At 35.7% G+C, this 72,089-nt stretch overlaps 3 protein-coding genes across 3 annotated transcripts; 1 reads left to right on the forward strand and 2 right to left on the reverse strand.

Moving 5' to 3' along the window:
- Positions 1-19,457: 19,457 nt before the first annotated feature.
- On the forward strand, positions 19,458-20,372 carry LOC112003714 (uncharacterized). The gene has a single exon (XM_024035915.1). It carries the CDS (start codon positions 19,458-19,460, stop codon positions 20,370-20,372), a length of 915 nt encoding a protein of 304 aa, XP_023891683.1.
- A 1,809-nt stretch (positions 20,373-22,181) lies between these two features.
- On the reverse strand, positions 22,182-24,833 carry LOC112003704 (putative receptor protein kinase ZmPK1). Its single transcript, XM_024035907.2, has one exon. The coding sequence runs from the start codon at positions 24,680-24,682 to the stop codon at positions 22,301-22,303; it is 2,382 nt and encodes a 793-aa protein (XP_023891675.1). The 5' UTR covers positions 24,683-24,833; the 3' UTR covers positions 22,182-22,300.
- A 34,478-nt stretch (positions 24,834-59,311) lies between these two features.
- On the reverse strand, positions 59,312-61,951 carry LOC112003705 (putative receptor protein kinase ZmPK1). The gene has a single exon (XM_024035908.2). The coding sequence runs from the start codon at positions 61,849-61,851 to the stop codon at positions 59,455-59,457; it is 2,397 nt and encodes a 798-aa protein (XP_023891676.2). The 5' UTR covers positions 61,852-61,951; the 3' UTR covers positions 59,312-59,454.
- Between the last annotated feature and the right edge of the window lie 10,138 nt (positions 61,952-72,089).

Below are 72,089 nucleotides of genomic sequence, written 5' to 3' on the forward strand. Positions count from 1 at the left end.
CTAGATGGATGGTGATTTTGGGGCTCTCCATTGACTGCTGCTGCTGCTACTTCTTATTCAACACCTTGTTCTTCTACTATTTTTGCGTTTTCTTCTTCTTCTTTTGCAATTTGGGTTTGATTATTTATATGGGTTTGATATATATATATATATATATATATATATATATATATATATATTTTTTTTTTTTTTTGGAGGAGAAGGCTTGATGAATTTGAGATCTAGATTGATTAAAATTTGAAGAATTTGATGATTTGTTGTTGGATTTAAGAGATGATAAGATGAAAAAGAGGGTAGAAGAAGAGAGAGATCAGATGGAGAGTAAAAAAGAGAGCATGAGGTGGAGAGAAAAAAAAAAAAAAATATCAAAAGCAAGAGCTACAGTAACCATGCATATATGTACGGTTACTGTAGCACTTGTGTATTTATGCACAATTTTACACCCACTGATGTTGTGTTTTTTTAATCAAAATGTGTAAAATGACTTACTTTTTCTATTTTGCAAGATTATGCAACCACTAATGTGGTTGCTCTTAGTAACCAATAATTATACACTATTATCTTCATAGGTAGCCTATATAATACTCATTATAACACATTTTCTAAAAGGTCTTTTTACTACTCTATATTTTAGATATACACAACTCTACCATCTTTCTCTCTCACATATTTTTCTACAAGAATATTTGTTTTTTTTTTTTTAAGGAAATGTAATAGAAGGTTGTTCTTAAACCTTTTATGAGTGGAAGTGCATACATCACAAAGGTCGATGCTATAGTCTAATCCTAGGGGGTTGTTTGGCCAAGAGAACCAATCACCCCAAGTTTTACTTTAAGTGGTACGAATCAATCTTTAAGGACAACGCTCTTTGCGTTATTTTATAGCACTGAGAGATTTTTCCTAAATTTACTTAAATTTATATTAATATTGCTTATTTACATTCTTATTAATTATTTGGGATATGTTTGTTGTATTAAACCTATTTATTCATTATTATTTTTCCAACAATACCAACATAGCCAATATATTTGTGTATACAACGATCATAATTAATTGTACATGTGACCAATAATAATATAATATAAGGGTCTGTTTCTCACTTTCTCATAACCTTCAAGACTAAATCAATTAGCTGGTAGTGTCTCTGGAGTCCACTTCTACCACTACTATGTGTAGAAGAGAAAATGTAAAGAATAACAATAAAGCAGCTCAAGCAAATTAGTGATTATTGAAGGTGATTGTAGTCGGGTTATTGCTGCCTTGAAGGGCTTTGGTCGATGTTGTACTTTGTTTGGTCACATTATTGATGAATCTAAGCGAATTGGAGGAACGTTGAGGAGCTGTTTGTTTCAGCATGTTTGGCGTGAAGGGAATAGGTTAGCTCACTGTTTAGCTAAAAAAGCAGTTTTATCTGCAGATACTGATGTATGGGTAGAATCTCTGCCTGAGGATGTGGAAGATGTTTTCCATTCGGATTTGCCTTGAACTTGTGGTGTTTTTTTAGTTTTGGTTTTTCTTAATAATATTTCGCTTACCTTTGTCTCAAAAAAAAAAAGCAGCTCAAGCAAGACTTAGTATTTTTATATATGTGTGTCATATCCCCTATGGAATTATTACCACAAAGTCAAAAATGGTGTATTCTAATGAGATGGTATCGTTAGATGGTATCTCACACATTGGATATATACATTCTCATTTTCGCAGCATGTAAGTTCCACCACAGTTATGAGTTCAAGAGGAAGGATGCATATATTTGATTAATTATTGTATTATTAGTAAACATTACTAAGGAAACATTCCAACAAATTCACATTCATAACTATTTCTTACAGTTAATTATTTTTACTAGGACGAAAAACATAGCACATTTTATGCACTTTTGGAAGTTTCAAGGAATGTACTAATTTGTAGGAATAATAAAAATACAATGTACAGATTATTGTATTTTGACCCAACATTACTGATGAAACCGTCCAACAAATTCACAATTATAACTGTTTCTATATTAAATTATTATTTTTTAGAATGAGAAAAATAGCACAGGTTGGAAGTTTCAAAGAATGTTAATGTACTCATTTTGTAGGAATAATAATATAATATACTAATTATTAATTATTTTTTTATGCGACTAATTATTAAGTTTTGACCCAACATTGCTAAAGAAACAATCCAACAAATTCACAATTATAACTGTTTCTTATATTAAATTATTATTGTTGGGAAATTTAGACCCCGGTTGATAGAATTAACAAGTTTTAAACCCAAGTTGTTAATTAGATTTATTATTAATAAAACTTGTTAAAACAAACAAACATCAATATCATGTCAAAATCATGCAGCGGAAAAATAAAATAAGACAAGATATGATGACCCAGGAAAACCAATGAAACCAACCAGTTTCACAGTAAAAAACCTGGGGGGAAACCTTCCCGAAAAGCAATCCACTATAGAAAAGAGAAGTTTCAGATCTAGTACAAAACCTTTGTCCCTAGACTCTACAATCCCCGTATATGAACTCACAGCAGAAACCTTCTACCGCTTCAGAACCTCTGAACTCTTCAATATATGAACGCCACCCTTTTTGTTGCACGGATCCTAGTACGTGACTAACTCCTTTGCACGAATCTCAAAACGTGACTCACTCACCAACTTAAGGAAGAAAAATGTTGGCTACAAAGTTCTTCACTTCATCAACAATGAAGATCAAGAAGCACTTGGTTACAAAACCCTAAGGCGCAAAGGCGCAGTAGCTTCTTTCAGAGAGAATAAGGCATCGGTCACCTTTTGCATATGTTCTCCTTATATTCTCTCATGTGACGGCCTCTAAAATAAGCTTTATATAGGTCTAGGGTTGTGAGAAAAGAAACCCTACACAAATACAAAAGCCTAGCCCAAAAATCAAATCTAAAAATTCTGATTTCCCGTAACCTCGATCGATCGAGAGGTGTCGAGGAAGTGTCGAGGTTTAATGAATCTCAACAAATAGCAGCTATCGAGGAGATGTCGAGAAGGTGTCGAGGGGACAGAAACTTTCTCGATCGATCGACCAGCTATCGAGAAGCTATCGAGATTGCAATAAGAATCAGCTGAAGAGCTCGACAGATAACCAGGTGTCGAGGAGGTGTCCAGCAGCTATCGAGCTATCTATCCGCAGGTGTCGAGCTATCTGTCCAGCTTTATTGAACACCTTTTCTTCACTTGTTTCTTGGTCCAATCTTCATGGCTTTAATACTAAACTTGAACAACATGTTTCTTCAGGTATTAAACACAACTTAGATCTACCCAAATACAAGTAAAGTGCGTTTTGTCAAAGGATTAGCCAACTACATAAAATATATCCTTAACAATCTCCCCCTTTGGCAATCCGTGACAAAACCACAACAAACAAATGAACATATGAAAGAAGTTATAAATCACTCAACTCATACTCACTTGTTGAATACAATAAAATCTATCCTAATACAAACTCTTGAAAAACTTTGCAAGAAGAGAGTTTATGGCAAGTAGACTTTGACAACCTGTATTTCTGAAACACTTTAAACAAAACTCATCAAGGCATCTTGTGTGAAACAGAAATAAATAGATTGCATACAAGTATAAGAAACATGTGTATGAAGAAAGAAAAGAAACAACACATGTAAGGTAGGTGAAAGAAACATACATCAGCATATAAAGAAGATAAACACAATGTATGTAAACATGGTCACAAGACCCAAGTTGTATTTCTGAAACACTTTAAACAAAACTCATCAAGGCATCTTGTGTGAAACAGAAATAAATAGATTGCATACAAGTATAAGAAACATGTGTATGAAGAAAGAAAAGAAACAACACATGTAAGGTAGGTGAAAGAAACATACATCAGCATATAAAGAAGATAAACACAATGTATGTAAACATGGTCACAAGACCCAAGGTACAAGAGCAAGGAAGTAAGCACTCCCCCTAACAAGATGAAACACATCTCCCCCTTACAAAGGAATGTATTTCTCCCCCTAACTTGTAGAATCTTAAAAAAGAAACCATAAAGTCACAATTTCTCTCCCCCTTTTTGTCATGATTGACAAAGGGTACAAGAAGCTAGAAAGCTTAACCCGAGAAACATAAAGATGATCAAGAATGATCAAGGAGGTACAAAGAAATCCATATAAATGCATGAATGTAATGAAACAAGATGCTATAGATGACAAGATAATAGAAAGATGCAAAACATGTGAAAAACAAGAAAAATGTTAAGCACATAAATTCCAAAACACACACACACACACTAAACAAGTCTAACCAATTTTATATTTCAAAAACAAGTCAAGACTGTTTAGTGAGCATACATTAGCACATGTAAAACCTTTGTGATGGCCAAATCATATTGTACATGCACATGTATCAAGAGTAGCAAAGAATATTGCGTGTTGTGTGTAAAAAACATCGCAAGATTGCATATGTGTATACATGTTATGACAATCTGAGATATGAGAAAATAACTTTAACTCACACACAATCATAACTGTTTGATGGGGACTATCACCTTCGAGGTACATCCTATAACTCCCACATCTCCTAGAATACACGTTTGCAACCATATTTAAAGCATTTTTGATCTTTTTGCTTTTTATTTTCTTTGCATGTTTTCTTTTATTTTAGCATATCATACATAGGCATATAAAAGAGAGAAAATAAATACCCAAGATGTTAAGCATTTGACATCACACTTTTGCTATGCCGAAGCATACGAATGTCTTTGACACTGCACTTTTGCTATGCCGAAGCATACAGGTGTCATATTATGATTGGCGGGCAACAGTGGTGAGATGGTTATTTATGCATTTCTCTTAGGATTTTCTAGTCCTACCCGTCAAAAAGAGTGATATGAGTGTTAAATTTTAAGAGATAACATAATCTTACTCATCACAAACAAGAGCCACAAAGCTCACTTGCTTAGTTGTGCATAGAGATGCTCATCTAAGCTACAAGAGATACAAAGTTTGGAAAACTTTGTTTCATTGGCCATCCAAGGTACACAAATACCAAATTACACAAAACACACACTGTTTTTGTATTTTTCTGATTTTTCTTTGTATTTTTCTAATTTTTCTTTTTATTTTTATTTTGAAAACAAAACAAAATAAAAACTAAACAACCAAACAAAAACAGATAAACAACATGAATACATGAAAGAAAAATTCATATGCATGAAAACATGATAGAAATATGCAGATGCATGAAAGCATAATTCCAAAAACAGATAAGAAATCAAGCAAAGAGAGTCCTACTTTAGATAGAAAGAATCAAAGCAGAGGACAAACAGAAAAGACAATTAAGTCTTAGGCTCCTTTCTCACCCACACAGCATGAGTCTTTGGCCGTGAAGATGAAAAGGCACGTGTCTTAGTATGTCTACTAAAGGACATAGAAGAATTAGAATTCTCTTGAAATTGAGTTAAAAAGTTCAAGACTTTTAATAACTCTCCAAACAAAGGTGTAGGTGCTTGAGAGGAAACCTGTGACTGTTTGGACAATTGCTTATAAGGATACAACTTAAAGCAATTAGGACGAATGTGTCCAGCAACACCACAATGATGACAAACACAAGGCTTAACAAAGGATTTAGAATTAGCCAAATCAGTTTTGGATTTCATACCTCTATTACCTTTCTCAGATTGTGGCATAAAGATAGTCCTTGATCCAGAAGTTGTGGATGAGGAGGGGCTGGAGGAAACAACATATCTTAAGCCAGTCTTATCAGAGGCTTCCTGAAGGGTCATCTTCTTAGGTACTTCATCATCAGAAGAATCCTTACTGTCACTAGCACTCTCCACAATCACCTTATCGGTTGTGGCAACAAAGGCCATAACTTGACGACATTCATCCACAAACTCATCAGAAGAGTCATCCTCAGTATCACTCCAGGTAGCAACCAACCCTTTCTCTTTTGGCTTCTTAGTCTTTTCCTTTATGAGGTAGTTTGGACACTCTATCCTCATATGACCAAAACCTTTGCACTCATGGCATTGAATAAGGGGTTTTTCATTCTTGCCCTTCCTAGAGAATATCTTTTTGAACTCTTCATTTGTGATTGCGCTAAAGAGGGCATTTAACGCTCTGCTGTTGAAGTTAGCCGCCTTGATCTTAGTATCATCCCAATCGGCCGGATCTTCTGTTGGCTTAGTCCAGCCAATCTCTACAGCTTGCCACACATTTTCATCTAAAAACTACAAGAAATCTCTCATGCGTACTTTCTAGTATGCATAGTTAGTGCCATCAAATAAAGGATGTATAATTAAAGATTGTCCTCTATCCATGACAAACAGGGTTCAATGGATCAACACAGCAAAGATTAAACCCTAATCAAAGTGTGCCTACTCTGATACCACTTGATGGGAAATTTAGACCCTGGTTGATAGAATTAACAAGTTTTAAACACAAGTTGTTAATTAGATTTATTATTAATAAAACTTGTTAAAACAAACAAACATCAATATCATGTCAAAATCATGCAGCGGAAAAATAAAATAAGACAAGATATGATGATCCAGGAAAACCAATGAAACCAACTAGTTTCACAGTAAAAAACCTGGGGGGAAACCTTCCCGAAAAGCAATCCACTATAGAAAAGAGAAGTTTCAGATCTAGTACAAAACCTTTGTCCCTAGACTCTACAATCCTCGTATATGAACTCACAGCAGAAACCTTCTACCACTTCAGAACCTCTGAACTCTTCAATATATGAACGCCACCCTTTTTGTTGCACGGATCTTAGTACGTGACTAACTCCTTTGTAAGAATCTCAAAACGTGACTCACTCACCAACTTAAGGAAGAAGAATGTTGGCTGCAAAGTTCTTCACTTCATCAACAATGAAGATCAAGAAGCACTTGGTTACAAAACCCTAAGGCGCAAAGACGCAGTAGCTTCTTTCAGAGAGAATAAGGCATCGATCACCTTTTGCATATGTTCTCCTTGTATTCTCTCATGTGACGGCCTCTAAAATAAGCCTATATATAGGTCTAGGGTTGTGAGAAAAGAAACCCTACACAAATACAAAAGCCTGGCCCAAAAATCAAATCTGAAAATTCTGATTTCCCGTAACCTCGATCGATCGAGAGGTGTCGAGGAGGTGTCGAGGATTAATGAATCTCAACAGATAGCAGCTATCGAGGAGATGTCGAGAAGGTGTCGAGGGGACAGAAACTTTCTCGATCGATCGACCAGCTATCGAGAAGCTATCGAGATTGCGATAAGAATCAGCTGAAGAGCTCGACAAATAGCCAGGTGTCGAGGATGTGTCCAGCAGCTATCGAGCTATCTATCCGCAGGTGTCGAGCTATCTGTCCAGCTTTATTGAACACCTTTTCTTCACTTGTTTCTTGGTCCAATCTTCATGGCTTTAATACTAAACTTGAACAACATGTTTCTTCAGGTATTAAACACAACTTAGATCTACCCAAATACAAGTAAAGTGCGTTTTGTCAAAGGATTAGCCAATTAAATAAATTTGTCCTTAACAATTATTTTTTAGAATGAGAAAAATTGCACGGGTTGGAAGTTTCAAGGAATGTACTCATTTTGTAGGAATAATAATACAATGTACTAGTTATTAATTATATTTTTATGTGACTAATTATTAAGTTTTGACCTAACATTGCTGATGAAACAGTCCAAGAAATTCACAATTATTACTACTTCTTATATTAAGTGTGTGTTTGCTTAGCATTTCAGCTGCGTTCGCATACCTATGCATTTTTAGGTCCTATAGCACTATTCACACATTTAATTTTTTTTTTTTAGAGAGAGTTTTGAACTCCAAATCTCTTATATATACAACTATCAGAAACTTTACCAGTTGAACTAACTGGAACCCACATCAATAAGTTTTCAGTTTTCCACAAATAAGCGATATGCAAACAGACCATAAATTATTATTTTTTAGAATAAAAAAATAGCACGGCCAGAATATGTTTATACATTTTTTGAAGTTTCACGGAATGTACTCATTTTGTAGGATAATAATACAATGTACTAGTTTTTAATTCTTTTTTTTTTATGTGACTAATTATTAATTTTTGACCCAACATTGCTGATGAAACTGTCCAACAAAGTCACAATTATAATTGTTTCTTATATTAAATTATTATTATTTTAGAATGAGAAAAATTGAACGGCCCGAGTACGTTTATACACTTTTGAAAGTTTCAAGGAATGTACTTATTTTGTAGGAATAATAATAATAAAATGTACTAATTAATAAATTTTTTTTTTTTATGTGTCTAATTATTAAGTTTTTACCCAACATTGCTGATGAAATAGTCCAGCAAATTCAAAATTATAAATGTTTCTTATATATTAAATGATTTTTAGTAGAATGAGATATCATGTAATAGCCAAATTACGTTAATAAACTTTTGGAAATTTCAAGGAATATACTAATTTGTACGAATAATAACACGTGGCCTTGTGTGTGTGTGTTGGGGGTGTTTAACTACATGGTTTTGAAATCTAGATTGGACCATACGGTCGGACTGGAATAACCGGAAACCAGTCATCATTCTAGTTTTTTAAACTTATAAAACCAAAAATTGCATTTTTGCTATAAACCCCTTGAACCGCAGTCAAACCATGTGGTTTTCTAAATTGGAAATGGATTTTCCGGTTTCTTCTTTCCAAAAAATTTTGCAATAAAAAATATTAAAAAAAAAAAAAAGTAGATTGGGTCTTCATGGAGAGCAACTACCTGTTTGCTAGATCTATTCTTCAGGGAAGAAAGAGTGAGGAAGGGAGAGAAAGAGGTAGAGTAGAGACTCTGCGTTGCTTTACTATGTGTTTGAAAAACTAGGGAAGACAAAGTGTAGTAGAGTCTGAGAAGTGAGAAGAAGGAGATAAAGACTAAGAAGCAAACGTTGGGAAGAAACCATGACAGTGGGAATGAGTTGGCTTTCTCTTTATTTGTTTAAATTTTTTTCAAATTTAAAAAGCCAAGTCTTTTCTCATAATTTGTTTAAGTTATTTTTAAAGGATTCAGATTAGGTGCAATGCCCACCTGATGCAATAGTAATACATGGTTGAGATTGAAAGTTTAAAAAAGAAACTTTCAATCTTAACCATTGAATAAAAAAAAGTTAAAAAGTTAAAGTCAAAAAATAAAAGTGGTAAAAATTAATGTGAGTGAGTGTGGTATTGCACTGGATCCAAATCCATTTTTAAAATTAAGAAGCCAGGTCTATGACTTGGTCTGTAGGGCTAGTGATTAGTGGCGCTCATACTCACTGCTCGCTATGAGATTTTATATCTAAGTTGTGAATTTTAAATATTTTTTATATATTATCTTGAAGGACTTATATACGTGAAATTATTATATAAAAAATAATAATAAAATATGCCAATATAATTTGCACATTATTATTTAATTTCTCTATATTTTTAAATCAAGATTACTAATTTTTGTAGTTTTTTTCCAAATATTTGTTTTTATTTTATTATTAAATTAGTCGCTAATCCGTGCGATGCGCGGAAAAACTATTAAAACTAAGATCTAAAATAAATTATTCACAAAATTATGGTATTAGAATGTATTAAAAAATTCATGTAATTTAAGTATCCTCTAAAATAAATACTTAATAAGCACTTTTTCTGCATTTTTTATAACAATATTAATAATGTAAATTTTCAGTTAAGTTCATAAATTACCTTGTAGAGAGGTGCGTAATATTTTCCTATAGTATCTATACATTGCTATATATTTCTTTATACATTGTTATATATCCTACTTAAACACAATCTATATCATTAGGAAATTGTCTAAAAATCAAACTGAATGTACCATTTTTTTTTTCCTCAAAAAAGAATGTACCTTTTTGTGTGTGTGTGTGTGTGTGGAGAGAGAGCCTCTAATATTAATGAATTGACACTAAAGTGATTAAATTCTTGGTCAATCACATTGACCATCAATCAATTAATTATAACTTGTTTCATGACCATATTTAACAAAAAGAGAGGAATTACTAATAAATTTCGTAATTTAAATCAAAATTCAAATCTACATATATGCATAGTAATTAAAAACAAAAAAAAAATCAGAACCAAATACTTTTCACAAACTTCAACAACAAATATGTTTCTCAGAAAAAAAAAAAAAAAAAAAACAAATCTTACAAACCTTAAAACCTCACCATTCATGAACATATTCTAATATAAAATTTGATAAATAAAAGTGTAGAGTTTTTTTTTTTTTTTTTTTTAACATAAAAAGCAAACTAGAGCTGTCCTCATCAAAAAGTCAATATTTGGGATAATTACACATAACCGACCTGTGGTTTAGGCGAAAATCACTTTGCCTACCCGTGGTTTGAAAAGTATCACTTAACCCACCTGAGGTATGTTTCCGTCACCCTCCGTAACCCACCTCGGTCTATGCCGTTACAAAAACACCTTTTAACCCCAAAACAGAACATAACAAGAATCAAAACACCCAAAACTCAAAAACTTTTCAAGAGAGAGACCCGAGGTGCGATCAGCTTGTTCTTCGTGGTTTGGAGCGTCTGGAGGGGGAGAAAACACTTGTTTTGCATCATTGAATCTAGGCAAGGTATGTGTGACTGCTGTTCATCTGCATTTGGGTTCTTCCACCCACGTTTTTTATCCCAACCCACCCACGTAGTTAGGTTTTGCTATTCATCTGCACATTTTAATTTTTTTGTATGTTAAATGTGCATTTTTCTATTTATATGTAGAATCACTTAGGATGTAGCTAATGTACTGCTATGGTTGTTTATATAATGCATATACCTGAAAGAATCAAGTTTATTTGTCAATGATTGCACTTGTTTGTGAATTGTAGGTAGTGTGGTCCTTATGAATTTGTTGGGAATCTGGTTTTGCATGTGCTTTATGTGGTCCTTTGTCCGTGTGTTGTTGTCTTGTTGTCAATTTGTTGGCTTGTTGTCTCTTTTGGCTTCTTGTCATTTTTTGCATGTCAGTGTGTAAACAAACTACTTATTTGAATTGCAGATGGTTGACTTCACATTTGACATTGAAATTCATGTTGGAGGATGTTTTGTGAAGGAGCCAACCATTAAATATGTGGGTGGGTCTGTACGTTTACTGACAGAGATTGACCTTGACAAGTTAAGTTTCTTTGAAATTTGGGATTTATGCCATCTAGTTGGTGCTCCTAAAGAACACAATAGATATAAGTATTTACTTCCTGAAGGTGATCTACAAGATGATTTAAGAGACATAGAAACAGATGCAAATGTCCTAAACATGACTACCCTTCATAGGGCATGGCCAGCTAAAAAAATCATAATCTATACTGACATAGATGTGGAGCCACTGGCAGTTGAGTATCCTAATGAAGGGGGAGTGGCAGATGGTGGTGTAGGTGGTAATGCAGGTGGTGATGTAGGTGGTAATGTAAGTGGTTTAGGTGGTGATGCAGTAAGGGATGAAATAGAATTGGATAGTGATTATGATGAAGATGATGAGAATGATGATGAGAATGATGAATAAGAAGATGTTGAGATTGGTGCAAGAGATGAAGAACAGAATGTTGAAGGAGATGATGATGATTGGCTAAATGAAGGCCTAGAGAGGGATGACTTTGGTGATGCTATATTTGCTACTCAAAACTCAGCTTCACAAGGTTCTGCTCAAAACTCAGCTCCACAACCATGTGCTCAAAACTCAGCTCCACAAGGTTCTGCTCCCAATACAGCCCCAGAATCAAGCAATGCACCCCACACAGCCCTAAAATCAAGCAATGCATTCCATGCAGACCCTGAGTGGGCTGAGCCAGCCCTTGAGGATGACCTAGTAAGCATGGTTGGGTCTGATGATGAGCAGGTAGCTGAGCAAGTAGAGTTTAATGCTAAGAGTGACATGAGAAATGTTGTACTGAAGAAGGAGATAAAGTTTCCTAATGCAAAGGTGTTTAGAGCTGCTTTAAGGGAGTATGCAATCAAAAAACCTATTGACATCAAATTCAAGCTTAATGAGAGGACCAAGATATCAGTTCACTGCAAAAATGGGTGTGGGTGGAGATGTTACGCATCTCAAATAAGTGGAGAGCTAACATTTCAAATTAAGACCTTAACTGATGACTGTACTTGCCCCAAGTCTTTTAAAAATAGCCAAGCAACATTAGCTTATGTTGCAAAGAGGTTCATTGAGGATTTTAGCAAAAATCCAAATTGGGAGGTGGGTGGTGTACATAACCATGTAATGCAAAATTTATCTGTTAACCTAAGTGTAAACCAAGTGTATAGGTCAAAGAGAAAGGCAAAGGATTTGATCAATGGAGATGAGCAATTGCAATATGGTGTCCTTAGGGACTATGCACAAAAGATAACCACTGTAGACAATGGGAGTAGGGTTATACTACAAACAGAAATGGCTGATGAGACTTCCCAGCCAAAATTTAAGACGATGTATGTTAAGTTCAATGCTCAGAATGTAGGATTTTTAGGTGGATGCAGGCCATTTATAGGTTTAGATGGTTGTCACATAAAGCACAGGAGATCAACATGATGTCTGCCACTCAGCCTTCATCCTCACAGTAAGGAAATCAACCTAGGCCATCTCACAAGAGAGCAGGATGGTTCTCTTCCTCGCAGCCAGAGTTTCACACACCTAGGGAGACCTGGGATACTTTACCAAGTTCTTCACAAGTAACTTGGTTGAGTAACCTCTTTCCTGGATGGTTGTGTAGACTGGGATATTTTTTAACAAGTAGATCTATTTTTTATTTTGTAGCCTTCACATGCAAATAGGAGCACTGGTGGTGTGAGGACTAGAGGACAGCTTGCTGTACAAAGGCCACCAAAAATGAATTCAGTGGGTGGAAAGAGGAAAGAGTAAAGGTAAGAAATAAATGAAGCTAGTGGGTACGCATGCCAGCATTAGGAGTAAAGTTAGTGGGAACATGTGGGCCTTTTTTTTTTTTTTTTTTTTTAATGAAGACCAATGTTGGCTTTTTGTAATTATCAATTAGTGTAAAAAACAATCACCTTGTTTTGAGCAATTATATGTATGTGTATATATGTGTATATATATATATATATTTATATATATGTAGCTGGCCTTGGAATGTGCTTTTTTGTAATTAAGGTACAATACACTCCAAGTTGTTATATGGAAGTTGTGGTATTACAGTTTATATGGAACAATATTTGTCCAAACTAAATTATATGAAAGTTTATTTATTGCTACTACAGATTGTGTCCAAGTAGATTTTTCCAATATAGATTGTATGGAAGTTATTATTGTGGAATGGTTGTTATGGTATGCGCAGGTAACTGTATGGAACATTATTTGTCCAAACCAAATTATATGGAAGTTTATTTATTGCTACTACAGATTGTGTCCAAGTATATTTTTCCAATATAGTGTATGGAAGTTTTTATTGTGGAATGGTTGTTATGGTATGCACAGGTCATTGATAATTGACCAATACTTCTTTCATTATATGCCCACAGACTAGTGGCATGACCAATATTTCTTCCATTAAATGGTTGTTATGGTGTGCACAAAATACTCAATAATTGACCAATTCTTCATTCATTGACACATCAAAACATTACATCAGTAGGCTAGTGCTATTACAATGCAAATTCATTAACACCATTGCCATAACTATCTCTACTAACCAATTAACTACTTCAGGGCAACAATCTAGGTCTCTTCACTCCAGAGAACTCAATTGAGCCAAAACACAACAACATAACAATAACAAAAAAGATCCATGACAAAATGCATGCAAACTTCCACATTCTCTACTTCTCTTCAGCAAACATGGCTTTTTCCTTAGCTTTTGCACAGACAACTCGAGCCTTTCTCTCCCTCTCCTTGGCTTTAGCTTCCTCTTCAACAGCCTTTTCTGCCATTTTCCTAGCTTCTTCTGCCATTTCCAAAGCTGTCCTTTCCCTCTCATTGGCAAGTTGGAGAGCACTCTGAAGCCTAGACATCTTCTCTAGAGCCAAAGGTGCAGTTTCATTCCCACGAGGACAGGTTGGGTTATCAACCTAAACAAAGAAAGGACACTTAGGACCAACCTGATAACGGCTACAACCCAAGAACCTCCTCCCAAAATTGTACAAACTCAAACTTGTTCTCAAAACACAAGTCTTCTCATTGCACATATGTCCACATGAACCCGAGAAATTACCACTTGATGAAAACATATGAACATAACACGATTCCTGGGAAGTACAAATTTAGACATTCACACAGTAAGTTTCCACTTGAACAAAATCTGAAACCCTAAATTAAGAACAGACACAAATACGTGGGTGGAAGAACCCAAATGTAGATGAACAACAGTCACACATACCTTGCCTAGCTTCAATGATGCAAAACAAGTGTTTTCTCCCCCTCTAGACGCTCTAAACCACAAAGAACAAGCTGATCGCACCTCGGGTGTTTTGATTCTCGTTATGTTCTGTTTTGGGGTTAAAAGGTGTTTTTGTAACGGTAGAAACTGAGGTGGGTTATGCAGAGTGACCGAAACATACCTCAAGTAGGTTAAGTGATACTTTTCAAAGCACGGGTAGGCAAAATGATTTTCGCCCAAACCACAGGTGGGTTATGTGTAATTATCCCCCAATATTTTATAAGTATACATCAAAGCACCGGCCCAAAAATTTTGGTTTGGTTTGATTTTTATTTATTTATTTTTTTAGAGAACAATTGCATTAAGTTTTGCTGGTTCTAAATTCTAAACAATGAAAAAGAACCATAAACAGTCACAGGCACAAAATAAAATAAAATCTTTACAAAGCAAATATAAAGAAAGACATAATAAAGTTTCTCTGACCTAGAGTCTTTGCAGCGCCAGACTCCCTGTTAGTAGAATCCTGTTCCTCACATAGGACTTAGTTCCCTTACATAACAACGTTATGTATAGGGCTTGTGGGTACTTTCTTTGTGGGACCAGGGAAACAATGTGAGCCATGGAAGCTTTAACCAAAGACTGGAACTGATTGTCTCTCTCAGAACAAGAGGGAGATACTTTTGATTTTGAGAACCAAAACCTTAAACCCAAAAGCATGTTACCGGCTAAATTCTTTACAAAACAAGCTCTCAGCATCGAAGTGGTGGCTCGGACTCTCTGACCACTATGGAACACAAAGCACGAGTTTCGCATCAAAGATTTAGGAAACCATCTTTTTCTCTTTATTTTCGAAGACGAGTTGCTTGCAGAGAAGATACTACTTGGTGCACCATGGAGTTTTGACAAATATTTGATTGCTCTGTGTTGTTACGAAATGGATCAGTCCCTCAAAGATCTCCGTTTTGATACAGCAGTTTTTTGGGTCCAAATACATGACCTTCCAGCTCGGAAAATGACGTTAGAAGCGGTGGAAGGCATCTCTAAACCTCTAGGGTGCATAATTCACTGCAGTGATGAGGATGAAACTGATGGAAGGGAGTTTATGAGGGTGCGAGTGGAGATCGACATTATGAAATCACTTAGTAGAGGGAGGCGAGTGTGGTTCGGTCCTGCTAGTGATGGGTGGGTTTCGTTTCGATATGAATGTCTCCCAGTATTCTGCTACATGTGTGGGAGGCTTATGCACGATGCAAAGGACTGCGATGTCTGGATTTGCAGTAAGGGAACACTTAATGTTCAGTAGCAACCATTTGGAGATTGGTTGCAAGTGCCCCAAATGAGCATGGTAAGGCAGAAAATCATATCGGTGGCAGGGCAAGAGGCACAAAGAATAGGACGTTCTCGAGAAAATGGTGGACCACCTCTACTGTGTACCGCCCAGACGACAGTGAACGTTGGTCCGTCAACGGAGAATAGGATGGAAAGTAATACGAGAAAGGAAAGTGCGAATATCGAGGATTTTTCAAAATCTGGGGATAAGGCGAACATCATGAAAATTCTCACTGACAATGAGAAATTTCAGGCGCACATCAAGGATATTGATATTGCTCTCAATAATGGTCCTGATATCTCTGAGCTGACTAATAACTTTGATGATGATATTGATTGCTGGACTGCTGAACCAACTGACAAGGTGCTGACTGACATGAACATTAGTGGACTTGTTGTGGAGGAAATGTTGGACCAAGGCCCAACCACTAAGGCCTGTATGGATAGTGGGCCTATTATTAATAATCCAACTTCCAAAACTTGAAAAAGAATCATAACAAGGCCGAAGATTGCTAACCCAAACTCTGAGGAGAACCAAACAGGGAGTAAACGTGGGGCCCAATACCATGCAAAGAATGAATTGAACACCACGTTAAAAAAGAAAAAAACTGAAATAGAGGTGGCTGAGGTAAGTAGGTTGATGGCTATGGAGTTCGCTGAAAAGGCTGTGGCTGCGAGGCAGCACTGCTAGGATCAATGAGTGCATTAAGCTGGAACTGTTGGGGGCTTGGGAACCTCTGAATAGTTTGAGCACTCCAAGAGGTTATTGCCTCTGAAGATCCCATCTTAGTTTTCCTTATGGAAACTAAGCTGTCCAAAAAAGAGATGACCAAAAAGAAGTACACTTTTGGATTTACAGAAGGTTTGATAGTAGCTAGCAATGGAAGCAAAGGTGGGTTGGCATTACTGTGGAAGAAAGAAATAATGGTCGATGTTTAAACGTTTGGCCCGTGGCACATAGATGTTGAGGTGGGTGGGACGGATGGATCGGGAAAGTGGAGGTTCATGGGGTTTTATGGGCAACCAGATACGAGTAAGAGGGAGGAGACATGGTGGATTCTCGAGAGGCTAAGGACCAAAACAAATGGAACGATTCTAGGATGCCATAAACAGATGTCGTTTCAGAGATTTGGGTTATGTGGGTCCACGTTTTACTTGGAACAGGATTTTTGCAAATGGAGATAGTTGGTGGGTACGACTTGATCGAGCACTAGCCACTCTGAAATGGTATTCACGTTTTGCAAATGCGAAGTTGCACCATCTATCAACCACTGCTTCGGATCACTGCATTCTTGCTCTTCGATGGAATTAGGGTGAGAAATGGAGGCCTAAGGGTGCCAAACCTTTTAGGTTCAAAGCCATGTGGCTTTGTGACCCTCAATGCGCAAAGGTCGTAAGTGATGCATGGGAATTTGGTCTGTGTGTACCTATGGGTCATCCACTTCAGAATTGTATTTCATCATGTAATGATCACCTCACCCAGTGGAATAAAAGAGAGATCGGTCATGTTGGCCACCAAATCAAGACTCTTCGGAATAGACTCCAGATTTTGGAAACCTCCCCTGAGCACAATATGGACACTATTCGGCAGGTCAGACAGACTCTTAATTCTTGGCTAGACATGGAAGAGGTTATGTGGAAACAAAGATCTCGGAACAACTATCTGAAGGAGGGTGATCATAATACAAGTTTTTTCCACACCAAAGCTTCAAACAAGAAGCAAAGGAATTGGATTCAGTGACTAGAGGATGAGAATGGTCTTTAGCAGGAGGGTTTGGATGAGATTGAACATGTAGCTACACAGTACTTCTCCTCCTTATTCACTTCTTCTCAGCCAGGAGAGATGATGGAACTTCTAAACGCCATTTCACCTTCAATTACGGATGCTATAAACCAATTCCTTGCTAGGGACTTTCAAGCTTCAGAGGTCACCCAAGCTTTACAGCAAATGCATCCTCATACTGCACAAGGACAGGACGGATTGCCACCTCTATATTATCAAAAAATTTGGTCCCTCACAAGCACCTGTGTCACTCAAGTTGCACTTGGCTTCCTGAATCATGGTATTGTTCCTCCTAACTATAATGACACCTAGATTGTGCTTATTCCTAAAGTTCAAAACCCTAGAAAAATTACTGAATATAGGCCTATCAGTTTGTGTAATGTGGCCTATAAAATAGCATCTAAGGCAGTAGCTAATAGATTGAAGAGTATTCTATCAATCATTGTTAGTAAGAACCAAATTGCTTTTACCAAGGGGCGTTTTATAACTGATAATGTCTTGGTTGCCTTTGAAACCATGCATCATATTAGCCAAAAGAAGTCTGGGAAAGTGGGGGAGATGGCTTTAAAACTAGACATAAGCAAAGCATATGATAGGGTAAAATGGGCTTGCCTGGAGAATATTATGAGGAAAATGGGTGTTCATCAGAAAATGATTGAGGTGATTATGAGGTGTATAACGACTGTCACATATTCTGTCCGTATTAATGGGCAATCCCGAGGCAGAATTGTACCCTATAGGGGCCTTTGCCAAGGGGACCCATTATCACCTTATCTATTTCTCTTTTGTGCAAAGGGTCTTTCAGCACATCTCCGTCATGCAACAGAAAGGCAAGCTATCCATGGAGTTTCCGTGTGCCGGAAAGGTCCAAGAATTTCCCATCTATTCTTTGCTGACGATAGCTTGGTATTTTGTCGAGCATCATTGGAGGAATTTAATGAGCTACAACGCATCTTTACCCTATATGAATCTACTTCAGGTCAGTAGCTTAATAAAGCCAAGACTACTCTTTTCTTCAGCAAGAATACCCTACGTGTAATACAGGAAGAGATCCAGACTAGATTTGGGGCCCAAGTCATTCGCCAACATGAAAAATACCTGGGACTACCTTCTTTGGTTGGAAGATCCAAAAAGAATACTTTCTATGATCTCAAAGACAAACTTGGTAAAAAATTATCAGGTTGGAAGGAAAAGCTATTATCAAATGCGAGTAAGGAAATACTAATAAAAGCAGTAGGCCAAGCAATTCCCTCTTACACTATGAGTTGCTTCAAACTCCTAGATTCCTTGTGTGATGAGCTTGCTGGAATGGTTTGAAAATTCTGGTGAGGACAAAACAATAGGGTGGACAAGATGGCTTGGCATAGTTGGGAGAAGATGTGTACACCTAAGGAGATTGGCGGTATGGGATTCAGGGACATTAAGGCTTTTAACTTGGCATTACTAACCAAACAAGGGTGGCGACTTCAAACCTGCACTAATTCCCTATTTTACCACGTCTTCCAAACCAAATATTTTCTAGATGGAGATTCTCTCTCAGCCACCTTGGGCATTAACCGTCGTATGCTTGGAGAAGCATATTCGCTACACAACAGATTACCTGGAAAGGAAGCTGCTAGAGGATTGAAAATGGAGCAAAAGTTTGAATATGGGGTGACCATTGGCTTCCCTTGTCATCTACCTACAGAGTGGTCACGCCATGCCCAGATGTGGGTGCTGACTCACTAGTGGCAACATTAATTGATTACCAGAGAGGGGAGTGGGATTTGGAAGCCCTCCAAAGCATCCTTATGTCCAAGGATGTTGAATCTGCCCTCTCCATTGCACTCAGTCCAACCTTGCCTGAAGACCGTCTCATCTGGGCACTTACTTCCTCAGGGAAATTCACGGTGAAACTAGCATATAGACTTGCTTTGGATGAGAGAACTAGCCACGGAACTGAGGAAAGCTCAAATGCTATGTGCATGAAGGAGTTCTGGAGGTTTATTTGGTGATTGAGGGTCCCTAATAAAATTCGAAGCTTCACATGGCATGCATGCAGAAACATTGGCCCACGAAAGACAACCTTTTCTGTCGAAAGATAACACCGGACAAAATCTGTGAGGTGTGTGGAAATTTTAAGGAAACGAAAGATCACGTGCTCTGGCACTGTTATCCTGCAAAGGAAGTGTGGAAGGAGGTAGGTTTGGACACAGAAAAAGTCATGGACAAATGCCCTAAGTTCCTAGACTTGGTATGGTATGCTCGAAATATGAAACAGTGGTTAGAGGAGGATATTAGGTTGATGGTTATGACAGCGTGGGGTATTTGGACAAACCGGAATGAGGTGTGCCATGGAAAGAGTAGGAAGCCTGCATCTGTTCTGGCTCGGTGGATAAATAACTATTTGGAGGATTATTTAATGGCCAACCATTCCACTCAGCCATACAAAGAATCAACGGATGCAACGTGGCAATTCCCCAAGCCTCTATGGTACAAAGCAAACATGGATGGTGCAGTTTTTGCTCAGCATAGGGAGGCCGGCGTTGGGGTCATGATCCGGGACCACTACGGTGCGGTAGTGGCGACATTAAGTAAGAAGCTGAAAGCTCCTCTTGGCGCTCTTAAGGTGGAAGCTAAGGCAATGGAGGAAGCGGTTTCATTCACACGGAATATGGGGATCCGAGATTGCATCTTTGAAAGTGAGTCTCTAACTGTGGTGAATGCTATGCTTCGCCTCATAGACCCACCCTCGGCCATAGCTAATAATGTTGCTGGGTCCTTATCCCTTCTTCCCATGTTTCGTGCTGTCAGTTTCAGTCATGTACCTCGGTCTAGGAATAAAGTTGCCCACACGTTAGCACAAGTTGCTAGAGGCTTGTCAGGTCTGCATACTTGGGTTGAGGAAACACCAGGTTGTATTGAGAACTTGGTGTCCCAAGATGTATTCTTTTTGTCATAGTTTGAATAAAAGTCATTGTTTTCACATCCAAAAAAAAAAAAAAAACAAAAAAAAAGGTGAAAGAAAGACTTTAGTTTTGAATACAAACGTTAAACCCTAGATCCACTCACACCAAAAATAAAAATAAAAATAACACCAATAATAAACAAAATTGAAATAAACAGCCAACGAAGAAGCTAAACCTGTAATCAAAATATGCTGAAACTATTTTAGAAACAAAAGCATGAATGAGAGATTTTTTACCTCGATGGAGAGATCGGAACACTCAAAGAGAAAGAACTTAGTGTGTATATATATAAAGGAAACGTCCCAAAGAAAGAGGGATTTCTTTTTCTATTTGGTTTTGGATTTTACTTCAATACTTTTTTTAATCCAAAGTGTTTTTTTTTTTTTTTTTAATCCTAATCCTAATCCGAGTCTTTCTAATTACCCTATTGCAATCTACTCATATTTCAACTCTCATTTATTGTCTTCCATGGCTCCAGGCATTCACTATTATTTTTATTTTTATTTTTTTTCCTTGTTTTAGTTTATCTCTTCCACGGTTCCACCTATTTCTTCCTTTTTTGTGTTATCATATTTCATTCTACTTTATCTTTTAATCAAAATTCTGTATTATCCTCTTTCAATGGCTACACGATTCTCAAAAAGTAGATTTTAATGCTTTACGTCTTTTACTGAGGAGTTTAGTTTCAACTTTCACATGAAAAAGAGAGAAAAACAGTAAGAGAGGGGGAGGGAGAAAGTATAGAAGAAGATGCAAAGCAGAGCACGCCGATGGATGCCGGTGAAAACGAAGAAGAAGTAATTTGAAAGCAAAGAAAAAACAAAAAGAAGAGAGAGACCAAAAATCTAAAATCGTGACAGACACTGTTAGATCAATCTAACCAAAATAACCAAATCTAAATTTGCCTATTCAAAATACCTTTACCAGTTCCGGTTGTGGGATGCTAGCCCATGCTTGCTTGACGATTGTAGTGCCCTCAAATTTCTCACTTTTTTTTTCTCTCCTTACGCCTTATGTTTTCTTCTCAATGACAATTTTTTGTTTTAATATATATATTTTATGCAGTTAGTTAGTTACTGAAAATTGAATCAACAAAATGAAAAAGCACAATTGTTCGGGTTAATATCTTGTGAAACGAATTGAACTAAACGGTAGATTAAAATCCCAAAAGAAACAATTGTTCAGTGTTTTTAAATGTAGAATTGTCAATAATTTATGTAGCCACGTGACGTAATGAGACGCAGTCAACAAAAAGTCAAACGTTTCGACTATTAGTTATTATACATAAATGATTTATGACATTATCAAGGTTCAACCTCGGCTGAACCTTGTTTCGACCTTAAAAACTTTGAACCTTTCTCTTTTCCAGTTCAATGAACGGTTCGGATTTCAAAACCATGTTTAATTATTGACAGGAGATGGAGATTAAAAAAGTAATATATATATATATATATATCTACTCTTGTACTTTCTTTATAGCTTTATATCATATAATTCAAGTTTGTTTTAATTTGTTTTCTATTTCTATTTTATTGAGTGAAATGTTGCATAGAATGTATAAATGTTTCAGTGGTTTTGGTATCAATCATATTCTCTAATAATTTCGATTACTACGATTATAAAAATGTGTTTTTAATGATGTACCTCACACATAGTGCAAGGCTATCATGTAAACTTTTAAGATTTGCTAAGTGAGAAAAAAGAAAAGAGAAAATTTTTTTTTTTTTTTTGAGAAACCGGTAAGGAAAGTTTATTAAAGTAAATCAAACTGAAAAACATCATCCAAGTCACGTGGTAGGTCTTCCAACCACACATCGGTATCTGCAAATAAAACTACTCTACACGCAAGGACATGAACTAACTTATTACCCTCACCTTAACATGAACAAAACTACAGCAAGGCAAAAAAGAAGATGACAATTTAATGGCTTACAAGCATTTCAACTACCTGGTTCATGGTGGGTCTATCATCCTTGTTTTCTGCCACACATTGCAAAGCCACTTTGACCAAAAGTTCCACCTTATTCTTGTTATAGTTACCACAGATCATGGGATCTATAATTTCCTCAATCCATGCCATTGTTATAGCATTCTCAAAGTCAATAGTTTCTCTTACCAACGTCACCAACCTCTTGTGCTCTCTTGTCTCTCCGTTGTCTAAGGTATGCATGCCATTTAGGCTCTTTCCAGTCACCATCTCCAATAACACAATCCCATAGCTATACACATCCACTTTCGAAGTAATGGGAAGATTGTAAATCCACTCAGGAGCCATATAACCTCTGGTTCCCCTCATCTTGGAGAAGTTTGAATGATCAATTGTACTTCTACTTTGTAGTTTAGACAAGCCAAAATCTGCTACTTTTGGTTGATAATCAGCATCTAGTAGTATATTTTGAGGCTTTACATCACAATGTAAGACCCACTCTAAGCACTCTTCATGAAGATATGCTAGGCCTTTTGCAGTGCCCACTGCAATTTCAAACCTCTTCTCCCAATCAAGTGCATTAGAATTAAGATTTTCAGCTAAAGATCCATGCTCCATGTACTCATATACCAAGAGCTTATGCTTTCCCTCCACACAGTATCCCCACATCTCTATCAAGAACATGTGGTTCAACATTCCAATGGTGTTTACTTCTGCTAGAAATTCAGCTTCTCCTTGGTTAGCTTCATTGAGTCGCTTGATTGCTGCAACACGCTGATTAGGCAGTACACCTTTGTATACTATCCCTCCTGCTCCTTGTCCAATCACTTCTTTGAATCCTCGCGTCGCCTTTCTTAGCTCATCGAAGGTGAATCGTTGAAATCTATTAGTGAAGAGGTATCCTTTTGCAGCTGGATTTGGATGTTTACTACTTCTTAACAAGAAAAGCCAGACCAAGACAATACTGATCACCTCAACACCTCCCACTACTGTGGCAAACCAAAGCAAAAGCTTTACCGTCTTATTTTCATAGGTTATTCTTTGTTGTGTGGAATTTTTGGCAGAGCACTTCAATCTGGATGCTTCATCAGGACTCTTGCTATTGGAAAGACCAGCTTTGGGAACTCTCAAATAAAAATCTCCTTCAAAATTCGGTGAATGGTGTCCACTAACTAGTAGAAACTTGGGGTAACAAAAATGGTAACCATTATCCACAACAAATTTATATTGAAAGCCTGCGCAAATACATGAGTTCCTGCATTTGTCTTCACAATCTGCCAAAGTAATATTAGCATAGACGGTTAGATCTGAGCCATAGTATTCAACATTATCAAGTTGAACAAAGCTAGACGGATCTTTTTGGTTGCAAGAGATACTGAATTCTGGTTCACATCCATATGACCAATCAGTATGATCTTTAACCTTGAAGCCTGGCAAGCAAGAGCATCTCCTGCCAGAAACATGATCTGCACTACACAGACTATTGGGTCCACAGATGCCATGAATTCTGCATGGTTGAGAGAAGATTTGCCATGTTACAGCCCAATCCCACGTCCCATTCATCTTTTTCAGGCTGTATGATCGAAGATTGCCATCAGAATCAAGCGTTAATCGTCTATGAGTAACCACACCAAAATCTGTTGCAAAGAATGTGAAATTATCAGATGACCGGAAATAGCCTGAGTCATAAAGTATCGCATGTCTACTAGTATTGTACGGATCCCTATGAGTTAATTTTCCAGGGTCTGTAACCCAAGGGTCCGGCCAGTACAGACTAGTCATAGTTGGTCCTACAAAAAGCAGGCGGAGCACATTATCATTGTCAAAAAAGAGCTTGTAGTTGCCTGAAGCATAGTCATCTTGGCTTCTTTTCGAGATAAGACTCGAAAGCATGGTGAGTGCTTGTTGAGGAAGAAGAGTATCTGTAGGTGAATCAAAACTTTGCCAGATGACAACATTTTTGGAATTACTAAGAACAAGATTTCCTGTGTTTAAGAGCTGTAGTTGCAAATTGGTGGCCTCTGATGTTGCCAAGGCTGGTGTTCTAGCGGTCCAAACAGTGATACCAACTGAATTGGTAAGGATAAGTTTCCCTTCATTCAAAACAGAAAGCTTTGAACCTGTTCCATCAACAGGGTCATCTCGGTTTGCCATCCAAACAACTGTAGAATTTGTGGATTTGTTGAACCATATGGCAAAGCAGAAAGCGTTGTCACCAACGGGGAAAAACCCTGCAGAGTATTCTCCATTTGCTGAAACCAACCGGTTCTCAATAGATAGAGATGTGCCTTTGAGAGTGTCACTGTCAAATGTATTGGCTAATTGTGGAAGAGTTTGCAACAGACATAGAAGAAGGAAGAAAATTGAGATATCCATGACAAATGTAAGAGCTAGGTTGAAAGAGATGTTTCTGCTTGTTAAATCATCTTCATTTCTATACCTTATATATACAGTTAGGACCCTCACTCTTTGCTCAGACCAAGACTTGGAATGCGATGCTTGTCTAGGGAGAAAATTCTAATTACCAAAAAAATAATGAATAAATAAATAAATAAGACAATTGACTTGGACCAATTAGTAAATGATATGAAACTAGGGAATATTGACGACATAGGATAAATAAATAAAATTTATAAAGCAACATTAACTTAGTGATTTTTGAAATTGGGGGTTAAATGTTATATATTTTAGGTTGGAAACCCTAGCCATCCTTAAACCAAAAGTTGCATTTGATTCAGATAACTCTAGAGAAAAGACTAGGGATTCAAGGGAAAGAAGGTTTGAAAATGTTTAAGATTATGAGTTAAGTATCTTAGAAGTCCTTTTTACCATTGGTTTAGTGAATTAAATGGCTAGTTAGACCTAGGATCATTCTAGTAATTTTTTGGAACACCATTCTCTATAATTGAATTGATTATGTTGGATTGTTCTTGAAGAGTTCTAGGAGTTTTGAGTAGAGGTATTAATGGCGGTAAGTACCTATTCTTTGACTAGTTATGTTTTGCTTAAAATATAGTTTTTTACTAATTAAATATTCATTTGTTTCCCTCACAAATTTTTATTTAATTTTTTAGCTGCATTGATTTTTTTGTTAGAAAAAAAAAAAAAAGTAGAACATATTCCTTACGAAAATATTTTCAGTCTTCCAATTGAACTAAGGTACAATATCTAAGCCTACGACGTTTAATCCTATGTGCAAATTATTTATTTATTATCTATATATATATATATATATAAAACCGAAGTCTTTAAAGCTCTCACAATTTTTCACGTCACCATTATTTTATTTTTCTTTTTATTTAGATTCTTTTTATTCTAGGTTTTATATCTTCTTATATTTATTAGTGTTACAATAGTTTAGTTTAAGTAAAACTCGATTAGATATATTTTGTTGGCCTCTCCAAACCTTGTCACATCATTATTATTATCTATATATAATTTAAAATTGAACCTCACGTTATAATTTTTTTTTTTAAAAATGACTCACTTTAGGTTTCCAAAAAAAAAAAAAAAAAACTCACATAACAGGTTAGAATTAAAATATATATATATATATATAAAACCGAAGCCTTTAAAGCTCCCACAATTTTCCACGTCACCATTATTTTCTTTTTCTTTTTATTCTAGGTTTTATATCTTCTTATATTTATTAGTGTTACAATAGTTTAGTTTAAGTAAAACTCTATTACATATATGTTGTTGGCCTCTTCAAAGCTTATCACATCATTATTTTTATCTATATATAATTTAAAATTGAACCTCACGTTAGAATTTAAAAAAACCAAAAAAAAAAAAAAAAACTTTAGAATTAAGAAAAAAAAAGAGACTCCTGATAGGACTCTCTCTTATCTCCTTAAAACCCTAGCAATTACCATCTCAAACCCTAAACTTAACTTCAATTTAGGATTAAAAAAATAAGGAGAGAGACTCACGTAAAAAAAAAAAAAAAAACATAGGTTTTGTCTTTTTTATTTGCTTTCATATGTTCCTGAAATTTTCATTCTATCTTATTATTTTATTATGTTTAGAATTGATTTTCTTCTAAGTATTTGGGTTAATCTCTATATTTTGATAGTGTTTTTATGGGTTTGGTTTTTGGGTTGAAATTTCTAACAATTATTTTATATTGTGTATGGCAGATGAAGCATCTCTATTTTTTGGAGAAAAATCAAAACTACAACCTATGTCTTCCAACCCAAGGTGTGGTAAATTTTTATTTGGTATATTATATATGAATTTTTTGAATTTGAAGGGTTTTGTTTGGTTTTGAAGTAGAATTTGGGGATTCTATAAAATTTGGAAGCTTTAAGTTTTGGGGTTTTTTGTATTTGCGTCTTAGTAGGTTGATCTTAATTCTTTACCTTATATGTTCTTGCTTTATTAAGAATTTTTATTTGGGTTCATGTGATTTTTTTTTAATTAATTAAAGTTTTGATTTTTGGTTGATTAATTATTTGTTTGGATTAATTTCAATTAATTATTTTTTTGGATTCAACGTAAAAGATAATGGAATTAGGTGTTATAAATTTGATAATGTTCCATATTTTAAATTATTTATATTGTTAAGACTCCTGGTAGGACTCTTTCTTCTCTCCTTAAAACCCTAGCAATTACCATCTCAAAACCCTAAACTTAACTTTACTTTAAAATTTTTAAAAAAATAAATAAATAAGAAGGAGAGAGACTCACGTAAATAAAAAATAAAAAATAAAAAATAAAAAAAACGTAGGTTTTGTCTTTTTTATTTGCTTTCATATGTGCCTGAATTTTTCATTCTATCTTATTGTTTTGTTATGTTTAGAATTTATTTTCTTCTAAGTATTTGGGTTAATTTCTATATTTTGATAGTGTTTTTGTGGGTTTGGTTTTTGAGTTGAAATTTCTAATAATTATTTTATATTGTATATGGCAGATGAAGCATCTCTATTTTTTGAAGAAAAATTAAAGCTGCAACCTATGTTTTCCAGCCCAAAGTGTGGTAAATTTTTATTTGGTATATTATATATAAATTTTTTGAATTTGAAGGGTTTTGTTTGGTTTTGAAGTAGAATTTGGGGATTCTATAAAATTTGGAAGCTTTATGTTTTTGGGTTTTTGGTATTTGTGTCTTAGTAGGTTGATCTTAATTCTTTACCTTATATGTTTTTGTTTTATTGAGAATTTTTATTTGGGTTCATGTGATATTTTGTTTTCTTAATTAAAGCTTTGATTTTTGGTTGATTAATTATTTGTTTGGATTAATTTCAATTAATTATTTGTTTGGATTCAACGTAAAAGATAAGATAATGGAATTAGGTGTTATCAATTTAATAATGTTCCATGTTTTGAATTGTTTATATTGTTATTACTACAACTAAATAAGATTTGTTTATATCTTTGTAGTTTATATCAGTTTTGAGTGTGTGCATATATATATTACTTTTGGAAATTTTGCTTTATTAATTTAAGAATTGTAAATTACTTTGTAGGTTTCAGTAACTATGCACCTACAGTGTAGAGACATTGACAATATAAGCATATATATATATGGTATTAACATTTTATAAAAATCTTTCTTACAACCCAATAACATTCTACGTTAGACAACACTTCTAAACTATAGAAAAGTATATAAGCTAAATATTTCTTCCCATTGTATTTTATTTAATTATGATAGATCTTTTTTTTTTTTTTAAACGCTAACTAGCAAAATGTCTATAATATGCATATTATTAACCCAATTTTCTATTTCTAAATTTCTTAGATTTTATTATATCAATCTTTTTTTCTTTTAAATTCTTAGTGGGCAAATCAGTCTCTCACTAATTCTTTTACCTTAACGTGATGTTGGTTAATTGCCCTTTTATTTAACTATCTCGTGCATCGCACGGGTTAGCGACTAGTTATAATAAATTACTGATCTAGTTAGTTGGAATTTGATTACTTACTAAGTTCTCAAGCTTACCCTCATTTTTATCCCTTTTCAGATTATTAGAAATAAAGTTTTTAAGTTTTCGCTGAAGTAGTGCACATTCAAGGAGTTTAGGAATTTCAAAAAAAAAAAAATTTATTATTAGTATTCATTAAAAATTTAGAGAATTTTCGGCAATTAAATGATTGAGGTTAGCTTTAGATTTTATATGAATTATTGCTTTATAACAATTACAAGATTGTAAGGTAAAAACTTTATACGTTAGGTTGGGGGTGTGACGCTACTTGTCATTGGAAGCTAGATTTTGATATGTCTTTTTTAGAGCTTTGAAATTTCAATAATAGGGTTTTATTTATTTCTTTTAGAGTATCAGTGTGCGTGTGCTTTTTTTTTTTCTTCAAAACTGATAAGTGATGGGTATTTAAGTGTGAGTCTTTTTTTTACTCAAAAAAAAAAAAAGTGAGTCTTTATACGTTTAAAAATATATTTAAGAATATGTTTTAAATGGAACCTAAGTATTTTAATGTCGTTGCCTAACCTGTAAAAGAAGAAATTAGAAGTCCATACTATATTATACTTAAGTGGATTCAGAATATCAACCTTCTGGATTAATCCAGAAGGTTGATATTCATAGTGTTTTGAAGGTCTCGTCGTGCAATAACCGTTCAGTTTACTTTTTTGCTGCATAAACTGACCAGAAACTATCAATGTAGATTTTTTTTTTTTTTTTTTTTTCAAGAGTGCAACAACAGTTAAGACACGGTCTATAAACTGACCAGAAACTATCAATGTAGATTTTTTTTTTTTTTTTTTTTTCAAGAGTGCAACAACAGTTAAGACACGGTCAAGCAGATCCCGATTGTATAGGCCGTTGATTATATTGGCTAATTATGTTCGCGAGTCCACCGACATTTTAACTCTTTAATTAATCACATGCTTATATATAAGGTCTAGTTTAAAAGTATAAAACAACTAGTTGAGGTCCTTGTTTAATATACCAAATATGGGAATTTTGTTCCTTCGAGTACGTACGGCATCTTGGAAACTTCGCAGCAAATATTTCTTAGGCTAATAGAGTAGCTTCTCTTTCTGCAATATTTCTTAGGCTAATATTTTAAATCAAACTTTGAATATACTTTTTATTTATAGTTTTCATTCCTTGAAATAAACATGCAATACTCCCAAATAAAAGGGGGAAAAAGAAATGAAATTGTGTTCATATTTAAATAAGCAAATATATATATATATATATATATTGTAAGGACACGATTTGAGACCTAAACCCAAGATATATGGAATGTTGACCCAATAAGCCCAATACAATAAATTTGTAGAGAGTGGATTGAAGAACTAAGTCCTAATGAATTAGACAACGGCTAGTATGGATTTAAAAGATGATCAAACAAAGACAGTAAACGCTGATGTGAATGAACTTACTATCCGAGAAGACAATTTCTTCTATAAATCAATTAAACAAAGGACCAATACAATTTTGAGTGCTACAGTGTTCTCTCTTGATTTTTCTGATCCTCTCATCTATGGGATATCCACTCTTATTTATACTACACCTCTTCTCTGATCTTTGCCCTACACATGTATTGCTGGTTGTTTATATGGATATTTGTCCCATCAGCCTTCTCTAGAAGTCTTTGGGAGTGGCTATAAGGCTGTAAAAGTACTTTCCTGGTATCACTTTCTCATTAATGCGGCCAGAGAGTTAGCTACAGGGCATTCAATGCGGTGGTAGCAGCTTTCCCTTAGATATTTTTGGGGTTTCCACCTTCCTTGTATGCTTATGGTGCACGTCCTAATCACTGAAACTTCCTAGAAGGTCGTCTTGATCATTAGGATATACATCAGATTTGTGTTTTGCCTATCCGAGGAGAAACACCTCCTCGGACCATCTTCCTATTCATACCTTACTCATGAAGTCTTGAATCTAAAACATTCATCACTATTTATTCGTCTCCGATTACTTGTGCCCTCGGCCAAGGCCCAAGGCCCAATACGTGATTTGGGCCCTTAACACTACATATATATATATATATATATATATATTAGCATGTTCTAATAATATGGAATAGGTCTTAAGGGAAGTTTTGTTTTGTTTTTCTAATTTTTGGGACCATGCTTAAAATTTTGGATCTCGTGTTGATCAGAATGGTCAGAGTGGTATAAGAATTTGGGATCAATGTGGGAATATGTTTCCAATACCCAAGAAGAAGAGAAAATGGGAGTTGTTAGTAATATTATTTTCCTGATGAATACATATTCAATGTCCTAATGATATTATTTGACCCTTTCACTGAATTATTTTCTTGGTCATTTGCTGAATAATGATTAAGCTTGTGGAAATTCTCTTGGTTTTGGGAGCGATTTCAAAGTAAATTTTATAAATTAAAATTTGTTAATATATTTTCGTTAAAATTCATCCATGAATGATAAAATAACTTGGTTGGGGTTTTACCATCTATCAAATTAATCATCTGGCTTTAATTTGATGGGAAAATATTATTAATGGGTTGTGTTTAAAACTATTTTCAACTTTTAACGACCTTACAATGGTTGAAAATTTCAAATCTCTAGAATTATAAAATCTTGAAAGTTACAAAATCAAAAAATAAAAAAACAATTGAAACTTTTGACAGGTTTTTTTATTTGGTTAGATAGTGGGAAATTTTTTTGAGTTGATATTTATGTTATTCAGATTTACATATAATTTAAATTTATTTCACATTATTTTAGAAAAAATTATAGAAAATTGATATTGTGCCATTCACATCCTCCTACCTTAGTAAGTTGCAAAAAAAATATCAATAAAAAAATTTTCTTAATATTATTACTCGAAAAAAAAAAAAAAAAACTCTAAGGCTACTAAAGGAAAGTTTTCTTTTCTTTTTTTGATAATGCAATAATTGGTGGATAAGCAATTTTTAGCATTCAGATCCTCTAGATTTTTTAGGGTACTCTATTAATAGATTTCCTTAAATCCTAACACACTTTAATGATTTATGATCTAAATTCTGCCATGTCAGCATTCCACTAACAATATTCTTAAAATAATAAAATAATGTTGTAAACAAAACAATTAAGATTATTGTTAGTGGAATGCTGAAATGGCAAAATCTAGTCCATTAAATCATTAAAGAATGATTAAGACTTAAAGAAATCTATTTGGTATAGTACCCTAGGAAATCTAGAATATCTTAATCTCAATTTGTACCATGTATATCCTTGTTAAAAACACCACAAGGTGCTAACTCATTGAATTATAAGATTCTTGACACTGAAAATTATGGCTTCTCAAACTTTAAATATTTAAATTTTTTCATGTTTTATTAAATAGATAGTTTTAACCCTTATAACCTAATTTAACTTTGTGTTAATGAAAAATTAAAAAAGCTACTATAAATTTTACTACATAAAATTTATAAGTATTTAAAAAAATATTTAAATTACAAGATTATAATTTTTTTTATATAATAAAAATAGAGAAGGTGTTATTAAAAGGACTTTTTCGAATATACCATAATTAGTTGACTAATTTGAACATATCCAAGAATAAAAAATAAAAACAAATGTACACCCTTACTCCATAGGACACATGTAACATATTGCGTTAAGTTTAGATTACTATATAAATTCAAAATCGTCAAATTTTTTTGAAACTTGAATTTTAAAATAATGCCCATATTTATCATTTTTTTTTTTTTTTTTTTTTTGCTTGAACCAAATTAATGCCTAATTTTTTAAAATAATGCCCATATTTATCATTTTTTTTTTTTTTTTTTTTTTGCTTGAACCAAATTAATGCCTAATTTTTGTATTTTTAGCTCAAAATTAAAGTGCTTGAACCAAATAAAATAAAATTTCATACTTTCAAACCAAAAATTAAGGTGAAAAAATAAACTTTGAGCCCAAAAAAAAGCCCTATAAAATGAATCAATTTAAGACTCAATTTCTATTAAAAAAAAAAAAAAACTAAGGCCAAATTGGTCAAAAATTGACTGAATGGACCAAGTTAGACCGAAGGGACCAAACTGGACCAAATGGGTAAAACGGGGACTGAATGGAACTGAAGTAGACTGAATAGACTAAATTGAACCTAAGTGGACCTAGCAAGACTAAATGGACCAAATTGGACTTAAGTGAACCTAAGTGGACGGAATGTGGCTGAAGTAGGCCGAATTGAGTTAAGTGAACCAAATTGACCAAATTAGACTGAATAGACTAAAATACTACACTGATGTGGCTTTTTTTTTTTTTTTTAAATTTTGAGCCTAAAATTTAAAAGGCAGCTTACAAAAAGAACCAATTTAAGGCCCAATTATTTCAAAGTAGACTAAATGAACCGAAGTGAACCTAAGTAGACCTAAGTGGACAGAGTTATACTAAAATAGACCCAAATGGATTGAATGGACAAAAATACTATGTTGATTTTGCTCAAAAAACACGCAATAACAATAATTATTATGCTTCAACTTTTAGATATTATATATATATATAAGCTTACATAACAAAAAAAAACTGGCATATAAAGCGCTGGCATAGCCCACTGGACCTATGCTGGCAGTTTAGAGACGTATAGTGCGGTTTTGAAACGCCGGTATAGGTTCATTTTTTCGTAGTCATATAATTAGTCTAATTTAGAACAGCTTGAGGACGTTGTTTAATATTCCAAAGGTAGAAATTAATTTTGTTCTGGCGAGAATGCATATGGAGACTTTCTTATTTGGTGGCAAAACTAAATATTAAGCACCACAAGGTATAATTGGGAGCTACCTTCTTTTTCCGCAATGTTTTTTAGGATGATATTATTTTAAATCAAACTTCGAAAATACATGCAATTCAGAATTGATATTAGCATGTCCTAATGATATAGAATAGTAGATAATTAAGATAAAAATGACGGGTTTTGCTTACCTCCAGTACTTTTTTAACTGGACATGTCCTTTTGTTTTAAATATACAATGACAAGTGGTAGTGGATTTTAATCTCCACTTTTTATTTAGTTAGTGGGTGACGTAACAGTCTCTCATGAAGGCAACCACTTCTCAAATCTCACAAGAGATTCACACACATAGCAAATAGAGCAACCTCTAAAACGTGGCTAGGGTTTGCCTTTTATACTTAGGGCAAAACATAAAACCCTACACGTTATATGAGCTTAGGGCTGAGTTGAAAATTTTGCAGAAAAAACAATCTGCATGACTTTCAATCGATCGAGTCTAATTTTCAATCAATCGAGTCAGTCAGAATTGCACAATGAATTTTGCAACAGCTCGATTCCAACTTTACATAAAAGACATACTTTGAGCAATTCTAAAACAAGACTAACAACCTGTTTTGATCATGGTTTGCCAACAATACAAATTAGAGTTCTAATACATTAGTCCCTGAGTACTTAGAACCTAACAAACTCTCCTTTTAGTAATCCGTGACAAAACACAAACACAATGCTCAAAGTTACAAGAAAAAGCCCTTTACAATAATAATGTGCATTAAAAAATCTAGCCTAACTACTATCCATCAGTTGCAAGTGTAGACAACAACACAACTGAATCAACTAATATTTCCTAAAATACTAAACAAACACATAAATGCATGTGTGGAAAATACAAGTAACATAAAAATAGATTCTTGACTTCACAAAATACAAAACAAAGACATATATCATAAATAACTCATAAATATAAATCAAAGAGCAGTGAAACAAGAAACATATATAACAATGTATCTCCCCCTAACATGAACAGCCCAAAACAATACATCAAGAGCCAAAAATGAATACATACACAGTGAAGCACCTAGATACAATCTAAACAACTCCATAAGCTCCAATGAACAAAAATCTCCCCCTAACTACAAAAATCCTTTACAAGTGTATCCAAAAGTACTCCCCCTTTTTGTGATGGAATGCCAAAGGACAATCATAGTCCATCATCAAAAGGAGATGGCGAAGGCGAACGTTGAAGATGCGCCAAATCTACTCGCAAAGCATGGAGTTCGTTAAGCATGTCCACCAAAAGCTATCTATGAGCCGCCTGAACGGTCATGACAATCTCCAATGTACGACGAATGTCAAAGTCATCTGAAGTAGATGGCGGAGGAACAGCAACATCAACAGCATCAGCAACAAGATCAGCAACCTCAGCAGAAGCAGTACCTGTAAAAGAAGGAGGAGGTGCAGTACCAGAAGGCTCAACACGAGGGCGTTTAGAGCTCTCTCTCATATAAGCAGCCCTCTACCTAAGAAAAGAGGCACCTATGGGAGCAACTATGTGTACGGGCTCAGAAGCAGAGAAATCATCTAAACCAAGATGCAACAAAATCCTATGAATGAAAATAGGATGAATAAGAGCATGAGCGGTAGAAGAACTCCTATAAACTTCGTTCAAAGTGTTGGGATTAGTGTCCTAGAATCCTATTATATGATGCTATGTATGACATTATGTATGACATGATGTATGACTTAATATTGTAATTAATAAAGTTGTTTTATTATTATCTGAAATAATGGTAACATGAATATTTGGACATTATCATATAGTCCATGAGATGTATTGTATGTAATTTATGTGAAAAGTCACAGAAGATATAAATCACAAGCTCTTTGTAAACTTAGAATTTAGTTCGTAGTCGGTGATGAAATTGGGTGTTTCATCTACGAAGACTATAACGTGTCAATTAAGATGATTTGCCTTGATCATGGAAGTGGTGACTTCTAGTTGATATGTTGATATGTTTTAAGAGTTAAGACATATTAAACTGGACCGCTGTGAGATTTATTATTCTCTTAATGACTGTAAATTAAATAATAAATCTTACGACTTATATTCACATGAACTCTTAATCCTGAGAGGATAATGGACCTGATCATGAAATGTAAGTTGCTTTGATGTATCAGGAGTGAAATCTAAAGTTACAGTCAAAACCTCAGTATATTGGGCAACCACATTTAGTATTGATGAAACATATATTCTCAAGATGGAATTCATAGTCTCTTAACGGAGATATAAAATATTTCCTTGAGATAAGTTTAATGGGTTTGTTATTCAGAATGTTAGGCCAAACTGCTTTAGTAAATAGTTACTAAAGTATATACTTATGAAATTAGATTTCATAAATATATGATGAATAGCTTAAAGGATTAAATCGGGTACTCAAAGATTAAAATGTAGTAATCTACAAAGTGGCAATCTTCATTAATGACTTTGTATTACTATGAATATTTTATGAAAGGGTTGCATGTATAATAAAGTCTTGGGATATAATCTATTAATAAGGCTTAGAGTTCAATTATATTTATATAGTGGTATTAATTATAATTAATGGTAATTTTGGACTTGTCACGAGTTGACAGAAAAGCCCAAGGCCCATTAGAGCTAGTGTCTTATTTGTTTTCTTTTGGTCTCACTCAAGCCACATACTTAAGCCCAATTGGGAAGGCCCAAAAGGCTAGCCCAATTAGATAATTCGTTATTATGAGAGAAACATACAGAATTTGACATAACATGAATTGGTATGTATGTGAGAAAAGGACACTCTCTCTTTCTCTCTAGAACAAACTCATATAACAGATTGAGAGACCACAGATCTTGGGCATTAGTGGAATTGGATTGAAGATTGAAAGTCTTCTCAAGAACTTCTGAATTTCACTGTTTCAAGGTATACTCTCTAGTTCCTAAATTCTGAAACTTATTTTGGACATGTTACGAATTGAGAATGAAGTAGATCCATTTAATTTTAATTTTTCCGCTGCATATATGCATATTTCCATCACAAAGAACGAAGAAACAAATAAGGAAAACTAATAGGAGCATCCGTAACAAGAGAAAACAAAAAAATGCACATCGCTCCAAAGGAATGGTGTGCAGATGATTGATAGGCTACAAAGAATGACACGTTATCCTAAAGAAAAGGTAGTGTAACTTAGTAAGCTCAGCAGTGGTGATCCTAGGATCAGAACCCCACTGGATAGAAGACTCAGTAATGTAGGACATGATGTCATCCAAGGGAGGGGACTCATTATAGGGATAGACAAGGTGCTGGACCAACGGTACCCCAAGAGCATCTGCCACCACTCTAGGAGTAATGGTGAACTCTACACCTCGTATCCAACTCTTTACTAAAGTGTTGGAATCATAGACGCGGATAGAGATGTTCGAGTAGAACTCTCTAATCAGGGTAGCTAGTGGTGGCGGACCAATATCTAACAATGGCAACCAGCCCCGACGCTCAAAATTAGCCCTAATTAGGGATGGCCATGGGTAGGGTATGGGTAGGGTATACCCATACTCAACCCAATTAATTTATCCATAGATACCCAATTACCTTACCCAATTAGTATCCATACCCAATTATTACCCAGTTTGTTTACCCATGGATATCTAAACCCTACCCAAATCCAATTTTTATAAAATCACCAAATATGCTCAAAAACCACTAAAAAGACCAAAATATCCTCAAAATCTCTAAAATGAGCAAAATGCCCATGAAACCTCTAAAATGGCCAAAATACCCCTAATATCTCTAAAATCACCAATTATGCTAAAAAACCACTAAAATGACCAAAATGTTTCAAAATCTCTAAAATGAGCAAAATACCCATGAAATCTCTAAAATGACCAAAATACCCCCAAAATCACCAAATATGCTCAAAAACCACTTTAAATTACGTAAATACCCCCTAAACCTAAAAAATGACCAAAATACCCCCCGAAACCTAAAAAATGTCCAAAATACCCCTCTAAACCTAAAAAATGAAAAAATACCTCCAAAACCTAAAAACTAACTAAAATACCTCTAAAACTTAAAAATTACCAAAATACCCCCTGGCCGAGAGTCCCAAGTACTTCTGCAGCCACTCGATTCCAACTTTACAATATTAAACCAACTTTGAGCAAGTCTAAATAAAACTAAATACAATGTTTTGATCATGGTTTGCCAACATTACAAATTAGAGTTCTAAATACATAAAATCCTAAGACCTTAGAACCTAACAAAGTGATGTGTGCGCAAACAAGTATTGAAATAGGTTTTATTAAGGTTAAGAAATAAGACACATAGGAATTAAACTCACCATCCCCAGTGGAGTTGCCACTATAAGCATAAGGAGCACGTTGCCGCCTAATTTTTATAATGGTCTAGGAACTATATATATAGCATCCTCTCGGGGAAAGACCTTTGATTTTACTACCAGAGATATGGGTTTAGAGTTTAGGTATACTCTTGGGAAGGTGTTATGTTAGGTTCTAAAGATTTAGGATTTTATGTATTTAGAACTCTAATTTGTATTGTTGGCAAACCATGATCAAAACAGGTTGTTTAGTCTTGTTTAGGCTTGCTCAAAGTTGGGTCTTTCATGTAAAGTTGGAATCGAGAGGCTGCAGATGCATTGGTGCATTTCGGCCTGGCTCGATTGATCGAAAGAAAGACTCAATCGATCGAATTCGGGCAGAATGTTTTTCTGCAGAATTTTCCAACTTAGCCCTAACTCATTAAACATTTTGGGTTTTCTGTTTTTACCCTAGGTATATAAAGAAAACCCTAGCCACGTTTTTAGAGTTGCCCCAGTTGAGTTGTTGCTCATACTTTGCTGTTTTGTGTAAATCTTTTGTGAGATCTAGAAGAGCTTTCCTTTACACAAAGCTTAGGGTTTTCAAGGTAGAGATTACTTCAACATCTTGATGATTAACTCGGTTGCTACCATAGAAGCTTAAAGAATATCAAGCGTGGGTGCTTGTAGCTGATTGGAGAATCCAAGAAAGAAGGAGTCTGTGGATTCGGAGCTTGCATGTGGTCGTGTCAGTAAGTTCTACTGGTGGGTAGCATTAGGAAGTCAAGCGGGGAGCTTGTAAGTCCTTTTGTAAGAACTTCGATTCTTTCGTATAGTGGATTCAGGTTTACCTTGAGGATAGCTAGGTCAAATCCTCCCCAAGTTTTTACTGTGTGGTTTCCTGGGTGATCATATCATTGTGTTTTTTATATTTCTACTGCTTTATACTTTTGATGTGATTGTATGTTTGTGATTACCTAGAATTGCTTAAATTGACTAAGTTAATCACTTGGCTAATTAACTAGGTTAAACTGGTTGTTCTAAGGGGTCTAAAATCGTTCATGTTAGGCACCCAAGATCACCCAACCCTAAGGTTGGCCTCCCATCGTGTGTCTTATGTCTGAATCTCATTAAAAACACTTTCAATACTAGTATCTATACTCACACACAGACTATCATACATCTAAGCATACAACGTGGCATCATTCATCCCAAAACAACATAACATATCTATCCATAAAGCATAGGAAGCCAATCCACACATAACCCTAACATACATCTAATATATGAAACCCTATCATACATATCAACAAAGTAGCAACCAATCATGGTAGCAAGCAACATCACATTATTAATTAAGAGCATGGTATCTATTTTGTATATTCATTAAGAAAAGATTAAATCAACTAAACACATGTTTATACGAATGCACGACTTACCGTACTTACCTTGTAGCACCTCAGCACCTATGGCATTAATGCATGGACATGTGAATGAATGATCATGGTTTCAAAAGTAAGAAACCCTAATCAAAACATATGGAAGCAAATAAACAACCAAGCATGTGAACATAGCAAACAGAAACTTATGGAGCATAAAACATATGAAAAGAAACTAAACAGAACAAACAAGTGAAAGCAGCAACAACAAATAATTGAAATTAGGGTTTCTAGGCTGCAACTTGTGTATGCAAGAATAAGCCTACATGAGCATAATCAAGCCTACATCTGCAAGAAAGATTATGCACATGCACCCTCTTGCCCAGAAAACCTAATAACACAAAAATAGAGCAGAACTTTAAAATGAGAATTCTGAGGCACATGCATAAAACATGAAGAGAACTATAAACTAACCTAAGTAGACATACATAAACATAAACAATACAAAGAATAAGATTAAAACAGAAAAGAAAGACTAAAAATGAAAAAAGAAAGGTTGAAGCTTGATACCTATAGGCGTAAGGGAAGGTATTTGGGGGAGTTGCCACTTAGTTATATGGTCTAGAAACCATGAATATAGTGTCCTTTTGACGAAAGACCTTTGATCTTACTACTAGAGTTTGGTTTGGAGTTTAGGTACACTCTTGGGAAGGCGCTATGCACCCAAGATCACCTAACCATAAGGTTGGTCTCTCATCATTGTGTCCTATATCTTAACCCTATTAAAAACTATTTAAATAATTGTATTCTAGACTCACACACACACATACACACACACACACACACACACACACACACACACACACTAACATGTATCTAACAAACAACATGGCATCTTTAACCCTAAACACATACTTATCCATATATCCAAACAAAAGGGAGCCAAACATGTTGAAGAAACCCTGACACTCATCTAATATATGAAAACCCTATCATATAGCTAAAACAAAGCAGCAACTTAAACATGGCGGCAAGCATATTTTCAAACAAAACATATCAAAAACAAAATGTTAATGCATTAGAAACCCCAATCATACATCTAAAAACATTAACGCAAATGCATGAACACTGCTAATGCATGACTTACCTTTTAGCAGCATAACACCTATGGCATAATGCATGAACATGTGAATGAATGGAATTCCTAATCTAAACTCTAATCTACACATGTGATAATAGATAAACACGTCAAGAGGTAAATAGATGGTTATGGAGCATAAAACATATGGAAAAGAGGCTATGCAGACAAACATGTGAAGACAGAATTAAAACAAACAAAAAATTAGGGTTTCTGGGTAATGGCATCACGCACGCTATAACAGGTTCGCGTACGCATCAGTTCAGCCTACGTGTGCAAGCTAGATCATGCATATACAGATCCTTACCCAGAAAACGTAATTAACATAGAAATAGAGCAGAAGCCAAACAAAACATAAAACATAAAATATAGCAACCTAACATGCTTAGAGATATAAAGAAAACCTAAAACTAACCTAAACAAACATGTGTAAACATAAACTAAAAAAAAGAAGCAAATTAAAACAAAGATTAAGGCAGAAAAAGAAGAAGAAAAATTTTAAAGCACACCTTAAAGCAAAAGCTCCTAGGCTTGATTTTTTATTGTTCTACTCAGTCAAATCTATAACAATTCAATAAAATAGTGATTAGTAATCTTAAACTTGAAGGATTGAGGCCAGAAAAGGTCCTAATCAAATAAAAATGACTTGAAGGTGTTTTAAGAAAAAAATCCCTTTTGATTTTCACTATTTTCAAGTGAATCTTAAGTTTTTCCCATGAGATTTCTGTGAATTTTGAAAATGTACCATGTAAGGCTTTATATAGTGGAAACAATGGGGTTTGGAACAGCTTCCAGAAGATGTGGGATTCTTTCCAAACCTTAGCCATTATTGTAGAAAACTTGTCTTTTTTATGCTTCTGAAACCCTAGTTGTGTATGCAAGAACGCGCCTGCATACGCATGCCTTAGCTCACGTACACAGGCTCAGACCCACGTATGCAGGTTGAGGGTTACATTGGTCATTATATTTCCAAAATAGACTTTTTGCTCATTTAAAAGGTTATATTTTCCATTTTAACATTCCTCAACTCAATTTAATATCTAATTGGGCTCCAAATTTGCCTTGGGCCTTAGAGTTCGAGCATCATTAGAGAATGGGGGCTCAAGTCGTAAGGGGTACAAAATGCGGTATCTACAAATGCCCCTCTTTTGATTCGTGAGCTTCGCTAACAGAATCAAAAGAATAAGAGACAAAATATTTTGTTTCGACATACGGCTTGGGCCTAACCGATACACATGACACATATTATGCATACATGGGGTAGTGTGAAACTTTGAAGAGTTGCATGGGATTTGTATGTCCTAAGTCCTACCTTTATTGCTTGGGAAATGAGCAACGACAGGTTCACTATCCCAAAACCGGTTTTGCCACTTGCAAGCAAATGACGAGTGACTCACTATCCTAGAGTCACTAAAAAGAAAAATAAAACAAACAAAGGGTGCTCTTATGAGTTAACATAACACACAACAAAAGGATATAGTCTCTGTGGTGTCCATTTGGGGCTCTTGCCTCAAACTTCTCCGGGTGACTTTTTCCTCTTGTCTTCTTCAATTCTTTCTCTACCTTTTCTGGTGAGGCTCTTACCTCAGGTTGGCCTTAGCCTCCTTCTTTATCACTATCTCTACATTTTTCTATCGTGCTTGCATGTTCAATTCCCATAGGATATGTGCATGAGTAGGATCCACTAGGGATGATGAAAAAAAAAAACTTACTAAGGAGTGGATGTGCATGGGGAGAAATCTTCTACCTCTCCCGACATGCTTGGGAGGAGAAACTCACGGAGGAGTGTGGACATAATGGATGGAGTCGCCACCTAGTTATATGGTATAGGAACCATGAATATAGGGTCCTTTTGAGGAAGGACCTTTTGATCTTACTGCTAGAGTTTAGGTTCAGAGTTCAGGTGCACTCTTTGGAAGGTGTTAGGCACCCATGATCGTCCAACCCTAAGGTTGGCTCCTATCATTATGTCCTATATCTTAACCCTATAAAAACTATCTAAGTACTTGTATTCTAGACTTACACACACACACTAACATGCATCTAACAAACAACATTGCATCTTTAACCATAAACAAACATACTTATCCATCTATCCAAACAAAAGAGAGCCAAACAAAAGAAATCCTAATCATACATCTAACCTATGAAAAACCCTATCTAAAACAAAACATGGCAACAGACATATCATCAAACAAAACATATCAAACACAAAATGCTAACATGTTAGGAACCCTAATCATACATCTAAGAAAACCTAAGACAAATGCATGAACATTGCTAATGCATGACTTACCCTTTACTGGCCTCTCAAGAGCATGACACCTATGGCATTAATGCATGAACATGTGAATGAATGGTATTAAATTGAAGAAACCCTAGACTAAACCCTAATCTAGTCATGTGATAACAAACAAGCATTTTAAAAAGGTGAGCAAACATTTTATGAGGCTTAAAAACATGTGAAAATGAGGCTATGCAGACAAAAATGTGAAGGCAGAATCAAAATAAACGAAAATTAGGGTTTTCTGGGTAACGGCATCTTGGCAATGCAAAGAGCTTCCATCTCAACAATGCAAGCCTCATATTCAGCAATGTTGTTAGTTGCTTCGAAGTTCAACTTGATTACGAGAGGTATGTGAGATCCCTCGGGAGCGATCAATAGTATTCCTATCCCATTCCCATATTGATTTACAGCTCCACCAAAGTACATCTTCCACGTCCCTAACTCAACACCCAAAATGTCTTCATTTGGAAAATACTCTTTACCATCCTCCCTCCCTATGGGATTTTTGACACAAAAATTTGACATAATGCTTCCTTGATAGTTTTCCTAGCCACATACTTCAAGTTGAATTTTTCCAATAACATCAACCATTTTTACAGTCTTCCATTTAAAGAGGTACTTCAATGGATCCATTCTTGCGACTACCCATATTTGGAAGGGTAAAACAATGTCTCAATTTTTGTACAGCCTAAACAAGTGCGAAGCATGACTTTTCTATGGGAGTGCATCTAGTCTTGTAATCATGGAATTTCTTACTAAAATAGTATATGGCTCTTTAACTGGTGTATGTTATCAGGAGAATGCATGGTTAGAGAATCCCTTAGTTTTGACTCTTGTGGTAGCCTAAGCCTAAATGTACTTGTAGCAACCTATTCATTCCTTCCTCCTATTTTGTTGTATAACTCCCAATACCTATTTGCATATGACCAAAAAGTCTCTCCACTTCCCATCCTTATGGACAATAATGCATCGATCGATTGAGGAACCCTACTGCAATTTATAAATTGCACCCCGAATGTCTGATGCCCATCTTGCATGCATAGCTACTCTCTTCTATGCTCCCTCTCTAACCTCCGTTGGCCACGTGATAAGGCCCTTCAATGATTTCCCCCAACCATCCCTTCTTCAGCATGCAGGCCTTCCATATTTGGATGATATCAGGCTAGCTCAAAGCCTCTTGTTGAGTAGGATTTCCACAAAAGGCGCCATTTGTGGTGCCTCAACCCAAGAGTGCTACTTTCAAGGATGAAGCATTTGGGCTCCAATTTATTTGTTGGTGGGTTTCCCCGCACTCCTATTGATTGTTGCCTCAAATGCTGCCAGCCCAACCCCCTTACTTTTGTGGTTCTAAGCCCAATTCCAACCCACCCTCTAGTTTTCTTCTTCCTTGAAGTACCTCTCTCTCTTTGAACTTTCACTCTCCCTTTCTTTTTGTGTGTTTTTCAGCCCCCCTTCCATGCGTCCCCTCTTCCCTTTTATATTCACTCCTTAGTAGGGGTCCAAACTATTACTTTTAAATCAATTCCCACACAATCTCACGTTTGCCTAGAATCCTAAGGTATTGATGTTTGGCAGCGAACTTCCCAAAGGCACTAACTGTGCTTGGGAGACTGACCTGAATTTGATCATTCCCTTATTGGCCTCCCCTAGCCTGTCAGTTTGTATTGGACCTAACCTGACCCAAGCATAGTAGTTTTTCTCGAGTGCTAGCCTTACACCCTTGCACATTTGTCATTGGGTTGGGCCTATCCCTATAGTACTGGGCTAGTTTTAATTACTTGGGACAACCACAGCCCTTGGTTACCTGGGCTATTCATGGTCATTTGGGCCCAAGTCCCCATAATCCATATACAAGCAAAAAAAGATATACATGCATCATGCATAATGCAACCACGCAGAATGGAAAAGTAAATCAAACATTGCCAACGTTCTAAGGATATGGCCTAGCAAGGTATAGGAAATGTAAAACAGACATTACCATACCTAGGGAACATGGCCCAAGCAAGGAGCTGGAAAATAAAAAGGGGTACATGGAGGGGGACCCAAATACATGCTCTAGAGAAGAAGCTTAGAGAGAGGGAAAGAGAAAATAGCTATAAGGGGCTAGGCCCCCTAATCTATTGAACATTTCCCCTTGATGGGCTTGCATCTTTGCCCTTTTCGCTTATGCCTAGAAGGTCGTGCCCTCGCTCCAAGTGTCTTGGCTCCATGCATGTACATGCAACAAAAAGGAAACAAGGCAGCAGACAGGCAAAGAAATGAATAGAAGGAAAGCAAGCAAAATGACAAGCTAGGAAAAGATGCCAAACAGGAGCAAACAAGCATGTGAAGCACACAAACAGGCAAACAAACATGTTATCAAACAAACGGGGGTGTCCTCAGAGGACAAATGTAGGTTTGGATCAAATGTCCATAGTTCCATTGGATTGGAGTATGACAACATACAGACTCATGCATGAACATGTAGGCAAGTGTGCAAAGAGAAAGCATAGACGCAAGGAAAGCCAAATGGTCACACCCAATCAATCCCTAGAAGGGATGGATGCAGCCACACAAGCGCAAACTCATGGAGGGCGCAAAGCATGGCAAAGCCTAGATCTAAAGATGCTAACGTAGAAATAAAACATAGGAGCAAGTAAGCAAACATAGACATGGAAAGGAAATTATCCAAACCCTTTAATATAGGCATAGGTGTACGGATGTAGCCCTAGACCACAGGATCTAGATCTACACCCCACCAATAAGGGCTAAAACACAAGAAAGAGAGATATCAAGAGGTAAAAGGGTCTTAGAAGCACATGGCATAGCAACCAACATGTAGATCTAAACACATGAACAAGGCATAAAGCATGTGGATCTAAGCACAAACATTAAATTTAGACATATCCTAGCTCAAGAAGGCTAGTCCAACAACATCAAAGCGGTAAATCATGGCATAAGCAAGGAAACATGCTAGAAAAACTATAAAGACATGCTAGGAAGCAAGAATAAAGCCTAGAAAAGCAATAAAGTATTTTATTAAGCGAGATAAAGCTAAGAAAAAGCTATAGAAAGAGAAGGGTGTGGATTGTATCTAAAAAGCTGCATCCACACCCCTAAACATCAAATCCAATGTATAGAACCAAGGAGAGGAAGATTGGGTGCAAGAGCACTACCTTGATGATTGTAGAGAAAAAAGAAGAATCTAAGGTGTTTAAAGGTGATTGGATGTGTTTAGGAGAGAAATTAGAGAGAGGAGAGAGAGAATCTGTCCTGAAAAACTGCCCATTTTTTTAAAGGGGTATGGAAGCTTTTATAGTGAAAAGTGACTCTTTGGATTCCGGCGCACCTTGTAGGGCCACCTGCCACCCTGTTGACATCAGCTGTTTTGGCTTTCTGCCCGATACAACTTCCGATGCGTGTTTGAAGGCCTTCCTAGACTCGGATTGAGCTAATTTTGGCTTTCTGCTTGATACCTGCCACCCACACTTGATATTCTTTAAGTTTCAATGGTAGCAACCTCATTGATCATTAAGATGTAGATAATCTCTACCTTGAAAACCCTAAGTTTATGCGAAGGAAAGCTCCTCAATGATCTCACAAGAGATTCACACAAACCACAATGTATGAGCAACAAAGACTTAGAGAGGTTAGGGTACAAAACCCTAGATACAAAAGAGGCACTCTTTTCTCTCTCTCTCTCTAAAAGCTATCAAAAACGTGGCTTAGGGTTTCCTTTATATAGTGGGAGAAGTAGATCTGAAGCCATAATCCTTAATGGGCTTAAGCTGCTGTTTGGGACGACTTAAAATTCTGCAGATACGATTTTCTCACAATTTGCTTTCCTTTTTCCTCTTTTTTTTTTTTTAATATTTTGAACAGAAGAAACATAAAACAGTCCTAGAATGAAATGCATGAATATTATGCAATGCAAGTCCTAGAAACAAAAAACAAAAAAACAAAAAAACAAAAAAACAAAAACAAAAACAAAAACCAAAGAACAATAGTCACAAAAAGTAGAGCAATGAAGCACAAGGACCATGTCAGAAAGACTCAATTAGATTGAGCCTTTTTCATCCAAAACTTTTTAGATGCACCTCGAGCATTGGAGTTCTTATTCACATTAGAATGATTTCCAACTCCAGGATTGGAATGAAGGTTGAGAGCCTTTACCAATTCACCAATAAGCACAATAGGATCTTGTGCTTAAGGCACAGGCACTTTTGACTTATTTGCTTGCTTAGAAGCTTGCAACTTGAAACAGTTTGGATGAATGTCCCCAGACGTTCCACAAAAATGACAAACCCAAGCAGGCTTACCATGCAACTTGTCCTTAGAAAGGGTAGACTCCTTAGGTTTAGACTCTTTCAGATCAACCCTAGACTTCCCAAGAGGTGTGACCTCTACAGATTTCACAGTCTCACTCACAACCTTACTCACAGGGGGTTCAGAGGAAGAAGAGGGAACAAAGTTTGTGGAATTGGGTGCAGATACAGAGATGCTTTCTACAAAACCTAATCCAGATTTTTCAGAATGAGAGTTTTGAACACTCAGCATATGATCAAGTTTAAAACTAGCAGATCTAGCAACAGATAAATCAAATTCCAATTTCTTAACTTTATCAAGCAAAAATATATTTTCAGTTTTCACATTGTTCAAAAGTTCATTAGCATCAAACAATTTAATAAGCAAATTTTTCTTATCAAGCTCAAGAGATGCAGTTTTCTTCAAGCCAAGATTAACATTCATAGCATCATTTGCAACAATTTTTCAAAGTTTATTGTAGGCTTCTTAAAGACCTGCATCCTTAGAGAGTTCCCCATCAGAAGGGTTCTCTTCAACAGACACGCTTTCATTGACTACAGCAGTAGCAGTGAAAGTAATAAAGTTTCTATCCTCATCAGAACCAGACTCATCATTGGAAACTTCATTATCACTAAGAGTTACAACCATAGCCTTACCCTTAGACCTCAAGTATGTAGGACATTCAGATTTCATGTGATCATGCCCTTGACATCCAAAAGATTGAGGACCCATAGAATTATTAGAAGATTGACCTACTTTTTCTCTAGGTTTTTTAGTGTTGTTAACCTTAGTGGGATCATTCTTCCTAAAATTTCTAGGTTCAACAATGTTCTTATCTCTTGCCCTTCTGTTGCTATTTCTAAGGAAATTCCTAAAGTTCTTGGCAAGGTAAGCAATCTCTGTAGCAGAGAGCTCATCATCAAATCCACTAACCTCAACATCATCAACTGACTTAAGAGCCATTGATTTGGATTTGCTAGCTTTTGGTAGGTCCAACTCATAGGACTGAAGAGATCCTACAAGTTCATCAACAGGGATGGAGTCCACATTCTTGCTCTCAGTGATGGCAGTCACTTTGGGTTTAAAATCTTTAGTTAAAGGTCTAAGAATCTTCCTAACAATTTTAGGTTGATCATAGCTTTCACCCAAATTGTATGCAGAATTAATAATGTTATTAAGTTTAGCATAAAATTCTTCAAATGATTCATCATCAAACATCTTAATGCTCACAAATCTAGAAGTTAATTGTTGCAACTTATTAATTTTGACAGCCTTCATGCCTTCGTGCCTTCGTGCACAGTCTGGAGTTCCAAGCAGTGTGAGCAACCTCAACATTAGAGATTCTCTTAAATTCCTCCATAGAAAAAGTGTTAAAGATAGCATTCATAGCTTTGCTATTAAACGCGGCTACTTCTTTTTGAGAAGTTTGCCACTCACTTACAGGAGTAGTGGGCTTCTCCCATTTGTACTCAACGGAGTTCCAAACTCTCTCATCAATAGATTTCAGGAATGCTCTCATTCTTATTTTCCAATAAGCATAATTATTCTTATCAAAGTGAGGAGGAATAACTAGAGAGTGTCCGTGTTCCATGACAACAAGGGTCAAGGATCAGCTCATAGATCAAAAGATCTACAACAAAAGAGCAACCTGCTCTTGTACCACTTGTTTGTTTTTAGACTCCTTAAAACCCAATCAGATTAACCTAGTTAACAAGCCAAGTTATTACTTAGTCCAATTATACAAATCTAGGTTAACACAATGATATAATCATATCAATGTAAAGTGCGGAATATAAAGAACATAAAGATATGATGACCCAAGAAACCAAACCAGTAAAAATCTGGGGAAGATTTAACCTAACTATCATCAAGGTAAAACTGAATCCACTAATGAAAGAATCGAAGTTTTACAATAGCGACTTAGACCACTAACATCCTATTGCTACCCATCAGTAGAAAACTTACTGACATAACCACGTGCAAGCTCCGAGACCACGAACTCCTTCTTTCTTGGATTCTCCAGCAAGTACATGCAAACCCACTTATGTATCTTTAAGCTCTTTAGTGCAGCAATTAAATGATCATCAAGCTCTCAATCAAGTCTCCTTCTTGATAATGCTAAGCATGTGTGAAGGCAACCACCTCTCAGATCTCACAAGAGATTCACATACACAGCAAATAGAGCAACGTCTAAAACGTGGCTAGGGTTTGTCTTTTATACCTAAGGCAAAACATAAAACCTTACATGTTATATGGGCTTAAGGCTGAGTTGGAAATTCTGCAAAAAAAGCAATCTGCATGACTTTCGATCGATCGAGTCTAATTTTCGATCAATCGAGTCAGTCAGAATTGCACAATGAATTCTGCAACAGCTCAATTCCAACTTTACATAAAAGACATACTTTGAGCAAGTCTAAAACAAGACTAAAAACCTGTTTTGATCATAGTTTGCTAATAATACAAATTAGAGTTCCAATACATTAGTTTCTAAGTACTTAGAACCTAACAATATTAATGTTATAGGTTATAGCAATCTAACACTGATCATCTTGAATGCCATTTGATATTCTATTATGAATTAAATTGCCATAAAAGGTTAGGATAAATCTATTAGCCAAAAAAAGAAAAAAGAAAAAAGAAAAAAGATAGATCATTTATCTTAGCATTTATCTAGAGATTGTGTTTGTGTAATGTGTAATGAGCATTGACTTTACTGTGTGTTTGTTTAGTTTGCATCATCTTTACATGTTTGATAAAATATGTTTGGTCCTGCATTTTATTATTGTCATTTTTTTTCCCTCCCAAATGAAAGCCTTTGGAGTGCCATTTGTTGGGTCTAAATTGCTGAATTATTTGATTGGTTGCACTTGATGTCATATGAGCTTGCTGTACTTTTTTGTAGAATATTTGTGTGGACTGCATAACAATAGATTCTATGGATTACGGGTAGCTATTTGTGATAGTGCAAGCCAATGTATATAAGCAATGTGTGTAAAATTAGAAGTAGGGAATGACCATATTGAAGTGCAGGCTATAAGATTACAAAGTGTAGTGCTTTGTAAATTTGGGGCTTCAAGAAGTTGAAGTAGAGTTTGTAGTAAAAAATTTGATAGATGAACTAAAGTCAGTTGGTCCACTAATTTGTAGATTGCCCAGATCCTTAATGATAGCAGTGGGCTTGACTCTTCTATCAAGAATATATGTTTCTCTTATCATCTTCCTCGAAGCAGCATATGAAGCAAAGAACAATATTGATGTAATATATTGGCTAGAGAAGTCCCTTCCATGTATTATGAGTCTACCTGTTACTTAATGATAATATTATTAATAAAGTATACTGATATCAAAATAAGTGTGTGTGTGTGTTTTTAAAAAAAAAAAAAAAAAATTGTCTCTATTAAGCAAATTCAAAATATTGTTATTTTTCCAACAATCTAAAAACATTTTTAGTTATGTATGTTTAGAGATTCCAAATATGTAGATACATTTATACAAATGTATTTTTAGTGTAGTTACTCCTTTGTTTGATATTCTGTGTGTACTGAGATACATTTTGTGGGAGGAACGAATCTTTCCCCAATCAAGTATTGTTCAATTCCACATCAGGGTCCCCCTTCATCGGTCGATGGGCCCGAAGGAGTGCATGGTGTGCATGAGTCAACATGCAGTTTTCTAGACTTGCTCATGTGATCACACACACTATGGTACACCCTTCCTTAGGCCAAGTGCTTAGAAGGCAAGGGTGGGAGGTCTCTCTCCCCAATGTGGGATTGAACAAATTCGTGAGGGTGGTATCGGCTCCTCGACCCATTCCCAAAGCGAACAATACATGATTAGTGAAAGATTCATTACTCCCACACATTTCAATAAAGATTGTTTTTTATTAAAAAAAAAAAAAAAATAGTCATTTTATCCATTTTAAAATCATAGGACCTTCAAGCATAGTAAATATTTGTAATTTTTATATTTAACTATCCCGTGCAATGCACGGGTTATTAAAAAAAAAAAAAAGTCATTTTATCCATTTTAAAATCATAGGACCTTCAAGCAAAGTAAATATTTGTAATTTTTATATTTAACTATCCTGTGCAATGCACGGGTTAGCAACTAGTATATATTTACAATTGAAGATAGCGAATGCTCACGAGTCAAAACCAGAAGTCATTATTTTCCTTGCTTGGGAAATGGCAAATAACGAAACCTTTGCAGTTTGCAGACCAAGACTTGGCACGTCATGTTAGACAAGTGAGAAAAATTAATGAAACAAGGAGATATTCATAGCAGAGGATATCCTACCTGCCATTGGAAGACTTTGTTTAATATTACCAAATATTGTAATTTTGTTCCTGCGAGTACGGCATCTGGAGACTTTTGCTATTGGAAGAGTTAATCAAGATTAAGTCTAGGTCTTGGGGGGGTTTTTTGTTTTATTTTTTCATTTTTGGGACCATTAATTGCTTAAAATTTTGGATCTAGCTGTAAGAGCTATGCATGTTTATCACAATGGTCAGACTTCAGAGTGGCATATCAATGTGGGAAGATGTTTCCATTACTCAAGACAGAGAAAATGGGAGTTGTTAGTAATATTATTTTCAATGTGCTAGTAACATTATTTGACCACTGATAATATAATAATCATTTTAAGCCCTTCCCTGAATGATTTTCTTGGTCAGTTGATGAATAATGGTTCTTTCTTTTGGGATAGATTTCAAAGTAAACACAGTACATTGTAAAGTTCCAATTGAACTTCTGACTATCCTCTAACGTGGATATATGTTATTGGTGGATCACAATTCTGTTTCCTTCGACTATTCTAATAACAGGCCCGCAAGACACGATATTGAATGTCATAAATGACCTGAGTATGCCTCCATTACTTATCACCAATTAATTGATTTTAAAATAAAATGGTACATCTCATGGTCTAACGTATGCATTTTACATTCGTCAATTTCACAAATGACAGCCGTTGCAAACACCTGTTACCAAAAATGTCAGTCAACTTTTGACAAACTAACTTCTTGAGCAACTTGCTCTAAAATAATTTTCAATATATTGGTCAATAGTATAGCCCATTGTGGTTTGCTAATTAATTTTTCCTATTAGCAGCTGGAATTCGTGCAGGTGGGATCTACTTCTAGCTTCAAAATGCTCTCACTTGGGATTGGGGGCAAAACGTAAACAGACTTTGATAGGGACATAATATCTTGGGTGGCTTCCCATTAAATAGTTAATATAACATATAAAGACACTATTTGACCTAAAAGACTTAAACTTATGAGTTTTGGCTCAATTCTATTATATTAATCACTTACTCTTATCATTATCTATTCAATAGAAGACCTTACTCACTCGTGAATTCTTAAAAAATTTATTATATTTTTATAGAAATTTTCATGAATAAGAAAACTGTTATTTATTTGTAGATTTAAAGGGTAAAGACATAACAAAATTTTTAATAAAATTCCTAAACGTTTGAATATTGTAATCTTTGTATAAAAGGTTTATATATGGGGTTTTTTATTAGCCTTGAATCAAGGACAATTGTAACAAGTACCATTATTGGGCAGGTGATCCCATGCCATGTATGACAAAGACAAGGACCACATGAGTCTCACATGAAACTAGAAAATATTATATTGATAGCATTGGATATCATACTTGTCATTGGAATACTTTGATTTTTTTTTTTTTTTTTTTTTTAACTTTCTGAAATTTTTATGACATATTTATTTGTTTTTCCTTGGAATTTATATTGTTAAGGCTATTGAGTGAAAGACTAATATAATTGAAAAGACTAATATGTTTTACATCTACATTGAAAAGCTCTTCACAACTGTGGGTTCCAGTTAGCTCAACTAGTAAAGTCTCTAATGGTTGTATAAGAGATCTGGGGTTCAATCCCCGCCTACACTAAAACTGATTGGTGTCTTGGTCTGATAATAAAGAGTTATTATCAAGAACGGACACCATAGGTTGAAACTCTCTAAAAAAAAAAAATGCGCTCTTGACAACTATATCTTTGTTATTCATATTTATATAAATATAAACACAATATAAATATAAATATGGGGTTATGTTAGATGCGTGTGCATATGAGCACACATGATCATGATGGCACGCGGTCATCTTCTCATCCTTTATTTTTTTACATTTATATGTATTTTTTATGCATCTTTTATATATATACTCATAACAGAAAGTTCATTGAATAAAGAGCAATAAAGTGTTCCTATTTATCAATCTTTTTTTAGGGTTGAGAAGTTATAAAAAGAAAGTAAAAATAGAAAAATAAAATAAAATAAGTTTACTTGTTTTATAGTCCAGTGTTTATTACATTGAGCACTTGAATAGAAGCAACATCTTTTAATATTCAAGTGTTTATTATAATAAACTCAATATAGAGTTCATATACTTGAGAAATCTAAACAAATTTTAGACTAACTCTAATATTAGTTTATTTGTTTTATGAATGTCTGCGCCATCAATATTTAAATCTCTTGAATTATCACATCTCAAATATAAGTTTTTTTTTTTTAAGTTTTTAAATTGGTGCGTGTAATTTAAATAAAATAAAATAAAAAGTGGTCCATCAGCTGTAAACAATAATTCAGAAGTCTCAATAAGGAATAATAATAATCATTAAAAAAAAAAGTCTCAATAATATCCTTTATATCTTGTGTTAAAGATAATATTCTTTATTCTTTATATCTTCAGTGGATTCTAAGTTTTTCATGACCGAAGAAAAAGCTAAAAAAATATTTTTTTAAAAACACTAATTTCAACTGTTATGCCAACTGTGGAAATAAGTATGTGAATTTTTTTATTTTTACTCAACAATTAGGCTCTATTTGTTTCAAAGATGATGTTTTCTAGAAAATGAGTCAATTTAAAAATTTAAAAAAAAAATTTTTTTTTCTAAAGCTATTTCATTTTCCTATGTTTAGTAGCAATCTTAAATTAGTTGAAAAACAATCTCTTAACTTCCCTTATTTAGCTTGCTGCAAGATAGCGTTGACTTAGATGGGGTTGATTAGGCAATTTGATGAATATGATGAAAATAAATTATTATTTTTGGGTCATTTGTTATATATTATCACTTTTGAATTTAAGTAATTTGAATATGTATGTTATAAACACATGCTAGTTTGATTTATTTGGTTAGCTTGTTAAATATTATTACATAAGTGATAAATAAATTAGTCATTAGTTGAATATATTCAAAATTTATAATGAATATACCCTTCATATATGTATATTTATAATTTTTTTATAAATTTTATTAAGTGTTTGTGTATCTTACGATACACGATACGATACGATACACGACACGAAAAAATTAAAAATCGATTCACGATACGATTCACGTTTTGACAACTATGTTCACGCTGTGTAGACTGACCAGTGACCAACAGAGTACAAACTGAATTCACCTAAGCTCAATAAAGAATAACAAAATTGATATTTTAAACTCTTTAATCACAAGCTTATGTAGTTTTGTTTAGAACAACTTGAGGATAGTGTTTAATAATTAATATGCCAAATATAGTAATTTTGTTCCTGCGAGTACGGCATCTTGGAGACTTTGTTATTGGAAGAATTAATCAGGACCAAGTCTAGTCAAATATATCTTTCTTTTGAACAATGGCCTCCTTTGGGCAAAATGTAGGACAGCCATTGTATACAACTGTCACCAAAAATGTCAGTCAACTTTTGACAAACTAACTTCTTGTTTTCTTACATACGCAAATTGCTCTAAAATGTAAGTTCAAAATTTTGGTCAATAGTACAGTGCATTGTGATTTGCTAATTAAGGGCTAATTGGGTAATATTGTTTTAGTAATGTTGTTTGTATTTTGTGAAAATACGTGTGGATGAAAAAAGTATATAAAAATATGTGTAATGTTATATAAACACTGAAACTGTTGTTTAAATAATGGTAACAAACGAGCCCTAATTTTCTCTACTAGCAGCTAGAATTCAAGCAGGTGGGATCTGCTTCTAACTTCAAAATACTAACGTATAGGGACACTACTTGACTCAAAATACTTAAGTTTGTGAGTTTGAATTCAACTGAATTATATTAACCACTTCTTTTTGTCATTCTTATCCACTATGAGACTTCACTAACTCGTGTATTCCTAACAAATTTATTATGTTTATATATTTTTATAGAATTCTTCCATGAATGAGAAAACAATTTTTTATTTGTAGATTTGAAGGGAATAGACAAAATAAAATTCTTGAACATTTGAATATTGTAATCTTTGTATGGGTCCTTTTATTAGCCTTCAATCAAGGACAATAGTGGCAATCACCAATATTGGGTAAGTGGTCTCACGCCGTGTATGATAGGGTTTAAGTAGGCAAAGACAATGACCACACAAGTCTTATTTTTTTCCATCAAATAAAAAAATTAACCCAATTTAACGATTATGATTATCAATAGATTTTAGGTTACTACCACAGATTTAACAAGTCACCAAATAAAGTAATAAAGCAATAAAAAAAAGCGCATAGTAAGATAGTGACAAAATGGATTTTTCTCATGAACTTGGTATGTTATTTCGAGGACCGCCTCGAAGATTCTCTTCATAGCAACTAAATTCGATGGTTCTATGACTTCAACAATTGATCTCCAATCTTCAATGGAGCCTTCTTTAGATTGATTTTTCTTGATCTCTGGTTTGGTGATAATAAGAGAGAACAACGGTGAGATGGATAAAATTGGTTGACTAAGTGAACAAATAGGAAATGTTGGTCCTGGTAATAGTGAGATGGATAAAATTGCCAAACCAACTGGCAATAGAGAGCGCATCTAGGCGCTTCACATTAACCTCTAGAGTGGTAGAAACAGTCTTTGCAATTAGTCAAGATGGCTTTGGAAAGAAGATTATATGTATATTTAGCCTAAGAGACAGATGATACCCATCATGAGTGGAAGTGACCTCAAGCCCAAGAAAATAGTTCAACGTCCCCAAATCATTCATCACAAAGTTCTTATTGAGAAATTTCTGAAGAGCTCATAATTATATCATCAACATAAAAGAAGAATATATAAGAGTATATTGATAGTCATTTTGCGGATGAAGAGTATGTAGAATCATAAGAGCTAGGGACAAAACCAAGTTCAGCAATTACAAAGCTGAATTTGACAAACCAAATAGCCTACTTGAGTCATGGCAAACTCTACTGACCTTATCTGAGGAATGCACATGACCTAAAGGAGGTTGTATACAGACTTCTTCAAAAGAGTCACCATTCAAGATGGCACTTTTTGACATCCATCTAAAATAGAAACCAAAATAAAGATCTAACAAATGTCAAAGGCACCGACCCAAAAATGAAAGACCTAGGGCCTCACTCCCGAGAATGAAAGACTTTAGAGCCTTGGCCCAAAGATAAAAGACTTATGTCCTCTTCCCAAGAATGAAAGAGTATAGAGATTTACATACTTCAATATGGAATTATAGATCAAACGAATTCCTACACTTGACTTGATGCAGGTTTTGATTAACCGAATGCCTTTCAGTGCTCGTAGACCTACTGAACTATTAATTTTTAAAAGTGATTGTGTATGAAGATTAAAAGTAATTGGCATGCAATACTTTGACAGTGGAGAGACAGGGGAGCATAAGAGGTTGGTCACTTTGATAAGAGAGTATATTAACATTGGAACACCTACAAGGAGTTCATGGATTGATGAAATTATAGATCCCATGATAGCCAGCAAATATGATCAAGCTAAGTTGTAACTTCTAGTCAAAGTGGCTTTGCAATGTGTGACAGAAGACAAGGATGAGAGATCCAACATGAACCAAGCAGTAGAGATGCTTCTTAGAATGAGGATTAATGTTGTTGAAAAAATAATTTAGAATTTTTTTTGGACTCTCACGTGTGGCTGAAATTATCGTGCAAGGCAAAAAGACACTGGTAGAAATCATGGGCCTCGAAACTCACAATCGCATGAAATTTGGCAACCTGAAGTGAAACAGCCTTCTGAGCAATAGTCGTTACTTTGCCATGAGATACCCTTTGAAAATGGTGAATTCCTTCATTTAGGCCCCAAAAACTGCAATTTTGCCGTTTATAGTAATTTTTGTTTCTTTAATAACTTTTTGCTCAAAAATCAAAATAAGGTCCCTTTGTTTTGGGATGACCCTTAAGGTCAATAGTTTATAATTCTTCATTTAACTCAATTTTGCCACTTTAGGTAAATTTTGGTATTTTGTCACCTACTCGCGTAATTAGTGCAAATTAGGGTTTCAGACATTTTTCTTAATATTTATATATTTTATAGCTGTTAGAGGTAAATTAGACTATTATCAATAAATACAGACTTTTGTCAAATTTTTTATCTACTAGATTCCAGTTTATCTCCCTGTGCATTTGGGAAAACCTCTCGTAGATTCGAGGTTTACTACCAGAGGCTAATAGTTTAATTTATGTTCCATCAATAGAGTATCGTGTGTGCTTTCTTTAGGCTTCCGCCGCGACATCATCTATATTATACTTCTATGCGTATATCAAAGGCATTCCTCTGTACAATTTGATACACAATTCAACAGAAACATTTAGTCTTTTCATTGTATAAGAGTCTGAGCTCCAGGAAAATTTTCTTCCATCTCTCTGATGTTTTGCCATGTCAAGCACTGCCATCACCATTCACATGGTTGTTCCAATTATTTATAGACTAATTCAAGCCAATCATGTATTGATTTGATTGAACAACCACTCGAATCTACAAATTGGAGAATGATAAACCCAACTACACCATAATGATCACCCAAAAAGGCTTTAGTTTTTTTTTTTTTTTTTTTTCAAATAAAGATGTATCTTATTCAAATCAACAATGTAGCTTTAGTATTATTCAAACTAGACCAAATTGGACTAAATTGACCAAATTAGGTCGAATGGACCTAATTGAATTGGAGTGGATCGAAGTAGACTGAAATTGACTAAAGTGGACAGAAGCAGACTAAACTGGACCGAAGTGGATGAAGTGAACCCCAATAGACTAAATTGAACCGAATGTCGATCTGTAATTAACATGGCCAAGATTGTGTTTAGATATAAACTCAAATTCTTACTTCCAAAATAATTCAAGTATTAACTCAAAAAAAATAAATAAATATAACAAACCTAAAAGAGAGAGAGAGAGAGAGAGAGAGAGAGAGACTACTTGTAATGGGGAACTAAAAAATACAACACCAAAATGTATGAACCCAAATTAGAGTTTATAAAATCACAAATGATTCATCAATATAAAGTAGAATTGCTAGAAAGAATAAAAAAAATCGAGAGAGAGAGAGAGAGAGAGAGAGAGAGAGAGAGAGAGAGAATAATTACATTTTCAAAAAGAGAATAATAAGAAATCTATTGAAAATAATAAGAGAAGAAAAAGGTAAAAAAAAAAATTTAAAAAATATATATATATATATAGTAATAAATACTAAATGATCCAAATTTGGTTATGTTATGTAATGAAATAACATTATATTCTTATATACTATATTTATAATGCAATATGATAACATCGATTTATGAAATCAGAGAGAAGAAAAGAGAAAAAAACTTAAAAACATAACTTAATCAAATCAACCCAAATTAGAGTTCCAAATAATACAAAATTTCATAAACCTAAAGTAGAGAATCTAGAGATGCAAGAAAATTATAAAAAAAAAAAAAAAAAAAACCACCAAAAAAAAAAAAAAATTTAGAGAGAGAGAGAGAGAGAGAGAGAGAGAGACATAAGACATAACATTTTGTTTGTGGGAAAACTATATATAGAATGAGAAAGATAATTGTAAATTTATAGTAAGAGAAGGGGAATAATATAAAGCCAAAAATAGAGGAAGATAAAAGGATAGAGGAAAAGTGATATTAAGGTAGATAGTAATAGGAAGATGAAAAGGTGAAAGGGAGGAAAAAAGTTGGAAAAAGTAAAAAAAAAAAAAGTGAAAAGAGTATATGAAAAAAAAAAAAAAAAGAGTTAAAAAAAATGTTGAAAATTGGTAGATGATATAGCTGCTGATTTGGCTTAACAGGAGTATAGTAACAATAAATATTAAGTTTCAGCTTTTAAATGTATAATATAGATAGATAAATATGTATTTGTTATAATACATTTACTTGGTTTTTTCATAAAATAATAAGTGACTTAATGCAAATGTAAAACCCGATAAAGGGAAATTTTCATCAAGTGACTATTTTGAAATTCACTTTGACCCACTCAAGTCATGGTTCTCCCAAAACGATCTTAACATTCCTCGAAAAGCCTTTTATTCCTTACTGTCATAACCCTAATCACACCACCAACTCCCTCTGGTCCAAGGCTTTACAAGGAAGAAACACGAAATTAGGATGTGTGCTCCTTTATATTCCTATCACTAGTAAGAGGAAGGTTTTCTCAAAACCAATTTCTAGACTCCAAGGAATGAAACTCCATTATAGCATGTCATAAAATTTCACAAAACCAATCTTGATCGACATTTGGGCTTGCTTCCCTTGAATTTCATAACAGCCTTTTGGAATATACAATGTTATCTATTGCTCTCCTGCCGAAGATGAAGCTCGCCTGAAGTGGATTAATGAGTTCATATGGGAAAGGCTTCATATATCTGGCCAACAGCTTAGTAACAACCTTGTAAAGCATGTTAAATTAACCAATCGGCCAAAAGTGTCCAACATTTTCTGCATTCTCTTTCATGTAATTATCAAAGAATAATACTAGAAATACAAATTATTTTATAGAAATTTTTACAAACTACTGATATATAGTGAGTGATTATTGGTAAATAAAAAAATTATATTAATTGTAAGCCTTAATGAAAATCAATAAGAAGTTTGCCAAATCAACATTTTGTAAAAATATTGTAAAATAGTTTATGACGGTAGCATTATTCTTTATCAAGTTTTACATGTTGGAAAAAATCAAAGAAAAGTCTATATAGCGGAGAGAAGATGAATCCATAAATTCCTTTGTTACAATTCAGAAATTTCTATTCTTCCACAAAAAAGAAATATGAATGCATAATGAAATCTTTTTACGACTCAAATTAAACAAAACTTCTAAATTATTTCAACAAATATTAATCCTCGTGGCCTATAAGCATCTCTACTACCTGATTCATACTGGGTCTCTCATCCCTGTCTTCTGCCACGCATTGCAAGGCAACTTTGACCAAAAGTTCCATCTTAACCTTGTCATATTTGCCAAACATCATGGGATCTATAATTTCTTCAATCCATGACCTCCTTGTTGCAATTCCAATGTTAATATACTCTTTTACCAAAGTGACCAACCTCTTATGCTCTCTTGTCTCTCCACTGTCAGAGGTATACATGCCACCTGGGCTCTTTCCAGTCACCATTTCCAACAACACAATTCCATAGCTGTAAACATCCACTTTAGAAGTAATGGGAAGATTGTAAACCCACTCAGGAGCCATGTAGCCTCTAGTTCCCCTCATCCTTGAGAAGCTTGAATGATCACTCATGCTTCTACTTACTAGTTTAGACAAGCCAAAATCCGCTACTTTTGGTTGAAAGTTGGAATCTAGCAATATATTTTGAGGCTTTACATCACAATGTAAAACCCATTCTAAGCACTCTTCATGTAGATAAGCTAGGCCTTTTGCAGTGCCCACTGCTATTTCAAACCTCTTCTTCCAATCAAGTGCATTGGAACTAATATTTTCAGCTAAAGATCCATGTTCCATGTACTCATACACCAGAAGCTTATGCTTTCCCTCTGCACAATATCCCCACATCTCTATTAAGTACATGTGGTTCAACATGCCAATGGTGCTTACTTCAGCTAGAAATTCTGCTTCTCCTTGGTTAGCTTCATCGAGTCGCTTGATTGCTGCAACCCGCTGATCTGGCAGTACACCTTTGTATACTGTCCCTCCTGCTCCTCGCCCAATCACTTCTTTGAATCCCCGCGTTACCTTTCTTAGCTCATCAAAGGTGAATCGCTTAAATTTAGTTGTGAGGAGATATCCTTGTGAAGCAGGATCTGGGTTAGGATGTTTACTGGTTCTTAACAAGAATAACCAGACCAGCAAAACACAAGTCACCTCCATACCTCCCACTGCAGTGGCAAACCAAAGCAAAAGCTTTACGGTCTTGTTTTCATACGTTCTTATGATTTGCTTGGATAGGTTGGCCAAACATTGTAACTTGAATTCTCCATCAGGAATCTTGCTATAAAAAAGACCAGCTTTTGGTAGTCTTAAATAAAAATCTCCAACAAAATTTGGTGATTGGTGTCCGCTCATTAGTAGATACTTGGGGTAACAATTATAGTAACCACTACCCTCATCGTATTTATATTGGAAGCCATTGCAATCACACCTATTCAGGCACTGTTCTTGACAAAATTGAAAGGTAACATTCTGATGGAAGAAGATATCTGAGCCATAGAATTCAGCATGAGCAAGTTGGACAAAGCTAGACTCATCTGTATGGTTGCAAGGGATGCTGAATTCTGGTTCGCACCCATAAGACCAATCAGTCTGATCTTTAATCTTGAAGCCCTGCAAGCAAGAGCATCTCCTGCCAGAAACATGATCATAACTGCAAAGACTGTTAGGTCCACATATGCCATGAATCCTGCATGGGTCAGAGAAGGCTTGCCATGTTACAACCCATTCCCAACTCCCATTCATCTTTTGCAGGCTGTATAATCGCGGGTTGCCATCAGGGTCAAGTGTCAATCGTCTGTGAGTTACCACACCAAAATCTGTTGCATTGATTTGAAAATGATCAGATGACTCAAAATAACCCGAGTCGTGTAGTAGTGCACGTCTACTAGTATTGTACATAGACCTTCCAGCTTGTCCAGGGTTTTCAAGCCATGGATCTGGCCAGTAGAGACTGGACATTGTTGGACCTTGGAAAAGCAGGTGGAGCACATTATCATTGTCAAAAAAGAGCTTATAGTTGCCAGATGAATAGTCACCTTGGCTTTTTCTTGAGATAAGGCTCGACATCATGGTGAGTTCTTGTTGAGGGAGAAGCGTATCTGATGGTGAATCAAAGCTTTGCCAGATGACAAGACCTTTGGAATTATGAAGAACGAGATTGCCTGTGTTTTGGAGCTGTAGTTGCAAATTGGTGACCTCTAATGAGGTCAAGTCTGCTGCTTTAGTTGTCCAAATGGTGATACCAAGTGAATTGGTTAGTATAAGCTGGCCGTCTGCCAAAATAGAAAGCACTGAACCTCTTCCATTAACAGGTTCATCTCGGTTTGCCATCCAAACAACTGTGGGAGTTGAAGACTCGTTCAACCATATGGCAAAGCAAAAAGCATTATCTCCAACAGGGAAAAACCCCGCAGAGAATTCACCATTTTCTGAAATCAATTTGTCACTTGGTTTCTCAGCCGATAGAGATGTGCCTCTAAGTGTGTCTAATGTATTAGATGAAGATAGAGAAAGAGTCTGTAGCAGACATAAAAGAAGGAAGAAGATTGAGATATCCATAAGGAAATGCAAGAGGTATTGCACGATTGAGATCTTTCTACTTTTTAAATATTCTTCATCATATATAATTGAAGAACGAAATCTGAAATGCCCACTTGTTGAAATAACCTTTCTACTTGTTTGCCTGCCCACTAGTTGCGCACACCAAGACTTTTTATGATGTATTGCCAAGAAAATATAAACAATAAATAAATAAAACAAGGCAAAAGACAATGCATATGGACCAACTTCTAAATGAAGATTTTCTATACGTGATTTAAAAAAATAAAAATAAAAAAAGCTCTAGTTTCTGGATACCCCTTTTTTTTTCTTGAATATTTTCTGCAAACCGTTCATTATGATGGCTGATTGTATTCACATTCCAGCAAACATTTAATATTGATTTTTTTTTTAATACAATATTGATTTGTTGACTCGTTACATGCTTGGTCCAATTTGGATAAGCCTGAGGACATTGTTTTATATACCAAAATAGTATATCTATACCTCTCCACATGGCATAGGAAGATTCCTGATTTGGAGGGCAAATCAGCATAATCAAAAGTCTTGACCAACCACTGAGTAAATATTTAAGCTCAATTATGGCCTTCGTTGATGGGGGAAAGGGGCCAAGTTCTCTTTATGCAGTCTCTTCGACTTTTTTTTTTTTTTTATAAATCAATATGATGATATAATTCAGTATATATTAGTATGTACCATTAATATGGAAAAGGCCTTGAGGAAATTTATTTTTTTCCCTTTTTTAATTCTTGAGACCATTAATGAAAATTTTAGATCCAGAGCTAATAATTTCTAGAGTGTTGCTCACAATGATGACAATGGTACTATCTTATCAATGTAGGATGAAGTTTCCATCAACCATAAGAAGATTTGAAAATGAGAGGTGTTAGTAATTTAGTATTATTATTCCTCTAAATGCATTTATCTTCAATTTTTGATGATATTTTTTCCAGCCAAAAAAAAAAAAAAAGACATTATTGACCACATATATTTGACCCTTTTCGCTAAATGATTTTCTTCCTCAGTTGGTGAATAATGAAAGCTTGTAGGTGCAAATTACATAAATTTTCTCTAGTTTAAAAAAAATTAATTAAAACAATAAATTTTCTAATTCATTTGTGAATATTTTCATATATGTATGTGAGAGAGACATTTCAAGGTTGCAGTATTTTATGAAAAGATGCATTATTGTTTTGACATCTCTTCCTCCTTTGTGACAATCCTAACTCATTCCGAAATAATATATTAAATTTTTTTTAAAGGAAATAATATATTAATTTTGCCAATATTTTATAGTCCAATATGGTTGGCTAGTTAGTTCCTCCAAGTAGCAGCCGGAGGGTAATACAAAGAAGGATCTACTTTTTTTTTTTTAAGTATAAAATATTATCCACTTGGGATACATGGGGGGGGAAGATTCAGAAGCTTGGTGGGAAGATTCAGAAGCTTGGAATGCAACTCAACAAGATTTCACGTGGGGAAATAAGTATAAAATATTATCACAAGTGGATAATAGGGGGTGGGGGGGGTGGGGGGAGAGGAAATAAGCATAAAATATAGCCCAACAAGATTTCACGTGTATTGACTGATGGAATATTTCTAGATTTAGCATGTGTATATTAGAGCATTAGCATTGGGGAATGCTAATGCCAAATTTAAGGGAAATTTGAAATTTTAATCCCCAAAACCATCTACATTGGGGAATGCTAAACAGTAGTGTGCGGCATCCGAACTGTTGGGCCCACTCAGCCCCTAGTTCCCGCTCCAAACGCAGTCATTAGGGTCCAATCCTCATTCGCCCTAAGGCCCAACCCTCGCTATCACAGCTCGGGGGCGCCGAGCTTCACTGCTAAAGTTATGCTCGGCATATTTTTTACCGAGCATGTTCGGAAGTGTTAGTGAACGGCGCATCGTCTTTGTTTGGCTCGTAGAAGGCCCCCTAAGCGCCACTACCTAGCTCTAACCCGAAGTGGGCACCAAGTCCCAAAGCCACCCAGGCCTAGACTCTCACTTACCATCCCCCTGATTGGACCCTCCGTAGCACTAAGCGCGCACCAACTCTGCCGAGCTGCCGACAGGGGTGGGCACCAAGTCCGAAAGCCACCCATACCTGACCTCCCACTTAGAGAAAATCTTACTGGACCCTCTGTTGCACAAACTATGAGAGCATTGATAACCTACGTCTGAGCTGAGCACTATAAATAAGAAGGGAGGATAAGAGAGAAGGGTTGGTCAAAAAGAGGGGGAGAGAAGGGTGGTAATAGAAAAGCAAAATAGAGAGAATATCTGAGGGGAGGTGGAGGAGGTATCATATTGCCGAGAAAGAGAAAAGTGATCTCATTGAGTCCTTAGTTGGAGAACTACCCATAGTAGGAAATTCAGCCCAACAAACAAATAAGTTGTGAGCCCAAGTGGGGTTGAGCCCATTGGCCTCATTTGCGACCCGCACAAGTAGTATTGCAAATTTTTTTGCAATACTGCTACAGTGCAATTCTAAACATAGAATTGCACTATAGCAAGTATTGTAAAAAAATAATAATATTTTATTTGGAAGAAAGCTGAAAATGAGAGAGAGGAGAGAGATGGGAGAGAAGATATAATTTTGAGATATATTATTTTATTATGTAGATATATTATTTTAATAAGTAAAAGAGGAAAATAGAAGTTTGGGATGTGGAGGTATTGTAAAATGGTATGGTATAATGATAAAGTGGCTTTTTAGAATTGAAAAATAGAATAGTATTAAAATTTTCCAATGCTAATGCTCTTAGGAAAGAGTTCTATTTTAGAGAATAGTATCTTAGAGCATCTGCATCAGATGTGCTAAATGTGCCAAATGCCAAATATTTGGCACATTTGGCACACCAAACACCAAAAATGTCCATTTATCAGATGTGTTAAATGTGCCAAATTTTTGCAACATACTACAGTATTATCACAATTTTGGCACGGTACGAACAAATATGGCATAATATATATTATTATTTTATTCCTGTTTTCTCTCTCCTCATCACAGATATCACTCTCTCTCCGTTTTCTCATCTCTGTCTTCTTTCTTATCTCTATCTTCTCTCTTCGTCTTCCACAGCACGCCGATCACCAAAGACCACCACTCGACGCCGCCGACCATCTGTCTTCTCTATTTCGCTTTAGGTTCTTTTTTTTTTTTCGTTCACTTATTTTGGCTGTGGTTTGATGGGTGGGTTCGGATGGACAAATCGGTGGTGGGTGGGTTCAAGTTATGGGTTATGGCGGTGGGTGGGTTGAGATGGGCAAATCAATGGTGGGTGGGTTTAGGTTGTGGGTTATGGCGGTGGGTTATGGCAGTGGGTGGGTTGAGATGGTGATGGGCGAATCAATGGTGGTGGGTGGGTCGGCTAGCGATGGGCAAATCGGTGGTGGGCGAATCGGTGATGGCAAATCGATGGTGGTGTCGATCTCTGTTCTGATCTGTTTTTGTCTTTGTTTTTCTGATTTGGTGGTGGATTCGGCGGCAGTTGTGGGTTGATTTTGGTGGTTGTGGTGGTTTTTTTTTTTTTTTTTTTTTCTAGAGATTGTGCCCGCAACAATTTTTTTTTTTTTTTTTTTTGTTCACTTATTTTGGCTGTGGTTTGATGGGTGGGTTTGGATGGGCAAATCGGTGGTGGGTGGGTTCGAGTTGTGGATTATGGCGGTGGGTGGGTTGAGATGGGCAAATCAATGGTGGGTGGGTTTAGGTTGTGGGTTATGGCGGTGGGTTATGGCAGTGGGTGGGTTGAGATGGTGATGGGCGAATCAGTGGTGGTGGGTGGGTCGGCTGGCGATGGGCAAATCGGTGGTGGGCGAATCGGTGATGGCGAATCGATGGTGGTGCCGATCTCTGTTCTGATCTGTTTTTGTCTTTGTTTTTCCTGATTTGGTGGTGGATTCGGCGGCAGTTGTGGGTTGATTTTGGTGGTTGTGGCGTTTTTTCTTTTTTCTTTTTCTAGAGATTGTGGCCGCAACAATTTTTATGGTTTTTCTGGTGATTGTGGCCGCAATAATTTTACTGGTTGTTGTTGTTGTTGTTGTTGTTGTTGCAGTGGTGGTTGATGATGATGGAGGAGGAATTTAATATATTATTTTAATGTGTAGTAAATATTATTTTAATGTATAAAATTGAATGATAAAACATCTGATAAATGGGATGCTGTAAAATGATGTGGTAAAATAATAAAGTAGACTTTTAGTGTGGCAAAATGGCATAATTTTTGCCACATCTGATGCGAATGCTCTAATAGATGGTTTTATTTGTAAGACTTTTTTTATCACGTTGAGTTCAACCATCAAATCACCCAATTGCATAACAAGCCTTCATTATTAATAATAGTTATGCAATGTTTGTTTACACTTTCTAGTTTCCATCTTGTGTTTTGGGTTCCTGAAATCTTATTGAATCTCGTAAGAGTTCAACCTGAACACTATCAAACAATATTCACTAGAACCAGGACAAGACCTAAGCAAAGAACAATAAAATTTGCAGAGTTTAACTAGCATTATAAAATGCTCTTGCTTCTACCTATGATTTCTTCTCTCGAAGATTAAAAGGGTCTCCTTTTTTCTTTTACTTCGTTTAAAATCTATTTGTTTGAGTTAATACTTGATTATTTTGAAAGTAAGAATTTGAGTTTATATCATAACACAATCCTAGCTATGCTAATTACAGATCGGCGTTCAATCTATTTCAGTCCACTTATCTATTCAGTCCAGTTCGGTCTACTTTAGTTTACCTCAGTCCAATTTGGTCTACCTAGGTCTAATTTGGTCTACTTCTGTCCATTTCAGTTCAATTAGGTTCATTTAGTCTACTTCGCTCAATTCATTCTAATTTGGTTCACTTCGGTATATTTCGGTTCATTCGGTCTACTTCGGTCCCATTCAGTCCACTTTGGTCCATTCCATCCAATTCAGTGCAATTAAGTGCATTAGGTCCAATTCGTTCCACTTCGGTCTATTTAGTTCAATTTAGTCCATTCAATCCAATTTGTTTTATTCGGTCCACTTCAAACCACTTGGTCTATTTCAAATCACTTCTACCCAATTCAGTGTACTACTTAAGAATGGGAAAATGCAAGTTTTGGTTGAGAGTACTATCAATTATTTAAATAATATTGTATGTTTTTTAGACCCCTGTAAACCTAGATTTTTTAACCTAATTAATTAGTCAAGTGATTAACTTAGTCAAATTATGCAAATCTAGATTATCACAATCAAACAATCATATCAAGTATATAGCAGCGGAAAAATAAATAACACAAAGATATGATCACCCAGGAAACCACACCGGTAAAAACTTGGGGAGGATTTAATCTAGCTATCCTCAAGGTAAACTTAAATCCACTATAGAAAGAATTGAAGTTTTACAATAAGACTTAGACCACTAACATCTTATTGCTACCCATCAGTAAAAACTTATTAACACGACCATGTGCAAGCTCCGAGATCACAAACTCCTTCTTTCTTGGATTCTCCAGCAAGTACAAGCACTCCCGCTTGTATATCTTTAAGCTCTTATGACAGCAACTGAATGATCATCAAGTTTTTGAACGAATCTTGAATCTTGATAACCCTAAGCTTGTGTAAAGGAAAGCTCCTCACAGATCTCACAAGAGATTCACATAAACAGCAATATGAGCAACCTAAAAACGTGGCTAGGGTTTGACAAAATAAGACCGAATTGAACTGAATAGGACCAATGTCGACAAAATAGGACCGAAGTGGACAGAATGGACCGAATAAGACCAATGTAAAACGAATCGAACCAAAGTGGATTGAAGAGAACATAATGGACCAAATAGGATGGAAGTGGACCGGATAGAACTTTTGAATATTTAATTTTTATTGCACTTTTAGGGCTAATATTTCTAATTTCTAATGTCTATTTTATTTGTATTTTTTAACTCAAAACTAAAAATTTTAGCCCAAATATAAGAAAATTTCATTTTTTTTAACCCAAATTTTTTTAAAAATGTATTTTTGAGCTAAACTTGAAAAAACAACCTACCAAAAAAAAAAATCAATTTAAGGCCCAATTATTCCAAAATGGACTGAAGAGAACCACAATTGACCGAGTAGACCAAATGAGACCGAAATAGACCTAATTGGATTGAATGGGACTGGCATAAACCTAATTGGACTGAATAGAAATTGATTAATTTTTAGGGTGAACAAATTATCTTTAACGAATTTTAGAGAAAAATTATACATTATATTATGATTACAAAATAATTATTTATTCTAATTTATATTACAAAAGGTCATAGGAACGTGAAAGGGCAGAAGTTAGTTTCTCCTTTCATCAACCAGTTACCGTATACTCTTTCAATCTCTTGATATATATATATATATATATATATCTGAAAATTCATGTGAGATTTAACAATTTCTTTATGTTATGTTAACTATGGTTTGCGCAAGAGATGTTTGGAACACCTAACTGATCTTATACTACCAGTATATAAGTTACAAGTTATTCATCAAGATTTTATTGATCAAATCTTCAATTTACAATTTACATCTATAGAGACTCAATTTGGATTGACCCTGAATATGAATGAGTTTTCAGCCCAATCCAGCCCAAACAATAAATTTATAGAGAGTGGGTTAAAGGTTTAGGCGCTGGCCGTCGATCACCATGCATGAACTTTCCTTATAAAAAATACTAAGAGTTTCTTTACAAATGGGGGGATGCTCCTCGACCTGTGGCCGAGGAGACCTTTTTGTTCTCTCTCTTTTTCCCCCCCTATTTTACTTTACTTGCTTTTCTTATATAGTTTTCATCTTCCTATCTCCCTTCTTCCATCTGTTGATCATCTATTTGCCTTTCTTCTGACCGTCCGTCCCATCAGAGGCCTTATCAATACTCAAGTGGTTCACTCTGATCAACGTTATCCTGCCAAGGGGTTACCTCCCCATTAATGCGGCCAGGGGGGTTAGTTGAGTGCATTAAATGCGAGGGTGACAGCTTACTTTGGGGTTAGTCTCTCCCAAAAATCATCTTTGTCAGGCCGAGGATAAGGAGGTCCTCGGCGTGGATTGGGAAAAGAAGTTTTCCCCAATTTAGCCTTGAATAGTCTGTGCTCCTCGGCATGGGCCTTGGGCCTGCTACACGATGGGCCGAGGCTATCAGGCCCACGGGCCCCACAATAGCCCCTCAAAACCCTGCTGCACGTTCCCTCGGACGGGGAGGAGGGTTTTGATACCTGCGGGTCCTCTAGACGAGTTGCCCCACTTCAGTTTGTGTTGATGCTGGCGGCTTTTTGACTGCCCGATGCGCGTTTTTAGCGTTTCAAGATTTAATGGGTGCCCACATTAAATTTTGACGGCACCACGTTTCCCATTTTCAACGGCATGATCTTTTGCTTTTATGAGCAAGCGGTTACATTTGGGGAACCTAAAGGAGAGTATAAATACCTGTTTGAACCGCCTGGTTTCATCATTTTCGCGCTTACACTTATTGATGCATATGGTTTGAATCTGGTTCAACTTGTACACTATCTGAAGAGTATCGTCATACTTCTATAAGTTTTCTTTTTCTAGCGACCCCAAATTTCCTTGATTTAACTCCTCCTTTTCTTCTTTTAGAACTTTTAGTTGTCTTTGGTGAATGGGTAAGTTTAAGAAGTTGGTCGAGTCCGACGAGATGATGAACAAATTCATTGTCGACTATGGAATACCTAATAATGTGAGTTTGAAGTACTGTGAAGAAGGGGAGTGGTACCTTAAGAGGAGAGAGGGTGAAGTCGTGATCCCGATAGTCGCTTTTGTAGAATGAGGGATGAGAATCCCTATGAGGCCGGTGACCCTCAATTACCTTAGGCATTTTCGCCTGGCTCCTACTCAGTGTGTCGTGAATGTATTTAGGATATTAGGGTGTGTAGATACCCTGAATGAGAAAATGGGGCTGAGACTGACTCACCATGATGTGAACTGGTGTTACAACCTTCATCACCTGAGGGGTAAGACGTACTATATGAAGACAAGGGACGATAGGGTTCGTCTTATCCAGTGTCTTCCTGACTCCAACAAGGGGTTAACCCAAGATTTCCTCATAGTGTCAGGAGAGTGGCACGACGGCTTTCATTGCCCAACAGTAGAGGGGGAGCCAGGTAGGGCATCCGAAGTACAAGACAATCTAGGTTTCAGTATTTTCAAGTTTTATACCTGTATATTCGATTTGGTTGATTAACCATAGGAATTTCGCTTTTCTCTTTGCAGATCCGCACGCCTTTACACGTCATTTCCATCTGGTTAACAAAGCGGATTTGGAAACCGTTCTTAAGTCGGACCTCTTCTTGAACGAACCTGATAACCAGGTCAGAGCTGCTCATCAAATCCTCGAATGCAACCCAGCTCAGAAATCATTCCCAGTCCCGAAGCACGTAATTAGAGCTCGTGACCCTCGGCTTACGCAGATTACCGTGGTGAAGGACGGTTTTGCTTTTACTGAGGGATCTTATATACCTGAAGGCATTCCGCTATCAGGCCCCTCTTCATCCCAGTGAGTAACGGTGGCCGAGAAAGGACCATCTAAGAAGGCAAGGGAGGTGGTTGAACTGAGTTCCTCCGAAGACGAATATAGTGTGTTTGACCTAGCTGATCAGTCCGAGGATCTTCTTGGTGACCTAGGAGACCCCCATTTGTCCGAAGACGATCTCCAATCCCTAAGAGTTGGTACTCAGGCTGAGATGGGTTTAAAAAGACAGCCCCAAACCAATCTTCTTGACCTGCTTGAAGGCGGTTCCAAGAAGGATGTACCGAGGGAGTCGCAGCCCCAGCCCCCAGCACCTCAGCCCCAGATTCTAACCATGCAAACCAGGTCGTCCTCTGTTCCTACAGTATCAGAACCTCAGACCGGATCTCACGACCCAAAAAGGAAAAGACTTTCCAAGGGTAAGGAACCAATGGATGGGAGTAAATCCCATTCCCCATCCGAGGAGGGTAAGTTTCGCAGGCCTTCGAAGCAACTGAAACTCGGTGGTCAACAGAAGGGTAAGAAGGCCACCCAGCAGTCCGAGGCTCAAGCCTGGTTGCCCGCTGCCATGCTCCATGATCAGCCCCTAATGGATAACGCGTCGATGCGGGAGCCTCAAGGAGCTGAGGGGGCTCTCGTAGCCGAGGCCCTGGAGAAATCTCTTCTTCTTCCCACTGACATGGCCGAGTTAGAGAAAATGAGTGGGTCAGAGGTTGTCCTCGACCTTAAGAAATATCTAGGCATGGTAGGTCCTTTGGCACCTATTCACTTTATTCAAAATTTTGTCGCTTAGTATCTTTCTTTCTCTTTACAGAGTTACTTGTTTTTACTGGCAGGCTATCCAGGCCCTTTTCAGGTTGGGCGAGGAGGTTGATGATCATAGCAATGCCTTAGCGCAAGAGCGCGACAAATTCTTAGAGGCTGCCAATACTCTTAAGAGATCTGAGGCCGACCTAAAAAAGGCGACCAATGATCTGACAGAAATGACGAAGGCCAGGGATACTGTTGTCTCTGATCTAGCCGTGGCCAAGAAGCAAGCTGAGAATCAAACTAATCGCTTGCAAGACGTTGAGGGTCAATTACAAACTGTCAAAGAGAACATTACCTATATGAAGGAACAGTTGACCAAGGCAATCCATGAAAAAGGTGTTGCCGAGTATGTCAGGGACGAGACTGTGAGAGCCAAAGACGAGGCGGTATTTGCGAAAATAGACGCTGAGCGTTTTATGGAAAAGGCAGAGGAGGATGCTTTCGCAGATGGGGTGGCTAAGACTGAAGCCACCCTTCGGGCTCAAGTTCCTGCAATGTGCAGGTATTACTATTCTCAAACCTGGCATGAAGCCCTCAACCAAGCAGGGGTTGATGCCTTATCTGATCTTAGAAGGGAGGACAGGGTATATTACCCCATTGCCATTCGCGAGGTTGCACTTGCTGCTCCTGAGGAGGGATCCTCATTACCATCGGTTGAAAGTCAAGATAAGACCGCCGAGGATGCGCCGTTAACTGATCAACCATCCGAGGAGGTTGAGCCCCAGATAACGTTGGGGGAAGTTGTAACCGAGGGTCAGGAAATACCACAAGACGCGGCAAGTCCTCCGACGGACCTTCCGGGATCAAGCCCTTAAGCCTTGGCTCAAGCCTTTTGATTTGCTTACTGGCTTAATTTGCCTACTGAGTTGAGGAGACTAGTATACGACATAGGATAACTTTGTTTATTTTTTTCTTTTATCTTCTCTTTTATCTCATT

This window comes from Quercus suber, unplaced genomic scaffold (assembly GCF_002906115.3).
Source record: "Quercus suber isolate HL8 unplaced genomic scaffold, Cork oak 2.0 scaffold_94, whole genome shotgun sequence".
NCBI classification, from domain to species: Eukaryota; Viridiplantae; Streptophyta; class Magnoliopsida; order Fagales; family Fagaceae; genus Quercus; species Quercus suber.

What these genes read in the sequence shown, in the direction of transcription:
- LOC112003714 (XM_024035915.1), top strand. Translation starts at nt 19,458, where the DNA reads ATGGCATGCATGCAGAAACATTGGCCCACGAAAGACAACCTTTTCTGT.
- LOC112003704 (XM_024035907.2), bottom strand. Translation starts at nt 24,682, where the DNA reads ATGGATATCTCAATTTTCTTCCTTCTTCTATGTCTGTTGCAAACTCTT.
- LOC112003705 (XM_024035908.2), bottom strand. Translation starts at nt 61,851, where the DNA reads ATGGATATCTCAATCTTCTTCCTTCTTTTATGTCTGCTACAGACTCTT.